This window comes from Diceros bicornis, chromosome 18 (genome assembly GCF_020826845.1).
Source record: "Diceros bicornis minor isolate mBicDic1 chromosome 18, mDicBic1.mat.cur, whole genome shotgun sequence".
Taxonomy (NCBI): domain Eukaryota; kingdom Metazoa; phylum Chordata; class Mammalia; order Perissodactyla; family Rhinocerotidae; genus Diceros; species Diceros bicornis.
This window is the reverse complement of record NC_080757.1, coordinates 36,452,658-36,516,534: the sequence shown is the minus strand read 5'-3', so window position 1 is coordinate 36,516,534 and position 63,877 is coordinate 36,452,658. Positions and strand designations below refer to the sequence as shown.

General features: G+C 47.8%; 2 protein-coding genes across 3 annotated transcripts; both read right to left on the bottom strand.

Annotated features, from left to right (window-relative positions):
- Positions 1-10,984: 10,984 nt before the first annotated feature.
- SLC35B1 (solute carrier family 35 member B1) lies at positions 10,985-17,388 on the bottom strand. The gene is made up of 9 exons (XM_058560726.1): positions 16,985-17,388; positions 16,192-16,295; positions 15,459-15,589; positions 15,146-15,176; positions 14,398-14,555; positions 12,948-13,074; positions 12,079-12,185; positions 11,767-11,920; positions 10,985-11,205 (listed from the first exon to the last, which is right to left on the bottom strand). Exons 1-9 carry the CDS (start codon positions 17,194-17,196, stop codon positions 11,153-11,155), a joined length of 1,077 nt encoding a protein of 358 aa, XP_058416709.1. The 5' UTR covers positions 17,197-17,388; the 3' UTR covers positions 10,985-11,152.
- A 2,266-nt stretch (positions 17,389-19,654) lies between these two features.
- Positions 19,655-61,918, bottom strand: FAM117A (family with sequence similarity 117 member A). Of its 2 annotated transcripts, none has more exons than XM_058560723.1 (8): positions 61,689-61,918; positions 36,737-36,906; positions 28,478-28,573; positions 26,898-27,008; positions 26,349-26,483; positions 25,025-25,226; positions 23,658-23,808; positions 19,655-20,890 (listed from the first exon to the last, which is right to left on the bottom strand). In XM_058560723.1, exons 1-8 carry the CDS (start codon positions 61,882-61,884, stop codon positions 20,590-20,592), a joined length of 1,362 nt encoding a protein of 453 aa, XP_058416706.1. In that variant the 5' UTR covers positions 61,885-61,918; the 3' UTR covers positions 19,655-20,589. The 2 variants fall into 2 exon arrangements, with proteins under 2 accessions (XP_058416706.1, XP_058416708.1); XM_058560725.1 differs by having other exon boundaries at positions 25,025-25,229; positions 61,689-61,827.
- Positions 61,919-63,877: the final 1,959 nt, after the last annotated feature.

Below are 63,877 nucleotides of genomic sequence, written 5' to 3'. Positions count from 1 at the left end.
CTGCACCACAGTGAGAGGGTCCTAATTAGTTTTCCTAATTCTTTGCTTATCCCTCAATTCATTCTTCACTCAGAAACCAGGGCAATCTAATTAAAATTTAAGTCAGATCACGCTGCACCCTTGCTTAAAACCTTTGAATGGTTTCCCATTACACCAAGAACAAAATCCAAACTTTGTGCAACTGCCTACAAGAGTCTCACATTCAACCGCGTCTCACGTCGCTTTTTTTTTCTATCTTCGCTTCAGCCACATTGGCCATCTGTCAATTCCAAGAACACATCAAGCTCTTTCCTCCACAGGCCTTTGCAGATAATGTTCCCTCTGCCTGGAACACTTTTCCCCTAGCTCTTCAATGGCTGGTTCTGCCTCTTCTTTCAAGGCTTGGTTTAATTTTCACATCCTCAGAGAACCTTCTCTGACCACCCATCCTATCCAAAATAAGGACCTTCTTGGTATCATGGTACTCTGTTTACTTTGTTTACAACAATTTTTAATTGTTTTGAGTATTTACTTGTTTATTATCTGTCTCTTCTACTCAATTGTCAGCTCCAGAGGGGCCTGTTTTGCTCTCCATATTGTCCCAGCATTCGGCACAGTGCTGACACATGGACAGAAGGTGCTTATTACATATTGAATGAATGAATGAATGTAAAACAGAAAGCCCTGATCTTGTCTGGAATGTCAGAGAAGGCTTGAGCAGAGGTGGGAAGCATGAATGGAAGGTTAGTAGGCCAAAGGGTGTGGAGAAGGGGAATGAGGGAAGAAAGCAGTCCAGAGAGATAAAGATCCTAAGGTCAGAGAGAACATGGAGCTTTTGAGAAACTCGAGGAAAATTAGTTGGCTGGAGTACAGAGAGCAAGTGGGAGGGCTGTGGGAGGTGGGTCAGGAGGGTTAGGCAGAGCCAGCCAGTATCTCCCCCACTAGGATCCAAACCACAAGATTGAGAAGAGGGGAGGAGTGAATTCCGTGAAGGAAAGTCAGGGCACTCTTGGCAGAAGGGGGAAATGAATGCTGGAGGCCAGACCATTACTCCTGGTTTCCCTTCTACCTCTCTGGCTGCTCCTTCTCAGTTGCCTTTATGGGCTCTTCCTTTAGCCATCCTTTGAATATCGGCTTTCCTTCGATCTTGTTCAGTTCCTCTCCTCTTCACACTGTCCTCACTTGCCTTGAGATGGCTCATTCACTCTCACGGCTCCACTGCCATCCATCTGCTAAAGAATATTCCAAATCTATCTTGAGCCAGGGCTTTCTCTGGAGCTGCAGATTTACACACCCAACTACCAGCCTGATATCTTTGGTTGAACGTCCCATAGGCACCAGCAGATATAAAACTTGCTGCTTCTCTGGTGTTCTCTATTTCACCAAGTCGCTCAAGCTGGGAACTGGGAAGTATCCTTGACTCCTCAAGCCTGTATCTAATTCAACAGCAAGTTCTGACAATTCCAACTTTAGTTTTTTCCAAGTTCTACCTACTTCCTTCCATCTTCACTGACACTTCCTCAGTTCTTCCCTGGATCGCAGCAGCCTCCTCACTGGCCTCCAGCCTCTGGTCTTCCCTCTTCCCGTTCATTCTCCACTCTGCAGCCAGAGTGAACTTTCCAAAATGCCAATTTGATCAAGTCATTTCTTTGTATACAACCCCTTAGTGGCTCCCCATTCCCCTCAAGATAAAGCCCACACTCCTTAAGAGGGGTAAAAGGCTCTTTACCAGTGACCTGTGCCTTTGACTCTGGGGCTCCTTTATGCTTCTCACTCCACTGAGCAATATGGTTCCAGTCATACACAGAACTACTTTCAATTCCCTGAGTAACCCAAGTTCTCTGTTTTTGCAGCTGCTGTTACCTCTTCCCAGAACAGTCTTCTCCACACCTTTCCCTGCCCCCACCCGCACCTTCCGCTGGTTAATTCTCTGCTGATTCTGCAGGCTTCTGTTTATCCATCTGTTCCTCCAGAAAGCTGTGTGTGTCCCCTAACCCTGAGCTAGGTCTCCCCACATTCTTCTTCCGCTGCACTATCCCCCTGTGTCGTGGTTGCCTGATTCCCTCCCTGTGTCCTCACTAGATGGTAAGCTACTTGGGGGCAGGGATTTCCTTTTTCTTTTCCTCTATCACGTTTCCAGCGCGAAGCAGCATTCCTAGCACATAATAGGCATTCAGATAAACGCTTGTGTGATGAATAAATGAATGAATGAGTGAAATAAACATTCCTCTCAGGGACATGGTTCCTGTAGTTTCAGGCACAGGAGCTTGCAGCAGCTTCCTCTTCCTGCATCCACTGTTTGGCCACAGCCTGGTCGGCAGCCTGTGGGAACCCTGAACACCACTCCTTGACTCATACCCACTTCTGGGAGCCCAGCCTTCCCTTAAAAGGCCACCTTATCGGAAAGTGCCTATGATGGCATTTATGGGCTCTATTTTTATCTATGTTGGAAAAGTCTCAAAGTTAATTCCCAAGCCAAACTCAGGAACGTGGATGAGCAAGGAAGCATCTACGTGATGCCTTTGAGTCACAGCTTTGTTTTCTGTGGCAAGGGCCTCTGTTGCTTCCCATCGCTGGGCCCTTGTTTTTAAGGACTGACTGACTCTAAAAACCTTTTGATCCCACGTTCGTTAAAACTAGATCCTGCAGCCTTTAATGGTCTATGAAATGGTGTCCTCCTCCCTAAGATTCTCTTAACTGCTGGGGCTCTCAGAGCAGAACACAGAACGGATTGCCACGCATCCTCCACTTTATTCAAGCCAGCTCTCCACCCCCACCCCCACCCCAAATGGAAATGACTCGTGGGGGTAGCATTGCCAGCAGCGGGAAGGAAGGAGGCAGAGTGGCCAGAGGGGAGGGCTCCCAACGAGCCTGGCCAGAGAGATAATTGGATAGAAGCTACAGAAATGAGGAGAGTAACCCAGCAGGGCTGGCGAGCAAGTCAAGGGCCTGTGCCAGGGAAAGGATTCGCTGTCAGAACCACAGAGAGAGAGAAAGAAGGGAGGAGTATGGAGAGAGGAAAATGACAGTGAAGGACCGAAGAAGGAAGGGAGCGTGGGCACGAGGGAAGCAGGAAGCAGCAGAGATGGAAGGAATCATAGGTAGTTTGTAGAGAAAGTGAAGAGGAGAGAGGGAACACAAATTTCCCTTTAATACAAGGGGGGTAATTTGGGGAAAGAGGATGTTGGAGAGTCAGGTAGAGGCCCCAGAGAGATGGTCAGTCACATCCCCCACGGCAGATTAAAAATGAGAGCAGGGGAACATCAAGGAATGTTCTCATTCCCAGATTCAAGGTACTGATTTGCCACTATTCCTGTCTCTGGGAATTTAGGAAAGATAGATTTTGTCAAAGGATGCTGGAACACGGAGAACTCAAGCCACTGTTGAGTCTCTTTCCCTTTCCCTTAGCAAAAGACTAAACAATTCAGGGTCCATGCCCCACTGTCTCTGCACTCTCCCACTTCCCCCAATTTCCCCCTCCCAGCAGCATGCGCACAGCCCAGGATCACAGCTCCTGTGCACCTCTGTCTCTGCTGGCTACTCTGGGACAGGGACCAGACTTAGAGCTTGGAGTCTGCGCTGAGTCAGCACTACTTTTGGGAGAGATTGCTTCCTGGAAAGTCTTGCTTCAAAGCTTCTGGCTGACCAAGCGCTGGTAGGGAGCAAGAAGCACCCTGGAGGCTGGAGGTGGCTTTGGCTTTCAAGATACCTCTCACCAGAGAGAGAATCATGGGATAGAAATTTCCATAGTCCAGCTTAAAGAGTGACTCCAGTGTACTTCAGGCTGCCCCAATACCCTCCACCCTCTCCGATTCAGAAAATCACATTTTCCAGGCTTCACAAGAGATTTCAGGGCCAAGATGGAGGCTCTGATTACTGAAAGATTTAGTTACTTCTCTTGAAAATTAGACAAAATATACTTTCTAAGCCTCAGATGTCTATTTTCCAAAGATATGTCCTTATTCACTGGGGCAGCAAGAATGCACACAGGATGCTCTGTGTGGGCACAAGGCAGCATGCTCTCTTGCTAAAAAGGACAACACACCATTAACAGAAATCGGCAAGCCACTCCCATGGTCAAGCTCCTGCTCTGTCTCTAGGGGGCTGCGATGGGGAGTCTAAACCACCCCCACTCTTCTCTTTAACTTGGGAGTTTTGATCCCACAATGCAGGGTGAAGGGTCATTTTGATTATCTCTTGGACAAGTGAAAAGAGAAAGCATTTTATTCTGACCCCCACAACTGTTTGCTATGCAGTGGACACTCTAGCGGGTAGGTGGTGGGTGGCAGCAGCTGCCAGACATCTTCCCCCGAGGATGTATCAGTTGGTGCCAAAAGCCTATATAAGCTCTTTCTGATCTCTGTGCCAGCGACTACAGGTCCTGGAAGGAAGCCAGGAAGTCCACCATGAGCCCTGCATTCTTCTCCTCCCCCTCATCCGCCAAGAATGAGGAGGGATGGCTTGGGAGCCCACCTCCCAAGGAAGGAGCCAATGGTTCTTAAACAGATTTTCCAGCTGTCACACCTGCTAACATGGAAACTCACACTCGTGCACACGCACACTCAGCAATAAATTGTTTCAGGCTTTCTTGTTCCATCTGTCCCACACCAAAAGCAGTAGTGATAAGAATTTCCATCAACAAACTGTTGTTCCCAGTTTGTCGCCTTCCTCCCTCCCTTCTTTCTGCCCTTCCACAAACATTTATTGATGTTTAACTGGCACCTACCATGTGCCAGTCGCTATGTTAGGGGCTAAAGATACAAGGACACAGTCTTTTTTTTTTTTTTATGAGGAAGATCAGCCCTGAGCTAACATCTGCCAATCCTCCTCTTTTTCTTTTTTGCTGAGGAACACTGACCCTGGGCTAACATCCATGCCCATCCTCCTCCACTTTATATGGGAGGCCGCCACAGCATGGCTTGCCAAGCAGTGCGTCGGTGCGCACCCGGGATCCGAACCAGCGAACCCTGGACCGCCGCAGCGGAGCGCGCGCACTTAACCACTTGCACCACCAGGCCGGCCCCAAGGACATAGTCTTGGGGGAGAAAATATACGTAAATATTAACCAGCTGCAAGACAATGATATAGTGTTGCAATATAGTAGGTGGCAAACTGGTGGCCATAGGCCATATCTGACCTGCAGGCATGTTTAGATTAGCTGGCAAAGAATTTAAAAAATTGCAAGAGTTCATGTAAAAATCAGTATTTCCATTTTTTTTTTTGAAATAATATTTCAGGCGACAATTGGGAGGAGGTGAAAAGCCGCTGTCCCCTTTAGACAGGACTCGCACTCTTAGTTTGTCAAAGGCCACACTCTCCCACCTCTCCGCCCCACCCCCTGCCTTATTAATTTCAACTGGCTTGCTTCATTCATCCATTTTCCCTGCAATGATTGTGCAGGTGTTAGAATTTGGGACCCTTAAAATGAAAAACCATCAGAGGACCCAAAGGAGGGAACTATCAACTCTGCTCTAGGAAGCCAGATCAGTTAACCCTTGAACTAAGTCCAAGCACCTTGTTGATTTGATTACTTATTGTTTCTCCCCTCCCTCCATGGCAAGATACATAAGAGAAGGGCTCTAGTCAGCAACCTTCTCCAGCGTAGAGCATAGTGCCTGGTATACGGTTGGTCTTAATACATACTTGTGAAATGTGTTGAATTAATGGGGTTGCTAGAAGCACCAGGTGGAAAAGGGAATTCCAAGCAGAGGGAACTGTGGACACAAAAGCGTGACAGTAAATAGTGTACAGAGAAAGTGCAAATGGTTCGTGGTGAATGCAGGTGCTGGAAGTGTGGAGTGGGACCGGGAAGGGTGGAAGCAGCAGGACTTGAAGCAGGGAAAAGAGACTCCAGTGTGATCCTGAAGCACATTTTCTGCTGCATTAAGAAGGTAACTATGCAACCTTGGAAGAGATTTAAGGAATGAAGGGACAGAATCAGATTCTTGTTTCACAGAGATAACTCTGGCAGGGTGGTGGGGCGGGGAGAAGTGAGCTCCAGAGGACACGCAAAAGCAGCAAAGAGAATTCAATGCAATGCTCCCCTTCCCCTTCCTGAGGCCCCTGAAACGCCACTGGGGATCTATTTTAAGAAAATGGTGCCCCCTGCTGACTATGTCTGGGCTTGCACCTCCTCTGGGCCAAAAGGGAAATTATAAAATGGCCCTGAAGAAAAATACCTGGAAGCCCTGTGCACAGAATTGCAAGTGGGGATGTATCTGAGAATGCCTTCCTTTTCCTGGGAAAAGAGGGGGCCCATGATAACATGTGTGATAAGGACTAATGCCACAAACAGCATTGCCAGATAAATACAGAATGCCGGCTAAATTTGAATTTCAGATAAACCAAGCAATTAATTGTTTGGTATGTCTCAAATATTGCACAAATAATTTTTAGTATAAGTATGTCCTAAATATTGCATGGGACATACATATGTGTTGTTAATCTGAAATTCAAATTTAGCTGGGCATACTGTATTTTTATTTGCTAAATGTGACAACCCTAGATAAAGTGTGGAGGGACCAGGAGAGAACTGGAAATGAAACTGGAGGAAATACTCTCCTTGAGCATCTCTGCAACCTCAGCTACATGCATCCATCTAAGCAGAGCTGGAGATGATGCTTGCTCATATTTCAGAGTGGTGCCCAATTATACAACTCTATGTGGGAAATCACTCTTAATTAAATGAACCCCATGATTATGGGAGACCCTGTCAACGGACCCCTTTGGGAATCTGAAGAGAGCTGTGGACCCTTTTTAAGGAAAAATGAATCTACCAGCTTGACATATGTGTGAGCACTTGTGCCATTGTACACACAAACACACACACACACACTTTTACATAAGATTTCAGGGAGTTCCCAGCCTTTATGCAAGAGCAACACATTCCCTCTAGGGCTATGGTCTTCATGTGGCAGCTTTCTATGGTCCTGAGTAGGAGGAAATGGTGTCCAGTCAGAACCTAAGCTGAAACATGGTGCTTCTGCTAGCTCTGGCCACCCACACACCACTGCAAAACACAGAAGTGGGCAGGAAGAAACACTTCAGCCCTCCCATTGGTAAATACCTTGAACCTCTTTCTTCTTCCACCTCTCCCAGAAGTAACAGGGAATCAGGCAAATTCGGACAGAAGACCCCCCAGCGCTCATGGACTTGTGCCTCAGCTGAGTGGAAGGCACTGAATGAAATCATTCCTCATTCCAAGACCCTCTTGGTTCCCCCTTCCCACCCTTTTTGCCATGGCAGGCATAGCCCACTGGTTCCAAGGCTGAGGACTGTGCCTGTTAGAAAGTAGCTTTCACCAAAGGTGAAAACCTTCCAGAATAAATTCTGGGCACCCAGCACTGAGCTGGGTGATCAAAGCCATGGCCCAAACATCCTGGGGGTAGATCTTGGAGAGGGGTGCTGAGTCTCCCTCCCACAGCCGTTACTGGAAAGCCCTCTGGTCCCCACAGCCTGCCCTCCTCCTAGCCTTGTAAAGAGAAGGCAGAAGTGGTCCAGATCAGGGGGATGCCGTTTTCAGACTCTCTCAGAATGTTCTCAGTGATGTAAAACCTCACTGCAGGTTGCTTCCATCTTTGTCAGCAGGCTTATGTGACATTCCTGCTTCAGTGGACTGCATTGAGGAATAGAGCCCCCAACCGACCTAGTGGTAACAAGCCGACAATCATGATATACCCTACACTGTATTATCACAGGATAACATTTCATGTTGAACACTTTCTGCAATTAAAAAATTAATTTATCTTATTATCTATATAGTGGTATGACTTCCAACTATCATTTCTTTGGAAGAGTCTTTTATTCTGATGTAGCTTTTCCTTCAAGTTTTGGAGTTAAAATGTTTTTTTGTAAGCCATATGGTGATATTAGATTTTGTACGTGTCCTTTCTTGAAAAAATAAAAAGCCAGAATACCTGTGTCAGCACCCTAAATTGTTTGGAGATTCTACTGGACCAGGAACTCCCATAAACAGCTGGGAACCACCGGGTTAGCTCGCTGACCTGACGTGATAAGCGAATACTCACCTCTGGGCCCTGCCCTCCCACAAAGTCCTGTGGCCTTTAGCTAATACACTCTGGCAAGTTTCAGGCTCCCTATTTCAACTATGGGGAGACTTGTTTCTGGCCTAAGCTCTCCCTGGGAGTGTTGCAAGCATCAAAGGTCATGAACTAAAGAGCTTTGGGAAACAGGGAGCTCAACAAATAGATGAGATGGCTGTTCCTAAAGACAGCTGGTGTGTTTTCAGTGGGAAGGGCTGAATGATCCCACAGAGACCTAGGACAATTTCTCTGCCAGGGCATCTGGGGAAAGTGACCAGCACCACTCATAAAATGTGCACACTGTTCCACTGACAAGTGGGACCAGATGGCAGAGGCAATGGGCCTCCTGAGGAGCTCTGCTTCTCTCCCTCAGAGGGCACAGGTCCAAGACGCACTAGAACTCGGGGAGGCTTGGGTTCTAGGGACATACCCAGAGACCTACTGCAGGTCACCCAATCCCCGTAACTAGTTTTCTCATTTCTAAAAGGTGCAGATGCTTGCTTGTTCCTCTTCACAAGGGTGTTTCAGGGCTGTGAGAAACACATAATCCATTCCTAAATCCTCCCTTTAAAGATTATCCACAGTGAATGTTTAATTCCTGCCCCTTTAAATCCTTTGAAAAACAATGTATAACTTTTCTTCCTTTTAATGTTTAATTCCAGAATAGCTTTCTCTATGGTTTTACCTCAAATCACATTTGTGGGTCACTCCCCCTGCCCTAGGCTAAGAGCTGTACAGGAAATGGAAAAACCGCTTTACCATGAGCCTGAACACAAACAGCTGAGGTGGACCTGATGGTCTAACCAAAATAGACATAAGTACAATACACCCAAACTAAAAACAGTGCTTGGGAGAACATGTGCTGGTTCCCTCCCTTTTACACATAGCTGAGAATTAACAGCAGATGAAAGTCCTTTGATCTTTAGACACCTGAGGCATCAGGCCGCCCAGGGTTAGCGATCAACAATACTTTTGTTTGAACTTGTCTGGTATTTCCCATTTATCAGCCCTATTATAAGCTAACAGAGTGTTACCGACTTTAGTCTAACTTGGCACTCTCAGTTCCTCTGATCCTGTAGGTAAGGATGCCACCCTGAAAAAACTGGCAGCTTACATAACACTTTTAAGTATCTTCCAATTGAGCTGAGCAATGCCTCACTGCAGAGCCACTCGCCTGCCCGTGTGCCCTCACCTGACTGACCCAGGCAAGAGCATGGGGAGAAGCCAGTTTAAAACTCCATATCCAACGGGGTGGTGGAGCCAAAGCTCCATTTCCTCCTCCTTTCATCTTCCCACTCTCTCTCCAACTCAAGCCTCACCTTGCCCAGACACCTTCCTTCGTTGTTAGCCCTGCATTTCTGAGATGGAATGATTTGTCTACCCGTCTCTCGATTAGACTGCGAACCCCCTAGAGGGTATGTACTGGTCCTACTCAACTTTCAACTCCCAGCTTGTTCACAGTACGTGGAACACAGAAGGAAGTAGGTGTTAGATGAATGGACAGGGGACTGAATGAATAAACCAGAAGTGGGCTCCTAGCCCACCGTTGGTAGGACAGACTTGCTCTAGTATCAGGTGAGAGCCATGCTGAGCTGTTGGAAATTCTGTCTTGCTCTTGGTGACTAGGATCAGGCATGTCTGAAACAGCTAGTTGGGAATGGCAGTGGGCAGAGGTGGAGGGCACTGGTCTGATAGCTGGGAAAATGTCTCCTTAAAACCACAGGCCCAGATGTGGACTGCTTGTAGGCCCCTGGCCCTGGTAACATGCTCTGACCACCTAACCAATCCACAGAAGACAGTTTGGAAGAACTATCAGTCCAGTAGATAAGGACCGCATTGATGCAACCTTCAGGATGAAAAACACAGAGGAAAGGGGTGGAGAAAGGAAGTTCAGCCACATGCACTTAAAACCTCTTCTCTCAAGGAGGAGCTCAAAATGAGAGGGGGCCTTTAGGGGCAGAGCTGCAGTGACACCTGGGACCCTGGAGAGTGAGATGAGTGCAAGTGAGGCAGGGCTTGAAAGGCTGGGCGGGGGGGTGGTAAGGCAACCGCTCAGGAAGGAGGCTGGGCTCCCATCTGGAGAGCCAATGCTCGGGCTGCTGAACAGATGGAGGAAAAGTTGCAGCTGGTGGAAATGCACTTTCATGTGTAAAGTTTGGTCCGTGGAGGATTGCGATTTCCAACTCTGAAGGCAGCAGTGGGCAGGTGGCTCTGCTCCATGCTCCGCCTTCTCCCCCCACTGCCACCCAGAAAACTTGACAGCGGCTCTGTGCCAGGACTCAGCCGCCATGCCTTACGCCAGCATCCCTTTCAACAGGCAGAAGCTGGCCTGGTGACACGATGGCAGAGCCAGGATGGCAGAAGACTACAAGGCTTTAGTAGCTGAAGGGGACAGGGGAATAGGAAGGCTTAATCCAGCCTCCCCAGGAGGGGACCAGGTGAACTGAGAACAGACACAGAGATGGAGGGAGGGAATCAGACCTTCCTAAGCTGTTCATGACATACGTCTCCTCTTGGGTCTTGACTGAGTTTTGGCTGAAGGGGCAGCAGTGGGGCAATGTGAAAACACAGCAGACTCTTGTGGCTCGGGCTCATTTACCCCAAGCTCAAGAGAAGTTTCTTGAGGAGAGAATACATCTGTAGTTCTTTAAGAAATATTTGCCCACCAGAGCTTTAAGAGATAAAGCGATTTTTACATTCTCTGGCTCTAACAGACAGCCACCTGTCCCAGCATATTGACTCTCACCTGTGGGAACAGAGGCCACAAGCACAACTATACAATCTATGCAAGTTCCTCCCCATAATGCTTAGGCTGTCGGGGAATTAGCCACTCAACCAAATTAACCACACCCAAGAGGGAGCAGCCTGGGCAATGAGCAGCAAGCCCCGCCTCTTCCCTCTTTCTCTCTTTACTTGCGATAGGCTGTGCTCCAGGTCATCAAGAAAAGAAACTGCCAACTCTGTCTTGTTAAAATCCAAGTCCTTTTTTTTAGAATGTGATTTTGCTTCCTTGAAAAAAAAAAAACACTGGAACCCAGTCCCTTATCCCTATTATGTCCATTTTCCCAAGAGATGTCACTGTTGGAGATAATAACTTAAATATCCTTGGAGTGGAGGTAGTCTCTCTCTTCCTAGTGGGATGTCTTCTTGGCTCCTTTCCCAAACTTGGCATCGAGACCGAGACCTATGGAAGGGGAGAAAACAGGCTTAGCTTTATGGGGGGAAATGAAACCTACCAATGATTTGGGGGGCGAAGGGTGTCAGCCTTCGTTCTCCATAATTGGAGCTTTAAATAAAATTAATTTCCAAACATTGGTTTTATAAAACTCCCTCAGAGAAGAGAATGGCATCAAATGAAAAAAATCACTCATACTTATATATACTGTAAGATGCTGGTAATTAGGAATATATATATAAAATACAGCAAGACTGAAAGAAACTTAAGAGTCAAAACTTGTAAGCTAGCTCTCTCAGCTCATCCATAGCAACATTAATTGGCAGAGAGTAAGCATAATTTTATCCTGCTCAGTGTCTGGGGAAACCCATCCTGGAAGGAAATCACTAAAATGAAATGCTCATTAGGAAGGCTGGATTAGAGGTAATGCTTCCTTTTCTCTTTTAAAAATGTTTTCTCTAAAATAACTAAATTTTATGAATATACACATAAATTTTAGGGAAAAAGACATAAAGCTCTGTCACTGTCCCTCTGTGTGGCCCAGAGACGCCTGCTCTGGATGGAACTTACCCAAGAACACAAGCACAGTGCCCACCCACTGCATGGCGCTGATGGGGTTGGTGAAGAGGATCACAGAGGCCAAAATGGTGAAGAACTTTCGAGTTGTGGTGATGATGGAGCAGGTCAGGGGACCAAAATACACAACTGTCATGAAGATGAAGCTCTACAGGGAGACAAAAAGGTGGGGTCAGCTTGATTCTTGGGTATCTGTACGAGGTCTGAAGTCTGTAACAGGCCATCAGGGCTCATCGTGCCACCCCTCTTCTCCCAGCCAGGCCAGTCTCTTGGCGAAGCCACGCCGTTCCTTCTGAAGGCACTCACCTGACCCAGGGCACTGGTCAGGCCAAAGAGCAGGATGTTATAGACGATGACAGGGTGCCTTTCGGCAAAGCTCAAGAACTCCCAGAGCTCCCCAGTGAACAGGATTCCTAAGAAGAAATGTCAGGAGATGAATGGCACATCTTGTGTGCCCACGCTCACACGCCCCCCTGCACACGGCCCCCTTAAGTACTCTGTAAGGAGGGTGGTGCATGGGAAAATGTATGGAGTGAGTTTGTACTGTCCCATCAGGCGTCCCTCTCCTATTTTTCTGATTAGAGAAACTAACTAAAGACTCTTCCGAGAAAGGCTTGAAAGTTAACGAGTGACTTCTGCCACAGTGATTGAAAGCAGAGATCCTGAGATGTTGTGGAGCTACTGATCCACGCATCCCTAGCTCAAGGCAGCCCCCAGCACTGGTCGCCCCCAGCCATCAGCAGCCTCTTCTGTTAACCCCAGTGTGCTGTACAAAATATACTTCCACCTCCTACTGTCCCAGATTTGAAAAAGGTTAGGCAGCACTGATTTAAAAGCAAATGCATTCAGGTTGGAACTATACTCAGTATACACCACATACCAATGTCTCATCTCCCTCAGAAGAGGGTGAGTTCCCAGGGCACCTCCATGTTTTACTACTGTGTGTCCTGCCATGATACCTGGCACAGGTCTACCCCTGATTGTGCCAGTAATGAGTTGCAAGCAGAGCCTGATGGTGAAGGTTTCTCAGGGGCTTGGACATAAGGGCATCTTAGAACCAAGGCAGGCCTTTGGCCTGGGCAAGTTAGCAACTGGCATCTGAGCTAGGGATCAACCAGACAAGGGCAGTCCACCCTCTCCTGACACATGGCAAAAATAGCAGAACTGCTCCTTACCAGCTCCCAGCAGCAATGTCGACCAAAGGTTGACGTTCAACATCATGTGGTTGGAGCCTGTTTGGTAATGAGCCCGCATGTGGTCCTGGGAAACTCCTGTCAGTCCATCCAGGGTCAGAGATAATAGCTGGGAAAGAAAGGGCGCAGCCTACAGTGAGAAGGCCAACAGGGCCCCTCCCTAACCCAGGACACAGGACTCCCACTTTTGAGACACCTCAGAAAGCTGCTGCCTTAAGACAGAGTCCTCAGACCAAAATGCTGCCATTCGGTTATGGACGGAGGGTGGGCAGAGACCATGCTAGCTCCCTCCTTCCCCCGGGCACTGGAATGACAGGCTGTCTGAGCCACATGGTCATAATGTAATCAGAGTAGGGCAGGAAGCCCACCACTGCCTAACACAACGCCATGAACCTGGTGTGCAGGGGCCTAGGACAGGCTGTGGTGAGCCACACACACTCTTCCATTAAAGCTGGAGACAGGAAATCTCGTCTGAGCACGGTAGCCTCCTGGCTTGGAGAAGAGTACTCCAGAGACTGGATTCTGTGGTCACACTGCCTGGATTAGAATCCCAGGCAAAGTCAACCACTAACTCTGCCACTTAACAGCCATGTGGCCGTGGACAAGTGATTTAACTACCATTTGCCTCAGTTTCTTCATCTGTAAAATGAAGATAATACTATTTGTTATGAGCTTATTGTTGTAAACACTAACCAATTAATACACAAAAAATTTGTAACAGTGCCTAATACATAATAAGCAATAGCTACTATAGTTTTATTTCTTTTTTCTTTTTTTTTTTCTTTTGTGAGGAAGATCAGCCCTGAGCTAACATCAGTGCTAATCCTTCTCTTTTTTTGCTGAGGAAGACCGGCTCTGAGCTAACATCTATTGCCAATCCTCCTCCTTTTTGTTTTTCCCCAAAGCCCCAGTAGATCGTTGTATGTCATAGTTGCACATCCTTCTAGTTGCTGTATATGGGACGTGGCCTCAGCATGGCCTGAGAAGTGGTGCCTTGGTGCGCACCCGGGATCCGAACCCAGGCCACCAGTAGCGGAGCGCGCACACTTAACTGCTAAGCCACCGGGCCGGCCCCGACTATAGTATTATTTTTAACTCTGGCTTCCAGGTTTCTTGGAAAGCCATAGTGAGAGACACACTAGTCCTTCCCTCTTTGCTCTCAGGTGTCTGAGATCCTAGACCAGCATTTAGACACAGGCCTCAGAGTCATCCCTTCCCCAGGAGAGCTGAGCTGTAGTTAGATATGTCAGGCTTCCCACTATGGCCTTAGCAGAGCCACAGGCCATGCAGCAAGAGATAAAGACCACAAATGGGGCGCAAGGAGCATCACGATCTCCCTGAAGACATGTAAGTGGCCTTCTGCCTGCCTCCGTGGGGATGTTCCTTGGTTAAGATCACTGGGAAAGGCTGCCTTTCCCACAGGATCACATACCAGGAGCAGCTCTCCATAGCCAACTGTGTGTTCTTCCATCCCAACTACTTTCTTGGGTTTGTACATGAAAAGGGCCACTCCAGCCACAATTAGCAACACACACAGGTACTTGGCCATTGGGTACTTCTTCTTCAAGAGGGTCACTCCAAGGAGCATGACTACAGGGAAAAACAGAGTGGAAAAGTCAGGCATCCATAGGCACTGATGAGCCCAACACTCTGCTCCAGGAGACTCACGGGAAAAAAGAATGTCTAATCAGGAAGGCCTATAGAGGACAAGAGGAGGGTGCAAGGCTGGCACCTAGATAGAGACCACTGAGCAGCAGGGTTGAACAACAAGTATAAGGCAGGGAAAAGGTAGAGAACAAAGGTGAAAGGTCCAGGAAGGAACAGGGCAAGGGCTGGGACAGCAGGGAAGAGAGAGAGGTTGGGAGAAAGAAAATGACAATCAAAATGGGATTTAGGATGTCTAATGACAATGTAAACACAAAGGACACCAAAATGAATGACCATGTGAAGCCGACTAGGTCAGCCTCTAGCTCCCAGTAAGGATTACCAGCTGATGCACACCTAACACCAGAGGAAGTGATACAGATGTCAAGATGGGCAGGGGGAATGAATGGAGGGAAGTTCCTGGAGATAGTTATAGTGGGATGACAATGCCTGGAGGAATACAGCACTACAGCAGAGGAGGAGAAAGCTTACTAAAGGAAGAGGATGGAAGATGGAAACCATCTTCTTCCACTTACCTGGGATTGGCTTGCAGGATTTACCAAGGACCTGAAATTAAATACAGCAAATCATTTCTGAGCATCTGTGATGTGCCAGATACTGCGCTAGCTGCTGTATTTAGATGAGTAAGTGTGGGGCCTGCCCCAGAGACTGCAGCCTCAGAAAGCAGCCTGATCATGGCCAACCCACCACCACTAAACCTCAGATCTGTGGTTCTTCACACTCTGAATTTCTCAAACACACTCTCTTTTTATTTAAGTCACAGACCTGAGGGAAGAATCCTTAGTCCTTTTCAAACCACCCAACCCTCCTCCCACCCTGACCTTTCACCTGAGTTGGGTAGTTGACAAACTGTAGTGCTGAGTTGCTGGAGACCATGGCACCCAGATAGGAGACAGAACAGGCAGCATAGAGCCAGCTCCGAGTGCGATCCACCCTGGCAGTGTCAAAACACTGGATCACTGGGAGAAGACAAAAAAACACACAAGAGAAACCTGGTGGGCCTACCATGGACCACTGAGCAAAACTCAAAGCCACATGAAAGGAACTTGTCTGTCAAAATAAGACAAGAAGCACAAGCTATTTCTGTCCTCTTAGACTGGGAAATATCTGAAGATTATTCAACTCTCCAATTCCACCTAAGCCTAACACAAGACCACACGCAGGACAGGGGTGGGGGCTCATTCAGTTCAAGGGACTAGTTAGCCCTGCTGCTAGTCCCCAGAGAACAAAGAGAGAAAGCTCAAAACATGCTTGAAGCTGACACATAAAAGAAAGTAAAAGGGACAAAGAAAAAAAAAATTTAAGTATTCTCACTGGGAATCTGGAACACAAAAGACCCACTCTCTGCACATTTCTGACTCAGAAGTAGGTTTAATTTAAGGAAAATAGGGTTTTAGCTCTTCCCAAAGCCATTAGTTTTATACATTGAACAGAGAGGCTGTGTAAGCGCTAAAGGAGGTGAGGGTCTTGAGAATTAGAACTTAAGGTTGGATCGCAGCCATTATAACGCCCAGGATACAGAGTGAGGGGGCACACAACAGATTACTACCTAGGTACTCACAGATCTTGGCAAACACAGCATTGATCGCACATTGGATGAAGACCAAGGTTAAGGCAAAAGTGAACGTCTCCTGCTTGGCTCCCTCTCCATACTTTCCTCTTGTTCTAAAAATCAAATGCATGAGAAAGGAAAGGAAAGAATTAGTATATTTCCCTCACGGTCATCTAGTATGTCCAGAGCCACTGAAAGCTTTGAAATTCTCTTGCCTCTCTGGATGTAGGGAGAATTTGGTAAGGATCACTGGGCTTATTTACAAAAGAGGCTAATTTTATTGAGTCTAAAAACTAGACATCTCGGCCTGTTGATCCCGTAGCTTAGAGAAAGAATATCCATAAAGGATGGAGCTAGAAGAAACGTGGAAAATTAGACGGGGAAACGAGGTACGCCGGCAGTGGAAGGGATTTGGGCTACAACAGCAAGGCCCGGGACGAAAGAATCAGCTGTCTGCAAGCATCTGGGAGTTCCAAAGAGGAGCGGGCACAAATGATGGAAACCTGTGTGGGAGTAGAAGTCTCAGTTCGTAAAACCCAGGCCCTTACAACCAACAGGGAAGAAGTGCAACTAAGGGAAGAAAAAGAACCAGGTCCCGAGAATCCAGAGACCAACTTGCGCGTTTTGGAAATCTGGGGAGGCTCAGCTGCAGCTGCAAAGGTGTCGGGGTGCTGGCAGGGCGGGAGGGCCAGAAAGAACACCCGGGCCAGGGCCGAGAGGACCGCGAACCGGGCAACAAGGCTGGGGAGAAGGGGCGGAACAGATGGGAATGTCTGCGTTCCGGCCCCGGGGATCGGCTCACATTTTTTCCTGCAGAATCCCATAGTAAAAATAGCAAACAAAGACGCCAAGGAAGCAGAGCGGCAGGCGCAGCCGGTCGGGCACCAGCGAGCTGCTAGCGGCCATGAGACGCCCGGACGACCCGACCGGAGACCCGCTCACAGCCGGCAGCGGCAGCGGCGGCGCTGGCGACAGCTCCAGCCGGACATCGCCGACCGGCGACACGGACCTCATAGGAGCTGCATGCGACCGCGGCACAGCAGGGCCCAGCAGCCACCGCCAGAACTGCCAGCTCAGGGGCGCCGAGGAGGAAACTCCTCAGAACCCAGCAACCGCTGCCAAGGAACGGAGACACGCCCTGGGACATTGGCTTCGTCCCTGGTGGTCAGGCGAGCCACATGCCCTGAGGTTAACGCCTTGCTATCGAGGCCTTCCGATCAGGCAACTCCGAGGACGACTGCGACCCAGAGCTGGACGGGGTGGCCCAAGACAAACGCGGGCGTGGAGTGATGACGTATAAGGATGTGGACGTCACCAATTGGCTGCGCTGTGCGAAGACAGAGAGGTAGGCGGGAAGGAGGAGGTGCAGCCGGCCAGGCAAATCGAAAAGTCTTTCCCCTGGTCGGCGGTCAGGCTTCTGCTGGGTCCTAACGCCAAGAAACTCTTAATGGAGACTTAGCGCCCCCTAGCGGCCTCCAAGCGTCAGCGACTCTCCCCTTCTACCAGAAGAGCATTGAAGGCCCGGCTTTTGAGAGCGGTCCTCCTCCTAGGGCGCATCACTAGGCTTCCAAGGGCAGCAGGGTTCCTGCCCCAGCTCTGTCACTTAAAGGCAGGGTAACCTACACGTGTCACCTAAATTCTGAGCCACAGTTTTCCCAGTCGGTAACCTAGGGATAGATCATTAGTGATAGCCGCCTTGTCTCCTCTTGACTGTTCTGAAGATCAATTGAGCTGTTTGTGAAAGTGTCTTATAAACTGTAAAGTGTGCTGTGCAAGTTCAAGGTTTTATTAGTCATTATTCTTTCTCAACTCTGATCTTATTTCCTCACATCCTGGAGGTGGAAATGGAAGCTTAGTGATGTGAATTTTCTTCAGGGTCTTACAACTCAACCAACAATGGAGCAAACCCTTCGCTGCCCTCTAGATTCTTTCCCATTAATGAGCTCCTTGTTGGACCCCTCCCTCATCCAAGTGTTGGGCCTCCACCTGCTGGCACCAAGAGCTAGGGCAAGACTGACCCCAGGTCTTTCCACTGCCAATCCCAAGCCCCCATTTAATTGCACCCAGGGCTCCTGTCTGGGTAGAGGCTCCTTCTCCCCTTCCAGCAGCCTGCTCCTTTGGCACAGCCTCAAGCAAAGGAAGGAAACTCCGGGCAGCACCACACCCATCACTCCGGGCCTGACTCACTAGGGCTTTGGGGGTAGGCCAAACATCTTTTAGGGGGAGGGGTAGGAAATAGAAGACAGGGTCTGTCCTCAACCCACTGTCTCCTTCATATCAGTAGGGGAGGGGGAACCCCTACACATTTGCTCTCTTGCCCAGAGGCTTACTCCACTGAATCAGCCTGTGATTCCAGGGCGCCAAGCAGCAGCTGGGGTGAGTGACCTGGGTTCCAGTTCCAACTCTGCCTCTTTACCAGCTGGGACTTCAAACAATTCACTTGACCTCTGAGTCAAGCTTCCTCATCTGAAATTAATGGGAATATAATACAAGTGGGAGAGTGCTGTGATGAAAAGCATGAGCACTGGACTCAAATGATCTGGTTCCCAATCCTAGCTCCCCAACTTCATATCTGTCTTCGGGGGAACTTTGTGTCCTTCCCTCATTAGTACAGAGGGATTTATCACATTTCTCTCTTTGGGTGGTTGTTATTTCAATGACATTTTATGTAAAGCACTTAGCAAGGTATCTGATGCTTACCAAGTCAAAAAATGGTAGCTGGGATAGCCTGGCTTAGGAGTTTGTCTTGAGGTCTTATGAGATAGATGCAATTGTAGTTATTATGACTGCCCTTGGAGTAGTCAACTTTTCACCCATACAATGGGGATAATGTGTCTTTTGTGAAAATGCTTTGTAAATTGCAAAGCACCATCAGAATGTTGAGATGGTTATTCCTATTTTCCCCCAAAGCCTAAGAGCTCTTACAGGTGTGGCACTATAACCTGCGATCCTGCAAAAGGACGAGAACAAGTTCTTCTACCCTCTGTTTTGTGAGTACTCTCTGAGATGGAAAGAATACTCAAAAGGAGCTAAAGCTTCCCTAAAACTGTGCCAAGAGATTCAGCCTGAATGCCGTTCCCTGGTCTTGTTCCCCTTGCCAGTACCAGGAGCACCCACAATGTCAAACTGTCTCCCCTCGGGCACCCACATTTCCTCTCTGAAATCCACTCTCCCTAGGGAGCTTTTCCAGACTCACCCAAGAATGGATGACTTCCCCGCTGACTCCTTCACCCCACCTCCACCTCTTCATTCTGGACAGCCTTTCCATGGACCCACTATTTATATGTCCATGTAAAGAATCCAAGCCTAGTGGTTTCAGGATGGGGACTCTGTTCATCCACACAACACCCACATCCATGTCATTGTGTTATGTAAAGGCTCCTCTTGAAGACAAGGATGAAGTGATCAATATAATACCCTCGATCTCCATCCCACTCCCTCCTCTCAAAAAATATTTAACAGAACCTCAAGCTGCTGGGAATACTTATTTATTTGGTCTATTAACACCAAGATCTGCAAAAAACAACTTCTAAACACAAGATAAGAAAACTTGAACATGAACATTCTTCTTCAATTTTGTGTAAGCTCTGCAGTACGGAAAATATACAAACTTCAAACAGCTGCAAAAATAGTGTCTTTGGGAGAAAATAGAGTTTCTACATTGATACAAGAAAAATAGGCATTTTTCTAATCCAACCCAGTCCTGGGGCAGGTGGAGGGTGTCAAGTCGCCACTTGCCACCTGGAGGAATGCCAGCTCTCCCTCTCCCCCACTACCCACCTGGGGCTGGGCAGGCTGGGCTGCTGCTTAAGACAATCTCAGTTAGGGTGAAAGCGAGATGAAAACACCACTTGGGAAAACGCTTGGTTCCCCCTCTGCCAGCAGCTGGATTGGTCAAGTGTTATGGCCCTTTAGGGCTGCTTTGGTCAGCTCCTCCAGTGACAGGGAGGCATGGGGATGGGGGCTGAGAGGACGGGGTATCTATCTTCGGGGCTCCTCTTCTGTGTCTATGGAAGAGAGGGAAGGAAATCTGTGGTGTCCCCTCTCCTTCCATCATGGCCAGCTCGCTCCATGACAAGGACAAGGGTCCCATATATAGTCCTTTGGACTCACACCCAGGGATGGGGGACCCAAGACCTTCTGGGTGAGTTTTCCACCAAGTGAGAGAAGTGGCAAGAACACAGGTGTGACTTGTGAGCTGCCCAGCTGCTAGTGGAGAAGGCAGGTCCCCTCACACTCAGAGGGGCCGGTGTCCATCGGAAAGAAGACCTGGGGCTTTGACACAATAAATGAAAGTGCTCGAAGGCCAAGAGGGAAGGGCTCCTTCATCCCCCTCCTCAGGGGAGCTAGGGAGGGGCCTGCCACCAAGGCACTGGTCTCCATGGTAAAGTGGTGGGGGTGGGGCCCTCAGACCACCAGGGAACTCTGGAAAAGCACGGGCTCTTCCGATGGCGGGGTGCGCTGCCATGGCTCGAACGGCAGCGAGGAGGCCTTGGAAGCCTCAGGATCCTTCCGAGGTGGTGGCCTGGGGCTGGCGGGGGGCAGGGGGGACCCCGGGCTTGAGGGGCAGTTACGGAAGATGAAGCCCATGCTGGGGAAGAGGGGCTTCATCAAGCTGACAGGGCAGAAGGCCGAGCCGGTCGGGTTGAAATGGACTTTGTTCTTGTCAGGACAGGAAGTCAGGAAGGCCAAGTCGGGACCTGGGGACCTGGAGGATGGAGAGAAACACATAGACATATATACGTGTACACACACACACAGAAACAGCCAGTGAGAAGGGATGAGAGATGTCACGGCCTCAGGGGAGTAGGGAGCTGGGTCTCTGTTCAAACAGGATGGTAACTTGTCCAAAAAATGAAAGGCTACTGAGCAATGATCAGTCTTGAGGCCCTTCAGCTCCCCATTTTTTAGAAATATTGCTAAACAACAGGAAATCTACTTTAGCTAAGAACAGGAGGGACTGAAGTTAGACAGGAAGAAGAACTTCCTGACAATGTAATTCTAGAAGAGCAGACCAAGGGATCTTTTAATTTGAGAGATTTCATCAGTGAACAGTATTTTGGAGGCAGACCACTTGCCTGAAAGCAGAGATTCAGGCAAAGATTTTTTATAGTCTAAAAGCAGGGTTTCTCAGCCTCAGCACTAGTGACATTTTGGGCTGGATAATTCTTGGCTGTCGGGGGCTGTCCTGTGCATCCTAAGATGTTTAACAGCATCCCTGGTCCCTACCCACTAGATGCCAGTAGCACCTGCCCCCCTCCCCCTTAAGTTGTGACAACCCAAAACGTCTCCTGACATTGCCAAATGTCCCCTGGGGGGAAAAACTATCCCCCATTGAAATCTACTGGCCTAAAGAATCTCATTCTTGAGCACATTTGAAAGGTGTGATTTTCAAACCCTTGCTGGGAGGAAAGGATAGCAATCATTGTGAGAAAGGCAGCCAGACCTTATCAGGAGACCTAGGCTTTAACTCACCGTGCTCTCGGCCTGACCTGTCTCACCTTTAACGTGGAAAGAATCAACCCTACCCTTCTGATCATGTAGGGAAAATGAAAGGAGGTTAAGTCCGAGAGTTCTCAAGTAAGGAATACTTATGATAAAAAAAGATGAGGAGTGTCTGGCATGCTTTGAGGGTGAAACAGCCCTGAGAAATGCTGGTTGTGATGATTCTGGGTGAGAAGACAAATTACAGGAAGATGGGGAAGCTCTGTTACAAGCAGTTCCCATTGACAACCTTTTTTAACTTTTTCTTGAAGTATAATATATATACAGAAAATGTATATACTTAGTGTATAGCTTGATAAATTGATTACCACTTTGATTGTGGAATTCTAATAATTCCAAACCCAGGAAGAAAACCAAGGCATGAGGATGAGGGCCGAGGTTGGTGCAGAGTGAGGGTGGAAGGAAGTGAAGGCCTGGGGTCCCAGGGGACTCCACAGTGGCAAGTGTCCCCTGACGGGAACGGGTTTCAAGAATCCCACTTTATGGAGGGGTGGAGAAAGGGCAGGAGAGGGTGCTCTCGGTGTGTGCATGCACACATGAGGAAGGTGACCCAGAGGAGACCAAGTAATGCTCAAAGGACATGAGGGCAACCAGCAGGACCCTGAACAGCTTGGTTCTCTCCCCAGGAAATCCAGGCCATCTTGCAGGGTGGGCAGCTAGGAAGAGGAAAATGTGACAGAAGAACCGCTACTAAACACAAGAACTTCCCAGTAGGAAAGTTCATACAATGAAGAGACCCTAGTGAGCTGAAAATTTCTATCCCAGGATTTCTTAGAAAATAACGGACAGCTCACTACTGCTCTGAAGGGTTAACACAGGGGCAGGAAGCTAGAAGAGATGACTTTCAGACCTCCTCTGGCATTATGAGTCTACAAAAGAATCAAGACAAGCAACAGCCTGATTTCCACAAGCAATTCCAGATTGTAATGACTCAACCACAATGTGGACTGGGGAGGGGTACTGAGCCCGGAGTCTACTTAGGCTACAAGGTCTGGCCTCTTCCCCCACACCACCCCAGAGGACCCAGGGTTCGTGCAGAGATGCCTGGTGGCCGTGGTTTTCTCCTGAACTCCCACTCTGGGTATATATGTACTACCTGCTACTACGCTGGGTGGGCCTCTCCCTCATCTGAGATACAAATGGAGCCAACAAGGCCCCAAACCCTGTCTTAGCTAAGTCTTTAAGCTCACACCATGACTAAACTTCCTGACTGCCATCGAAACCATAACTTCCACTGTGAATCTGCCCCCGTGAATATTAAGCTGGCGGGGAAAATGAAATGAGTTCTTAGGGTGCCTGCTAGGAGGGGCTGTGTGGGCACTGGGAAAGGTGGGCTCTCGATTCTTGGTGCTAACAGGAGGAACTGTAGTAAAGAAATCCACGTAAGGATGGCTTCTGAATTGTCCAGTCTGGTTTGGGAATATTCCAGAGTCCTTACTTGCAAGGACTGGAAATTTCTGTCCGGGAGTTCATGACACTTGAACCACTGCAGCTGCAGGGTGAAGACTCAGAAGCAATTGGGAAGCTGTTCAGGCTCCCTCTGCCACCCCAGTGGGGATGAGACTCTTCTAATCTTTGCCTGAAGAGAACTACTAGTATGTTCTCTCTCTCTCTGATTATGATCTAGCAAATTCTCACACCTTCCCCGGGGATGGGAAAAAATAGAAGGAACAAAGGGTTTAGGTTTCAGATCTCTTTCCTTTCCAGCTCCTGCTGCGCTTGTGGCTGGCATGTGGGCAGAGAGCAGGTTTCTATGGAGATAATGATAAGCAAAGATTTAAGTGCTCAGAGTAGGTAATGTCAACAAGTTTGATCATGGAAAAACTGCAATACCGATAATCTGAAGTTGACACCATCTCTAGGACGAGGGAGAGTCTGAGCCTGAAGAAGGGCCTGTCAGGTAGGACAACACAGGCGAACCCCCCATCCTCGTCCCTCTCTGGCACGCCCTGTCTTTCTGATGTACTCACGTGGCCTCTTCAAACACACGCACTCTCTCACAGCCTTCTGGGGGCTCCCGTTTGAAGACGTAGCTGTGATTGGGCCGAGGGGAGGCGGCAAAGACCAGGACTGGAGATGGGCTGCCATCTTCAGGGACGGCTGGGTGGCCTGGAGAGGAGGCTGCAAAGAGAGTAAGGCTGAGACCAGTGGCTGAAGGAAGCTGTCTGCTTTCCTCAGGTCAGGCCTGGTGTAAAGGGCCTGGGAGACTGGGAGACATGGTAGGGTGAGGGGCAGCAGTTATGCTAATCCAGGTTGTCTGTCTGTACTCTACCTTAAAAAAAAAAAACCTTTGAGGCAGCTCACAAAAATACATATCCTCTTATATAGGATAAAAATATACAGTTGAATTGATGGAAAAATTTGAGTCTAATACCAATTCTATATTCACAGGAGATAGACTGCGATTGGAACTCCAAGTCTCAAACTTAAAGGAATCTTAACTTCTGTCTCTCCCTTATTCCAAGACTGCACTGCCCTGCCTGCCAACATACCACAGCTTCTTCCTTTCCACAGTCTTGAAAACCTATCCCTTCTTCCAGGAAGAGCTCTCGTACTGACTCAGAGAAGCAATCTTTACTCAACCCCACTTGTGGGATAAAATTCCTCTCACTTTCCACACAGCGAATGTACTTTGCCTAGGTTGCAAATATTGACTTTATCTGTATTTATCTCACACTTATTCCTTATTACTCTATGCTCTATTTACTTCTGTGTATTGTTAGATCATGCCCTTGACCAGCCTACCTCACGGGATTGCTGTGACAATCAAATTAGGCGAGGCAGGCAACAGTGCTAGAGAATGTAAGGATCCTTGTTACGGGGAGCGAGGACTCGTGGCTCGTCCTCGCGGTGAAGCAGTCAGGGCACAGCAGAAAGTGGAGATCTGGAGGCAGAAGCCTTGGATTTTGAGCCGGGTCAAACCATGTGACCCTGAGCAAGAGACCACATTGTCTTATTTTATATCCTTCACAACCTCCTTGAGATGTATTGCTGGAAAAGGGTACAGTGGACACGTGGACAGACTCGGGCTTTCCTCTTCGGCGTGCTGAACCGCCGCCAAAAAATGCGGTTGGGAGGGACTGCTTCTTTGGATCACAGGGCGGATTAAATAAAAGTATAGGCGCAAAGACTTTATATAAAGTATAAATCAGAATCTATATCAAGGACCATTATTATTACTGGTATAATGTACAGAATAAAAATGACTCATAAAGATATTCTGGTTGGTTAGTAAGTAAAAATGCTGGGCCCGAAACTGATTACAAGTGGAAAAGGGAGTGGCAATGCCCCTGACCCCCGTGTCAGCCCTGCAACTCGGCCTCCTCCGCTTACTTACCTTTGTCGTTGCGGATGGCTGCCAGCTCCTCGACTGCACCCCGGTGTTCCTCACGGCTGCTCTGGCCGGAAGGCTGGGGGGATGCCAGGGGCATGGAGGGAGAGCTGCCAAGGTTGCCAGGCTCCAGGAGGAGGAGGGGGTGATCACAGCTGCCGCTCTGAGGGGGAGCTGGGGCGCGGTGCCCGTCAGGGACATCCAGGATCTGCTGGGGAAGAGGCCGGGTCACGACTCGCAGGCCTGTCTCTTCAGGCCGGCAGAGCTGCAGTGACCATTAGGGTCTGCCCCGTGCTGTCATGCTTGTCCTCTATTCACAACACAGTGACAACAGGACACCATTGTCTCAAGTCACTGCTTTTCCTGACCACCCCCAACCTAAAAAAAACCGCTCCTATTTCTCCCATAGCACTTCATTCTTCTCTCTCACAGCACTTGCAGCCCAATTTATGATTACATATTTATTTTGTGGGTCCATCAATGTGTCACCCCTCATGAGGGCAGGGACCTTCTGAACACAAAGATAAATGACATGAGGGCACTGTAACCACAGTAGGCCCCTGCAGGACAAGTAAGCAGATTGGTATCAAGCACTAAATACCCCCTCCCCTTTATAACATTCAGTGATACTTGTACTCACAGCTCACCAAGTTGTATGTGTGTGTTTGGATGGGTATAAAATCCTACATATACACAAATTAAAAATCAACTAGGAGGTAAATCATAAACTGAGGAGTGTGCCCATTAGACTTATATTAATACTGCCCAACTGGCATTCCCCAATTGCACTATGTCCATGTAAAAATGTGCCTGAGACAGCAGAAAAGGTAGCAAATGATTCTGCCTGGACGTGGGGCGGGGAGAGGTCTGAAGAGGGGACCGGGCATGAAGGATGAAGGCGTGTCACCAGGTGGAGATGGAGGGAAGGGAAGTGGTAACAAGGCAAGGGGGCGGCTTGACCTGAGGCACAGGTGGGTGACAGGGATGGCACCAAGGACGCCAGGAACAGTGAGCTGGTGCTGAGGCTGAAGCGTGAGGCCTCTCCCATTACTCCCAGCTGGGGACCCCTCCTCCCTGCCAACCCCTGCTCCTTTTCTTTCCACTCACCACCAGAAAGCCTTCCCCAGTTACACCCACCCAGCCCTGCTGTTCTGGGGGTTAATGGTTTGAGTCTAATAAACTCAATTTGTGTTCGTTCTGCAGGCTGGGGTGTGCATGATGCTCTGCGGATGTAGCCAGAGCCTGTGAGCCCTCAGACAGCAAGAGTCCCATCTCCCAGACTCAGCAAGATGCTGCCCGTCAGCGCATCCATGGCGCGGCCCCTACTCACCCGCAGCAGCTCCTCTTCCCCCTGCTCCTTCACAAACACCTCCTCTAGCTCTTGGTTGAGCCCTTCCAGGCTCCGGTGCAGGCAGGGGCTGAGTCGCAGGACGGGGGACCCTGAGGGGAAGCTGGGAGGGGACGCCTGAGGAGGAGGCAAACGAAGCAATCACTAAAGCTCACCAAGCCCCTTACAGTTCCCAGTTATGACCAGGGCATGACAGTCATGTCTACACAGCAGAACCAAGCGAGTAGAGGAGGATTTGGGGACAGTTACAGATTGCAACAGGTTCGTTCACTGGGGTTTTCTCCAGCAGTTGGAGCTTTGAGAGGGCTTGAGTGTGCTTTATTGACTGCCTCAACTGTCGAGGGAGCAGGGGTGGAGGAGAGAGAATTAGAACACCAAGTCCACGGTTGCACAAGGACTTCACCTGACACCCATGTGACCACGTATAACGCAGTGGGGCTCAGTAGCTGTTGACCTAAGAGGATCTGCCCACACTGGGGGGCCCACCATGGAGGACAACACAGGGGGGAAAGGGAGGGGGAGAAAACATACCCTCAGCGCTCCCCGCACGGCATGGTCCCCTTGGAGCGGGGAGCCCCGCTCCTTCTCTCTCCCACTGCGGCTCAGCTTTGTCCTCTGCAGCTGTTGCTTCAACTTGGTAATCTGGCAGCCCAGAGAGGGGGAGAGGAGAGGCACGTGAAGCAAAGCAAAACTGCGCTGGGTCCCTCTGCCCAGGCATGGCTCCTGCCAGCGGCCACGAGAATACACAAAAGGGGGATGGAAGTTAATCCTCCATCTCAGAATACCTCGGTGGTGTTCAGAACCGTGATGATAGGTTCACTGGGCAAGCTGGATACCTTCTTAACTAGATGATTTGATTTTTTGAATTACCATGTGTTCCATAGAAGGATCAGTTTCCAAAAAATTAAAAATACACAACGCTGAAACCATTTTTGTCTCTCACAGATTCCAAAGGCATGGAACACTATTCTATTAATAGAAATGGGAAATGGTGTTTTTTAATTCACTCCTCAAAGTACATTCACAGCTATCTCAAAGGCCCTGGGACAGGAAGGATGGAAGGATTTCCCCCCATTTTAAAGCAGACGGCACTGAGCAAAGAGCAGGCTCTCAGGAAGGAATATCAGGTTTTGTCCCAATCCATATCCTATAACAATTATGGATTATCATCAACACTTTTGATATTATCCCTGTCACATATGTAATTCTGTACCTACTTGCCCTCAGCTGGCAAATGCTTAGGAGATGCAGAGCTATTGAAATATGGGCCTAAATTAAACGGAATTCAGAAAGTAGACTTGCGGCCCGTAGCCATACAATTTATGACGACTGCCAAGAAGAAAGGGCTTTAGATTTGCTGTTGGGGATCATTCATACCACGACTCCATGCTTAGTGTCAATAACACACTTACTCTGATAATTACAAACTTTAAACACTTTGTATTTCCCACCAGCTTTAAACTTGTAGAGCATTCACTTCATATTTTCTCTCTGTTCTTGCAACCAAGAGGGCAGAAGCTACTCCCCTTGTAAAGGGGTTGAGGGTGACTCCTAGCAAGCTGGCCCTCTCAGGGGCTGCCACATGACATGACAGGAGGGGCTGGTTTGCGAGCCTTGGAATTCCACTTTGTGGCTTTCTCTACTCAACCTCAACAATGGGGGCCCTCCTGAAAGCTGGAGAGGACCAGGAAAAAGTGTTTTGGAACACATAACTATTTTTCTCTTCTTTTACACATAAGGCTGGATGAACAGTTAAGTAGTAAATGAGGTGGGGCTTCCAATTCCTGGGAACTCACTCCCTGTCTTTCTCCAGTCTCTGAACGGCTTCTCTGGATCCAGCCTCCAAGTAAAGTAAGAACGACAGCAGCTCCACCCTGTGCTTGGCTGCTGGAGGGCACCAGCAGTCGCTGGCCAAGCCCCTGCTGGCAGGAGGGTCTGGGCTCCTAAGGCCTGGCCACCAGGAGGCTGGGAGGCAGCTACGAGGGAGCCATCTTGTTAGGAAAAGGCAAGCAAGACTGGAAATGTGAGTCCACCCTGGAGCAGATGCATCCGCGGTGCTGGGGCAGACAAGAGGCAGCTACCCTGGCCACAGAGTCAGAGGGGGCAGTTACCTCTTTTCGGTGGTCTGTGCTGCCCCAAGACGCTGAACGCTTGTGTGTACAGGAGCTGGCCCGCTCGCCTTCAAGCTCTTGCCAGGACAGGGGGGTCTGCAGGGAAAGAAACCCAGTGAGACGGAGCAGCGTCTCAGGCATGCTCTGGGGAAGCAGACACACCATTTCTTGGACAGAGCTGGTGGCTCTCTGACGGCTTCTCTCTTATCTGCTCATCAACCTCCTAACACGGCCAGCCTCTGTCATTCTGTCAGGCTTCTCCACCTGCACTGCCACTTTCCCAATCCACTTCCTGCAAGAAACCCTCCCTGATGAGCCAATAAGGCCAACCCGCTTTTTACTCTCTTATGACTTTCACACATGGATTATGGCCCCAGCTATTCCAGATGCGCCCAACAGTGAGGACAAGTATTGCCCCTCCCCACCCCAACCAGCTCCAAGAGAGCACAGGCTCCAGGAACCACTGGCACCCTTGATTCTCTCCCCCTCTATGTGCCCAGCACAGGCCCGGTTCCTGGGAGCCTAAGGAAAACGAGTTACTAGACGGAAGTCCGTTAAGGAATCATTAATAGGAAAAAGGTCAACAGAGATCTCCGCCCGCCATCCTTGACCGAAGCAGGAGCCTTCTGTGCAGTGCAGTGCCTGGAGCCTGCTCCGTGATTTTTCCCTGTACACAGAGCAAGCATTGGGAGCCCCAAAGTCCTCCTGAATATGCAGGGGAGGGGACATTTTCAGGAAGGAGGGAGCCAGAGTGCTGAACTCAGCCCTGACTCCTGACCCTTCTTGGCTTTATCACGGCTCCTTCTCCTGGGCCCTGCTCTGCCCCTCATGAGAACTGGGCTCTCAGTCTGCCATCCTCCCTCCTCTGCTGCACAGAAGACTGAGGGCCCAAGATGGAGGCAGGGGGAGTTGTAGACCCACTTCCTGAGCCCCCACCCAAGGGAGGAAGCTGTTGGCTTGAAGCACAAGGCAGAGGAGGACAAGATCCCTCCCTACCACCAACATCCCTACTTCCATTCCAAAGGAGGGGCCCAAGGGGGAACGCTCCAGTGGAACCAGTTCCTCTCTAACTTCTTCGCACAAGCTGCCAAAACCATGAGGGCCTGGGAACCGTCTCCTCCAGCAGATCTGCTGACCTCCCCCGAGGTTGTTGCAAACAGAAAAGGGGGAGGATAAGAGGGAAAAAAACCAACAACTCACCACCCAACAGCTGTTAGAAGAGCTCGGCGGGGCAGGCTGAGCAGGACTGTGGAAGCAGACTGCCTGGGCGACAGCTGCAGTGGAGAGGGGCCACAGGGGGCTGAGTCTTCCTGGCTCTTCCTTCTCCTAGCTGCCCACCCATCAGGACCTTTACCAGGCTGTGCAACATAGGCAGGGTGAGACAATGCCCTAACTTCCTTTCCTGATGCTAGCACAAGGGAGACTATCCAGAGAGCCATTCCCCCACAATCCCCTCCTTTAGGAAGTATCTCCTTCAGGCCATACCCCAAAGCCCTTGAGGTGAAGCTGGCTCTGACAGTGTATGGAAACCAAGCAGCTGGTCTACTTCCAAATGCCCACGTCTCTCTAAACTAGAGTGTTGGCAGACAGAGCCTCGGAAAAGGCTGCTGCATATACTGAAAAGTGAGGAGGAAGTCCATCTCTCCCATGGCCCCTGGGCCAGCAGGCACACCAGCAGGCACACCAATGCTCCCCCCTCCCCCGGCTCCAAAGCCAACCCTATAGATTGCTAGCTCTGCTAATCAAAGCTCTGAGTCCCACACGAGCCTGTCATCCCTGGAAAGGTGGCAGAGGCTCTAGGAGCGAGATGACAGAGGCTAAGGTGAGAGTGCCCATTGCCCCTCCTCTGGGAAGGTTCTGTACTCACAGGTGGGTGGTGAGAGGCAGGAAAAAGCAGCCATATTCAGGCTGCCACCTGTTCTACTAACATCTCCTGCACACTCTTCAACTGCCTTCTTCTGAGACACGCGAGGGGGTGGAAGGAGAAATGTAGGCTAGCACTGGAGTTTAGAAAGGATGTGAAAATTCAGGGCAGCTAGGATCATCTCCTTTCTCAATCCATTTTTCACCCAACTCCTCTCTGCTCAGCGACATCTCCCAGCAACCGCTGCCTCCTCTGTGTAAACTGTGCTGCTAAGGTCATCACTTCACCTCAACACATCACCCCCTGGCCATAGATATTACCCTCTTACCCTCCACCCCCTGGGCTCTCCACACTTGGCTCTCGGTCCTCCCTAGGCAAACCGAGCTCCTTCTCCTTTTTCTTACCTTGCCCCTTGACCTCTAAGGTTGGTCCCCCCATCTGAGATGGCCCACCCCACCAACTCTTCCCAGCGTTCCCTTCAGGAAGCCTTTCCTAACTCATCTACCTCATGCTGACTGCTCCTTTGCTTTGCATCTCCTCTGTTCAGATGGGTTCAGGGTATGCATCATTCATGCATTCAACAAACAGTTACCGATGCAAACTGCGTGTCAGGACCTGTTCCAGGTGCCAGGGACACAACAAGGCACAAAACAACAAAAATCCTTGACCCCTTTGAGTTAATGTTCTAGTTGGGAACACAGTTTAAACAGTAATAAGTACTAAGAGAAAAATACAGCAAAGAAAGGGGATAGGAATGCTGGGCGGGGGAACATGACTTTAAATGTCAGGGAAGTCCTCACTGAAAAGGTAACATCTGAAGAGAAACAGGAAGGAGATGAGGGAGAGAGCGATGTGGATATCTGAGGCAAGAGTGATAGGGACGGATGGAACAGTAAGTGTAAACGCCCTGAGGCAGGAGCAAGCCTGGTGTGTTTGAGAATGGTGAGGCCATTGTGGCTGGTGCAGAGTGAGCGAGGGGCAGAGTAGCAGGAGATGAGGTCAGTAGGGTGAGAGATGGAAAAATGGCCCCCACAGATATCAGGTCCTAATCCCTGGAACCTGTGAATGTTACCTTATATGGTGAAGCTTTTGCAGATGCCATTAAGTTAAGGATCTTGAGATGGGAAAGTTATTCTGAATTATCCCGGTGGGCCCTAAATGCCATTACAAGTGTCCTCATGAGAGAGGGACATAGGGAGATTAGACAGTCACAGAAGAAAATAAGGTGATGTGACCATGGAGGCAGAGACTGGAGTGATGTGGCCAGGAGCCAAGGAATGCTGGCAGCCACCAGAAGCTGCAAGATGCAAGGAATGATCTCCAAGAGAGAGCCTCCAGAGAGAGTGTAGCCCTGCCAACACCTTGATCTTGGCCTAGTGAAATGGAATTTGGACTTCTGGCCTCCAGAATGATGAGAGAATAAATTTCTGTTGTTTTAAGCCACTAAGTTTGAGGTAATTTGTTACAGCAGCCTCAGGAACCTAATACAGTAGGTCATCCTATGTCTGAAGCTGTTCAGATGCTGGCCTTGAGTATTCTTAAGGCAGGCACATGCACAGGTGTGGGCTCTGGCCCTTCCAACTGAACTGGGAGCGTCAAGAGTGGGGACCATGCCCTGTCCCTTATTTCCAGTGCCCCTCCTCCTCTGGGTCTCACCATAGAGGTCTGGGCCAAGGTCTCTTTGGAGCATAGAAAAGTCACAGCCAAGGAAGGCTACCCTTCAGAGAGTGACCCTTTATGGCACAACAGGGGTCAAGCCATGCTGTGACAGCACTGTAAGTGGTCATTCTGGATGATCATTTGGAAGAAGGGTAGAGCTTGAGCTCAGCAGACCAAAAAGCCATGTCTGTCAAACGGACTCACACACTGAAACAGATTTATTTTAACACCCTGGCCCAGAGGGAGCAGCTGAGGGAGAAGCAGGGCTACTTACTAGCCATGAGTGGCGTCAGCTGACTATGCCAATGATGCTCGGGTTATGCAAAACTGGATGTGGGTTAGACCAAGGAAGCCTGGCCTGGGATTCTGAGATCCCAGAGCAACATGTGGAAGGATAACTGGGCGTGGGGGTGGAGGACAGCTTTCCAAAGAGCGGCCTGATATAACAAGAAGGAGGGGTGGGATGGAGCTGAAAACTCTCCAAACTGCAACCTGTTTCTCTGCCGACAACTCAACTAAGTATCTATCTAGACTCTAAGGCAAGAGGAGTCCTGGCTGTGCTGTCTCCAGTGACCTTGGCAGAGCCTGGCTGGTTCCTGGGAAGACAGCCCAGGGTACCTGTGCGGAGGTGCAGGGCAGCGTGGTGTCTGGCCTGGTATAGATGGTCAGGAACTGTGTGTTGAACTGAAATTCAGCAGGGAATCAGCCCCCCGGGACTCTGGCCAGACAAAGAGGCAGGAAAGGCTCTGAGGGTGGTCTGCCGGCCAGCGCTGAGAACTCTGGCTGCAGGTGGCCGAGGCCACCATCTCTGGCCCTATAGTCACTATGCAACCCTCAGATTTTCCATCATGGACCCATTTTCAAATATTCTGTGCTGTTGTCAAACCATATGCTGAACAACTGACCCTGTTCACTAGTCTGGAAAACAGGCGCGGTGCCCAGGCCCCCAAACCCACAGAGAAATGCCTGTGACGGGCAGCTTAATTGTGTGTCATCACTAAACGCTGAGGCACTGGCATGGGAAACGGAGGAGGACACTACACAGGTAGGGAGGGAAAAGTCACAGAAAGGGAAGTCTTCCCAAAGCATGCCACCTCCGCCTCTGGCCTGCAGGACACTCCATGAGGTTTGTCATTTTTTTTCTTCAAAGAGTAAGTCAGGCCTAAAGAAGAGAGTCTATCATAGAGGTTCCCTCATCTCACCCGGAGCATGCAGAGAAAACGGGGCAGGGGAGGAGTGGGGGAGGGCGGGGGGGTGCAGGCAGAGCAGGTACCCAGGGTCCTGTCTGTCTGCAGGATGAGAACACCAGTGGGGGAACTTTGCTCAAACAGTCACCCCAGCTGTGGTGAGGCCACTTCCTCCCTCTAGAAGAGTGCAAGAAGACTCAAATGCTTTGCACAGCAAGAGAGAGGGGTGACCACAACCACCGGCATGTGCTGCCATCACCCGCCCTGTCCCGGGCCCAGCCGCCAGGAGGGGCCAGCCCAAAGCCCTCGGCAGCCAGCTCTGGTTTACCAGCTGACCTGGGGGGAGGGTGCTCCAGAGAGGGGAAAACATATTCAGATGGACCTAGAGAATCCTGACAAAGTCCTTCATGACACAAGAAACCTCCTCCAGATGATGGTAACTCCACACACAAGCCTTCCTAGTTCTCCCTGGCTGGCCACTCTGCGTCCAGCTCCCGCTGCACCCAAGCTCTTCCTGTACTCACCAAGTTGATCTCTGGGAGACCTGGTGATCCCTCTCCCATTGCTCGTCCTGGCTCAGAACATGCAGCAGCTCCAAAGCACCCCCGATTCCCCGACGACCATATTCCTACCTCGTTCTCCTCTCTAGAACCACCAATTTCCCAAGATCCATCCACCTCTTTTCCTCCCCTGCCCCAAACCATTGGGTAACCCAGCTCTCTCTTTCAGACATTAAATTGGTTGGGGACTACCTTTGTGCCTGCCTGAGAGCTAAAAACACAGCTAAACCCAGGGAGGGAATACCGGAACTGCTATATTCAAGAACTGAGAGCTTTTAACCCCATCTTTTGCCTTGGGAGGAAGCCTTGAGGATGCAGCATGCCTGGCTATCTAAACGGCAGGTGTTCTGTGCCTGCTGCCAAGCTCTGAAATTTGCTTGAAACAGGCAGGCCCCTCGCTTGCTCTAGGGGGTTCAGAGAGGGGAGTTGCTCAGCCTAAACCATCATTATGGCTGCTGCCCTCACTGCAAGGCATGCCCCCAGGAATGCCAGGGTTGATGTGGCTCCAAACACACCCTCTGGCTGCTGGCTCTGGGGCGGGGGCGGGGGGGACAAGTAGGAGAGCAGAAGTGAGGGCCTGCCAGATATGGTGGATGTGCGCACTGGTGTGGCTAGAAGAGAAAGGGCAGAAGGCAAGGGTAGGGGTGGGAACTGCCCTCCTCGAGCAAAGAAATTAGGGGAAGGTTCTGGCATCAATCTATTTTTAACAACGTAAAAGCTTTCAAGGACTTGGGCAGATCCTGCCTCCCTACCTTCCTCTATCCTTCTCCACACTCCGTTGTATCTCCCCAGTAAAACCTCTCCCTCAGGTCCAGTCCTTTCTGGGTGATAGTCCCATGCTCAGCAGGGAAGGAACACCAGTCACTTAGGGAGATGTCTTCACAGTGTAATGCCAGTGTTGAAGAAGGTGGCTTGTGCCAGGCCAGAGGGCTCAGGCAGCAATTTGAATGGAGCCCAAAACCTAGAAGCAGAAAATTCCCAGAAGGCCAAGAACAACGCTGGGGCAGAGCACATATTTTGGTTTGGATGCCTACGCTGATCAGAGTTCTCCCACCTCCTGACTGCAGCCACAATATTGACAGGTTGCTAAGAGTTCCTCGAGGGCTGGAGCCCATCCCGGGGAAAGAGGAAAGCTGCACAGCTCGGCCTTGCCAGACCCATGGAGGCGCATCGCTGACCTCTGTCTTGCTGTGGCAAGAAGCCCAGACTTGTTATATAAAAGATCTGGCCTGCGGCTGGAGCCTGAGCACAAACACACAGCCTAGAGCCCATGCCTCCAAAGCCGGCCAGGGACCATGTGAGGCCAGCCCTGCCAGGAGTTGACAGAGAATGCTATCTGAGGAGTGGGATGGAGGCCTCCTAGAAGGCTGGTGGCAGGAAATGACAGAGACAGGGGGAGGTGGGCTACATGGAAGCCTGTTGTCTGACAAAGGGGGATGCAGTCGTGAGCTTGCACACTTGAAGCAACCTCAAGTCCTGCTCCTCCAGGAAGCCCTCCTTGACTGGATACATTATTAGGACTAAACACTCCTCTCAAAAGAGAAAGGAGTGTGTGCTCCAGGCCTGTGAGGAGGAAGCATAACCTATCCAACTTGTTCTTTTCAAAGGATACAGGGAACAACAGTGCCCAGGGCTCCCAGGAAGTAGGCCTCCTCCGTCTGCTACCTGGAGGGTGTTTTCCCTCCACATTCTGTTCATAGTCTATAGCAGGCCATCGATTTTAACTGTAGCACATTCTTGTTGGTTCAAGGTAGGGTATTCCCAGGAGAATTCTCCTATAAACTGTGCCAGACATTTGGCCCCTTCTCATCCCTTGGCTATCTGTTCACTGGCCTTCATGGAACTGGCATCCAGACTCACAGAGGCCAAACCATGTTCTCATTTCCTTATTCTTCACTTGAACATGCCAAGAACAGTACTGGGCATTCAAACATTCACTAATAACATTTGAAAATGGATCTCATTAAAAAAATAAATAAAAGAAAGGAACCGACTGATGTGCTCAGAGGAGGCGGCAGGGTGAAGTGAATGCACTTGGCCGTCACCCCGTCTGTGAGCAGGCAGAGCGGGCACACGCCCCCCGGCTCGCAGAGGAAGAGCTGACTTGCCCAGCACCCCCAGGACGCCGCTCTGCCTCCCAGCCTGTGTTCTTCCCAGCCTGTTTCCTCTTTCCTGAGAACAACTCATTTGTTCTGAAGTTGAACAGGAATGGGTTTAAATTATATCAAAAAGGAGAAAATTTGACTCCCAACAACTTCATTGGTAAGAATGTTGAAGTCCCGAATCAGATTAAGAAATATCTTTGTATAATTTCACATACGAGATGACTTCTTGCTCAGGCTAGCACTATCTTAATCAAAAGCTAACCAATGGACTCGATGGTCTGTGGAGATTCCTCCCAAGTTCAGGATTCTTAATCAAAAGACTGTCATGAAGGAAAATCCTGAAGAGGGGCCCTGGGCTCCACAGGACTCAGATGGGCCCACTGAAATCCCAGAGGAGGCTGCTGGCTAGGGATCAACTCTCCATTATCTGAGAACCTCCCACTCCTATTGCTCCAGTGGGATCTATCCTGGCTCAACACACTTTTTGGGCACCTCTTCCAGTTGTCTGGGGAATGCAGACCCAATTAAATGTTGGCCTCAGTTTAATTTTCTTAAGGTGAATCTCATTTTTTAAAACCTAGAATAAATTCCAAAGTCACCTCTTCCTTACCCACACACGAATCCTCAAAGCCAAACTGAAAAATCCAGATTGACGTCTCTCTTCCACCAATCAAGTGGAATGCAAACTCACGTTCATGTAAGTTTACAAAGAAAACCAAGCTGGTAAACATTAGATGATGAAAAGCTACGTGGTGAATACATACAACCCAAACTTAGGACAAATCATTTCAATGACTGAGAGTTGGTAAGTAGACCAAAGGCCTCTTCAGCCAGCCCTCCCCGCCATCCTTATCCTTTATCCCATTAGGAGACAGCTTCATTACCTGGGTGGCCTTGTCATTGGTACAGCAGGTGAAGGCCCCATCAACATCTCGTGGCCACTGGCCCAGAAGGTAGGAGCTGAGGATGGTGTCCAGGGAGAATGTACGTCGGACCTGGGGTGGCTGAGGCCTACACACTGACTTTTCTGGGGCCACGGAACACGGGACGCTGGCTGGAAGAGAGCATAGCCCGCACACCTTGACATCAGCATGGAGGAAGGAGACGTGGTAACCACCTTCTCTCTTCTAGGAAGGCTCGCCTGACTGCCACGTCTTCACTTGTATCCACCTCCCTCCTAAAAGAATTTGAAGTGGCCCATAAAAGCACACACAGTCTGACGAGAACTTGCCTGACTTAACCAGCTGGTCTCTATCACTGGAAACAATTTACACCCTTTTACTTTGGACGAGGGGCTACTTTATACATGTCCTCTATCTTTTTCCTGTTCTTAATGGACTATGAACTGTGAACTCCTAGGTCTCCACATTGAGTTTCCTGAGCGCAGGACTGTTTCCCATCATTAAAGAGGGAAGTCAAAGTGGACAAAAACCAAGTTTTCTTCCGTCTTTTATCTCCTGTCCTTCTTGCTCCCTCCAGCACCCACTGCAGGGTTCCTATGCACTGCACAAATTCAAGCCAGTTAACTGAAAGACTCTTCACACTTCCTTCAAGACTGGTTAACTCCAGGGAGCCTAGGTGACTGAGACAGAGAGAAAAATCCAGCTACTTTTGATTCCACAGGACTGAGGAATCCAGTTTAGGAAAATATCCAAGTCTTTTCGTTCTCGCCTCTGTCTCTGACTTCTGGCTACATGGGACAAAAATAAAGCAATTATAAGTCTACTCATTTTACTTTTACCTTGGTTAAAGCTTTCTGAAAGAAGGTAAAAGTTGAAACTGTTGATAAAATGTAAGGGTTCTGGAATCATCTGTAAGTTTCAATCATCTGGGTTGACCATGTTTTCCATGGCCACTTTCAGAACACTCTACTATCTTAAGGTCTATAAGGCTCTTTCCTTTAAACAGAGCGAAAGGCTTTCACATCTGTACTAAGCCCTTGATAATTCATGTGTGCACTAAGCACAGCAAAGGAACTAGGGATTGCAGGTATAAATAAACTTGAAGAGCTTTATATTAAAAAGACAGTAACAAGTTGGCAGTCCCTCAAGAAGTTAAACATAGAATTACCACACCATCCAGCAATTCCGCTTCTAGGTATATACACAAAAGAATTGAAAGCAGGGTCTCAAAGAGATATCTGTACAGCCGTGTTCATAGCAGCATTATTCACAATAGCCAAAGGGTGGAAGCAACCTAAGTGCCCATTGACAGATGAACGGATAAACAGAATGTGGTACATATACGCAATGGGATATTAGTCTCAATAAGGAATGAAATGCTGATACATGGTAAAATACGGATGAAACTTCAAAACATTATACTAAGTGAAATAAAACAGACACAAAAGGACAAATATTGTATGACTCCACTTATATGAGGTACCTAGAATAGGCAAATTCATAGGGACACAAATAGAATAGGTTACCACGGGCTTAGGAGGAAAAGGAAATAGGGAGTTATTGTTTAATGGGCACAGAGGTTCTGCTTGGGATGATGAAAATGTTCTGGAAATGGAGAGGGGTAATGGTTGCACAACACTGTGGATGTACTTAATGTCACTGAATTGTAAACTTAAAATGGTTAAATAAAATTTTATTTAAAAATAAACAAAAAATAAAATTAATAGAAAATAATAAGCTGGGGCCGGCCTGGTGGCGCAAGTGGTTAAGTGCACACGCTCCGCTGTGGCAGCCCGGGGTTCGCCGGTTCGGATCCCCAGCGCGCACCGACGCACCACTTGTCAAGCTATGCTGTGGCAGCGCCCCATATAAAAAAGTGGAGGAAGATGGGCATGGCTGTTAGCCCAGGGCCAGTCTTCCTCAGCAAAAAGAGGAGGATTGGCAGATGTTAGCTCAGGGCTGATCTTCCTCACCAAAAAAAAAACAAAAAAAACCCAATAACAATAATAAGTAAATTTTGTTATATATGTTTTACCACAATAAAAAGAGATACTGACAACACTATCTACATTCTCCAAATCCATTTAAGTATTTATATACATTGTTGTAATCAATATGAAATGTACTACATTAAGTTCTGCTTTGTTCTACCCATTTCATATACCCATTTCCAAGCATCGATAATCTACATATTTGTTATTTTTAAAGACTACAAATATTGCACCAGATTGACATACAGCAGTTTGCTTAGCTACTCCCATATTATTGGACATTTGAGGGGTCTTCCCCCTCCCACTTTGGATATCATAAATGTTACTGCATGGACAACTTTTAGTCTGTTTTTATCTAATTCCTTTCATATTTCTAAGTTACCTTCCTCAGCCATCATATAATATGCGTTATTTAAAACAAATTAAAAATGACATAATTAAAAAAGTAGTAAGTGTGAACTGTGGAAAAGAAATACATAAACAAAAAGAAAAAAACCTTAACTCTCAATATCCAGAGATAATCGTTGATAATACTATGAGATATATATCCTTGTTGGCCTTACCTTCTGCATGTATATGTGTGTGTGCGTGTGTGTATAGATGCTTTAAAATACAAATTGGGATCATATTGCACATATTGTTTTGCAAGGTGTTTTCACCTTATACCATAAACACTTCTCCAAATCAATATATATTGACCTACAACACCTCCTTTTAAATGATCTTGACATTTCTGTTAAAACTCTTCCAAGGCCCCCTTTGAGAGACAGTCATCAAAGCCTCATGTTCCGGTCCCACTTACCTTTCCTTTATACTTCACTCCTCTTTGAGGTCTCTATTCCCGGACAAACTACACTACACACCATTTCCCACCCATGTCCTGGGCCTTCCCTCCTCCGAGGTTTTGCACATGTCCAGGGTTGAAATCTGAGCCTCTGCCTCCACCTCCATGGAGCCTCCCGGATCCTCTGGAAGGAATGTCTCAGAATTTTCTGATTTTCCCCAACACTTTGTACTCTTCTAGTACTTACCATTGTCATTATGGGCATTTGTAACCTCTGGATAATAAACAACCTGCGGCCAAGCACTGTCTCTAATTTATCTTTGTACCCTCCGCGGTGCCTAGAGCATATGGCTGGCGATTGGCAGGCGCCCAAGTATTTGAATAAAATCAAAGAACTGTTACTACAAGGGTAAACCTGCTCTTCTCATACCATGGATTCTAAGTTAGTCTACCTTGCACATCTAGTAAAGCTGCCCATGAGTAAAGCCTCCAGAGCTGCTTGTTTCTTTTTCTCTCTGGGCTCAGAAAGGCCCGACCTGTTTCCTTCCCTCCCTGCGCCTTGTCGCCCAGTAAATTGGTGACAGGCATGCTGGGTTCAAGGCCCAACTTCATCTCCTACATGATCATTTCAACCACTCATTTTCCCATCCTGGGTTTAAGACCAAAAGGAGGCAACTGGATATTTCTGGGAGCTTCTGACCCACATCAACAGACAGGTCAAACACCAAAATGCTGTCTTGTGGCCCTCAGACTGTCTATGACAGCCCACCGATGAGGCAAGGGCCCTGGAAAGTAAGTTCACAAGATTATACGACAGAGAAGTAAGGAAGCAGGCAGGAAGCAGACGAGCAAGAGATTGGCTTAAAAGCTAGCACGCCATACTTCTAAGGCTGCGTCATCGCTGTGTGAAGGACGAGGGCTATGTCTCCAGGGCTGAGAAAGAGTTGATGGGGAGAAAGATTTCTTGGAACCACCTCTCCCAGCCCCTCGGCAGAAGTTTCTGCAAAATCTCCCTTAGATTTTTTCCGTATCAAGACTTTAAATACTCTCTTGTGATTATACAGTATTTTCACGTTTTGCCCCATCCCCACAAAGTCCCTTCTTGTGTGTAATCGTTTACTCTCCTGTCAGCTCTAAGAGGGGCTTGGGAAAGACTGCTAAGGAGCCTAAGGCACAGAGAAGCCCCATCTGCACTTGGACTCAGTCGCCCAGCAAATCAGCAGCAGTCCATCTAAATCCAGGCCTCCTTCCTCTGAAATCAACTACGGGGGCTCGCAGCCCTCTTGCATCAGGCCAGGAACACCCTCTGAGGTTGCAGAGACACCTGCCTTGACACCTGGAGGAAGGACTGCTTCTTTAGCTCCTTTTCAGGGAAGGAGAGTAAGGCAGGAGATGGCAGGCCTGACCCAGATGTCTGCAATGGCCTTTTTTTGTGTTTTGAGTTTGTTTTTCGAAGAAGTCTTTGACACCTGGGGTAAGGCATTCTACTAGTTCCCAGTTAATCTTCTTCACCAAATCAATCAATCAATCAATCAATCAATCAATAAAATATATATACGATTTCCTAGGGACTGTTTAAACCACAGCCATTTTACATCAGTTCCCAGTACCCACCCTTCATGTCCCACCCCATTCATGAGCTATCGTAGGAGTCCAATCTCAAGGGCAGTAATCAGAGGTGGTACTTTACCCCCAGGAACCCCACAGCTAGGGAGAACCCAGAATCCTGGAATCTGGTGTGAGAATCCAACCACCCATTTTGGTCAACTCTACATGCTGTCTGGTCACCTCTGACCAAAGTCATTCACAAAGACTCTGAGGTCCTGGGGTCCTGACTTGCTCTTCCATAAGAAACACACGCGCGCGCACACACACACACACACACAAAAGGAAGGACAGAAGGGAGGGAGGGGGGAAGAGATGGGAATGGGGAAACACCAAGCACCCCAATCCAGAACCAGCCACCTCTGACCCCTCTGCTCTGCTAGACCTGCAAGGATCTCACTGCCTCTAAGTCAAACTGGAGGACTTGCCTGTTTCTTTTCCTTAAATGAGACAACTAGGCCTCCGCCTTATTTCAACAGTGACCACATCCTAGTGCAGGATGCTGGCACAGCTACTAACTACCCACAAGACGACAGAATTACCTTCTGTCTCAGAGCCCTCAGCAAGGCCCCCTCCCCCCTCCCCTCCCAACCTCCCAAATTCTTGGCATGTCTGGGTCCCTTTGAGGGCACTAAAATGCCATGTTTCCTTCACGCCCAAAAAATAAGGGAGGGGGTCACTTAAAAAAAAAAAGATTAGATTTTGATAGGAAAAAAAAAAATCTACCACTTATTTCAAAAACCTCAACCCCCAACGGTTTGGGGAGCACCTGCTAACTTGGGCACCAAAACTGGTTAAGGGCTAAACCAAGGGGTCAGCTGGGAGGGGCTCAGAGGTGAGGGACCTAGTTCTGATTGCAGCTCTGCCCTCACTGTGCTGCGACTGCAGCCAATACCACTCAACCTCGCTGGGCCTGCTCTCCCAACTGGCAAGAAGGAGCACAGTCCTGGTCTAAGTTACCTCTTAGGGATGCTGTAAAGAACAGAAGATGCGATACAAAAATGCTTTCAAGTCTTCAGTAGATAGATTATGTCAAGTCAATTACTGTCACTTAATCCCTCCCCCCACTACAATCCTTTAGGATTAAAGTTGGGGGAGAGGGAGCCGAGAAAGAGGAGACTATCCAGAAAAGACGTGCAGTGTGAGTTCTGGCCACCACCATCCCCTTTCCTTTACTAGTGACAGTCCGACCCAGCAGGCACACCACCTTGCATAAACGGTGCAGGGAGAATTAAGCTGCTTGTGGACATGGGCATCAGCAGCTGCACGTCAGCATTCAAGTTGTGCTACACACTGAGACCTACCTCAGTTGGGAACGCCCCCTAAGAAATCTCACGAGCAAGTGTAGTTGAAATAGAGGCTCCTGGGCTTATCCCTCCCTCATGGGCATACCGGAAAGATCTGGGTACTGGGTTTTGCCCTGCAATTGTGTGATTATGGTTAAAGGAGAAGAAGCGTTGAGAAGTCACAACGGTTGTTTGTGGCTGGAAGATGAACTGGTTTCATTTCTGGAAAGTACCCCTCTCAGATTTGGGAAACGGGGTGTGCGGGATATGGGACAATCGGCTCCCCTATCTGAGAAGAGACGCTCATATCATGACAGGCTGTGACAAAGCAGCAGGCTGGTGGGGCACTGGCGGGGTGGCTGCAAGAGGGTGGAGTGTCCTGTTTACAGCACTGTGGGGTATTATCGGCCCATCGCATGCAGCAGCCTCCACAGCCCAACCACCTGGCGAAGCACCCTGGCACGGGGCCAGGCCACGTTACCATGCAGCTGAGCAGTGGCGGATGCTTTGGTTCTTGGGCAACAGCAAATGGAAAAAAAACAAAACACAACAGCATACACCAGAGATAAGAAACTTTAGGTTCTATCTTCCAGAACCATGTGGGCCTGTCGCCCAACTGCTGCATTTGTATGGCTTTGGGGAGAGGGCGCTCTTGAGTGGAGATGGCCAGTGGTCAAGCGTCTGTGCGTTGGATAGTCAATAAGGCAGAAGTGCACAAACAGCAGACAAGATACTGAACCAAGAGTGGCCAAGAGGGGTCCGGCACTCCACAGTAAACTGATTCCTTCAGTAAGCAGATTTTGAGCGCCCACCACAGCCAGCTCTGCTATAAGCACTGGTGATACAGAAGGAGCAGGACAAGAAGCTGCTGGCAAGGCTGAAGAGGGGAAGGCTGATCCAGTCCCACAGCACCTGAAGGTACCCCCAGCCAACGCCTCTTCAGAAGGACCACCAATCTGTCTCTGCTATTCCCTCATATCTCTGGCTGGAAATCAGCTCAGGCCTGACCACACCAGCAAATGCCCACCCCAGGAACCTGCAGGAGAAGCATGACAGCTCTTAGAAGGAAAGCAACACATGATGCAGGACTTGAGGCGTTTGTGGCTGCCCTTCTCAACTTGGCCAGAGAGAGACTGTGCCGTGGAGGCTCAGCAGCTTATGAGGAGAAACCAGCCCCTGACCGAAGGGTCCTGGCTGGGCAGCTACTTCGCTTATTTTACTATCTTTGGGACAATGTAGGAGAGAGAAGCCTGGGAAATAAGACAAGGCTACTCTCCACTCATCCTCCATTAGCAGGAGGCCCAGTGATCCCAAAATACCTAAGAAGGACTACAGAGAGACAGCCAACGAGATCTCACGCATGGCAGAAACTCAACAACTAGCTGGTCCAACAAACAAGTTATGACTCACTTTCTCATGTTGTTGGGCTTTGAAGCATTATTAGCACTAGTCTTCCCGCCTCCCCTCTTACAGAGAAAATAACTCTTATTATAACAGAAGTTATATATGTGTTGGAGGAAATAAGAAAATGCAGGTGAGCAAAAACTGAAAAACAAACACCATGCATGCTCCCACCCAGAGATCACCACTGTGCACATCCTTCCTGATCTCTCTCCATGCACATATGTCTGCGTATGTATTTTTAACAAAATGAGATCATATTATACATGTTTTTCTACAATCTGCTTTTTTCAGTCACTGATCTTCACTTAAGGAGAGGCAGGCAGGGGCAGGGCAGCCCAGAGGCAGGGCATATGGTTGGACATGGGGGGAGCAGGCTCTGCCCTGTCCCCATCTCCTAGCTGCGATGCAGCACTTTGGGGGAAATGTTCATCTGGAGAGGAGCAAAGTAAAACAGGGATTCAGAATTTCTAAACATTTCCCCAATAACAGATTTGCAGTAAGTAGGGGAAGTTCCTCCTAGCAGCTTCACAGGGATTATTTTTCCATTTCAGTATGTGTGCTGGGATTAAACAGTGCAGGCAGTCTTCTGAGCTCCCTGTGGTCCACTGCTGCTTAACTGCTTAACTCAGGGACATGTGGGGTTTGGAGGGAAGTTGTGGTCAAACCGAAATCCCCAATATGACTGTACAAGAGTTAGATACCCTCCTTGGAAAGCCCAAGGAGACCCCATCCACCCCAGCTGGGAAAACTAAACCTGGGGCTTTGAAGACTTCTTTCAACACCAAGCAATAGCTCATTTCAACCACAGAAGGGAGAAGAAACTAAAGAAACTAGATTAAAAAGAAAGAAGAAAAAAGAGTAACATCACATTCCCCTTACCATGAGGGCTTACCTAAAGAGAAATGGAAAAGAGTGATGATATTTGTATACGCAGGAAAAACTTCTTGGCCAGGCTCTCAATTAATTACTAACTCCGTATTTAAGTGTGTAGCTCACGTGAAAGCATTTCTGGCTGTGTGTCTGACTGCTCAGGATGCAGACCATATCTGTAGGCAGCTGGAGAGAAGAGCCAAGAGAAACCCATCTGGAGACGTCACCATGGGGAAAAAATAAGGAATATGCTAACTCTTCACATCAGCAAGGAGGAAAGGAGTGATCCGAGAGAGAGAGAGAGAGAGAGAGAGAGAGAGAGAGAGAGAGAGAGAGAGAGAGAGAGAGAGAGTTTGTGTGTGTGTAAAATGAGTAGATAGCAGTTACTTAGACATTTGTTCAATTATCAAGAAAATGCAGTTAGAAGAAAAGGAAGTGGTGTGAACTTTTCACCTTTTATCTGAACTTTCTGTAGAGGAGTTCTGTAGGATTTCAACATTTTTAAAATAAAACAAAATACCAGCAGTTACTGATTGGAGCATGCTTTCCTTTGGGATCTACTTGGCCTTTGCAGAAGGGCATAAATAGCACGCACATAGCCTAGCCCTCTCCCTCTAAACAAAATTCATCACCCCATTTGGGAGTGATGAGTTTCTGGGTGGCCTATAAACTCAGAGGACAGGCATGAGTATTCAGTATCTTCACTTCTCACAACAATCTGATTCCTATCAAGTAGAGAAGAAATCATGACATCCAATCAGCTCTTTTAAGATAAATGAGGTGAAGGAAGAACCAGAGATTGGGGGGGTTCATCTACAATAAATCCTGTGAGGGGACAACTGTGATTGAAACTATCCTGATTTCTGTTCTGAATGTGTCACCCCACACACACTCATGAATTCTCCCATGGAAGAGCTTCCAAGGTGTTACAGGTGGGGGGCCCATGACACGCCCTCACATAGAGGGTTGAATTGATTTCTCCAACATTGCAGAGCAAATTGAGATGTAGGCCTTTTCCCTCCCAACAGAAGACTTTTGAAAGTACATTTCCCACCCCTGTGTTTCATTGTCAGACTCAACTGTCACGACTGCCTGGCTGCCTTGGTTCAGGAACTACTCCATGGATTGAGAAGGTTCTAGTCCCTTCCCTTGCTAGGAACCAGGATGATCACACTTGGGTCTCAGGAACATTGTTTTACCCACTGGGCATGTTGGGCAAGGAGAGGAAGAAGACAATTAAAAAATGAGGGATCCCTTTTCTCGTGAGGAAAGTGGAAAATGAGTGAAAGAAAGAAAAGGAAATAAGAATAGAATTACAGATAATGTTCAGAAAGTCCAAATAATTTCTGCTTTGTGAACAAATCACGACTTATTTTTAGCTTCATCCAGCCTGCCTTCTCCCCGACCTCAAGCAAACTACCAGATAGCAATATATGAGTAAGCAACTGATATTCAATTTAATATCAGCCCAAGACACACAAAATACCTACCTTTGACTGAATTTGATGGTCCCATTTTGATACCTTCCCTCCAATGATTCCAAAACCCAAAAGAAAAAATTTTTTATTCCTCTTCTGAACAGCTCATGTCAATACTCACATCCATTAGTGTTAATTCAGAACCGCCTTTTATGCAACTCCTAAAGTAATATCTCAATCAGGAAGAGTCATCAATGAATGCCAAAACTACCAGGAGAAATGCTGTGGGGAACAAAATATTTAAATAATGCCAAAGTATTACTCCATAAACCACTTATTAAGAGAATAACGTACTTTTACAATGGGAAATCTGGTGGTCACCATCTCAAGTGATCAACCTTAGCATTGCTTGTAATGGACATTCTGACATTACATGTCTCCCAAAGTGGTATATTATGAAGTACACAACTTCACCCATGAAATGTTCTTGCCAAAAATGTTTTACCTGGATTGAATCAGGCCCCAGATCTAACTTCCCATTTGCAGGAAATACAGGGGATAGAGGAACAAATTAAATGCCACCATGAGCAAAGTCAGAAAAATCCAGAAGGTGGGACAGCTAGAAGGCAACTGGTCCACACTTTTCCAAAAGTCAGTCATTAAAAAACCAAAACCAAAAAAACAAACAAAAAAACAGGGGTGGGAGGGGAATTCCAGATAGACCTTTTAAAAAGACATAACCAAAGGAGAACCTTTGGATCCTGGATCAAAAACAAAAACAAAAGAGCCATCAAGGGGGAATTTGAAAATGAATTGGATATTAGACAATATCGAAGTATAGATAATTTCCTTAGGTGTAATAATGTTATTGCGATTCTGTAGAAGCACGTCCTTATTCTCAGGAGATGTCCTTGGAGTAAAGGGCGAAGTGTCATGATATTTACAACTTATTTTCAAACAGTTCACCAGAAAAAGTGCATATGAACACACAGATACAGAGAACAGATTGGTGGTTACCAGAGGGGAAGGAGTGAGGGTAAAAGGGGTAAAGGGACATGTGTACAGTAACGAATGACAACATCATGGTGAACATGATGCGGTCTATACAGAAGTTGAAATACAATGATGTACAACTGAAATTTATATAATGTTATTAACCAATGTTACCTCAATAAAAACAAGTGCATATGGATGCACATATGTGTACACATCTCGACACACATATACATAATATACAGAAGGAAAGAAGAGAGATACCAAAATTGTGGCATTATCAGTGAGTCTAGGTGAAAGATAAATGGCTGTGCATTGTGCTGACAACTTTTCTGTAGGTTTGAAATTTTTCCAAAATAAAGTTGTGAGAAAAAAAGAATTGGCTTGATTTGGGAAGACAGAAATTCAATTTGCTCCTCAGCAAGGATCTAAACCCTTTAGTATTTCCATCTTGGCAGCCTGTAATCAAATTCAATTGGGTCAATGATTTGGACTTCTAATTTGAGGACAGAGAAGGTGGGCAAGAAGAAATGAAACAGTGAATGAGGCTTAATCGGAGGCAAGGAATTGAAAGATGTAAATCAGTGCAAGGTAGAATAAAGACACTAAGTGAAGGAGGCTTGAAACTAAATTAAGAAGTATCACGTCATCCCAGGAGCAAGACTGAGACTGCGGGCAGAATGAAGGGGTTCCTATGGGTCCAGAAACACAGTTGGAGTTGGATATAACCCTCAGCTATATTCAGCCAAGATACCCCTGGCCATTCATTTGCCATTATTGCTCTTCAAAAGGAATGTAGAAACCAGCGAGATCCCAGCGAAGATGGGTAAAAATGGCTAGGGGGAAGGGAGCTAGATCCCAGGAGGAAGGTGAAATAAATTAGAATTTATCAGTCTTCTTCTGTGTAGGTGTAAAAATGAAGGGCAGTAAAAAGTTAGGAGAGTCTAGATAGACAAAAGGAAGAACTTCTTGTTCATCGGAATTGAATGAGGGAGATTGCAGAGTCTGCCCCTGAACAGATCGTGGGAGAGATAATTACACGCCCCCAGAAGTCTCAATATTCACCTCCAGAAGGCAGGAGGTTACACCAGAAGAGGCTGAGCCTCCTCTAGTTCTAGAATTGCCCAACTACTAAAGGGCAAACAAGGTATGACTACTGACCAATTCAGCTAAATCGAAAGCTCAGAGCCCATGCTGTTATCTGGGGCAAGAAAAGTTAAGTGGGGGGAAAGAACAAAGTCAAAGGGAGATTTGCCTTACCTAGGCTGATCAGACAGCTGTGTTGTGGGCTCCCAGATGATCTCTCCCACCTCCTCCCCCAAGCAGGAGAGTATAAATAGCGCTCAATTTACCTGTGGCTAGCCACAAGCAGAAGGTCTGGTCACATGACTGGGCAAGCTGGGAGTAACCACCAAGGAGACATCAGAGCTCAGAGGGCAGGTCTGCTCACTTGCTACACCTCACTAGGTTGGAATCTGTCAAGACCTCTGCTCTTAACCCTAACTCTGGTTCATTTCGCTCTGGCCTGGGGGGTGGGGAGGGGGGCTTATAAAGAGCAATCGCTCAGTTATGTTCCTCAGGGCCAGGAAGTTATAATCACAAAATTTGCTTTGCCTTCAGGGTTTAAAATCCTATTAGGGTTACTCTGCTCAACACTCACAGCCTTGAAAATCTGCATGAACCATTCTGTTCCACTTGCAAAAAGTCTTCTCTGGTTGTCTCCATCTCCTTACTCAAATTCTACTCTGTGTCCCCAGCTTCAAAGAGGAGATATCCAAGAGACCACTACATCCCATCTAGTGGTTCCCTACCTGGCCTGTGACATTCTAGAACTGACCCAGCCTGACCTCAAATCAGTGGCAAATTCCCAGGCCGTGTCCTATCGGTGGAAAAACCCCAAAGTGTGTGGGGCAACATTCCAGGGCAGCCCCTGCTCTGAATCCCTGGTCTTGCTGATTGCTCAGATCTCCTAAGGGCGGCTCAAAGGTTATGTTGCACCTCCAGGGTAAATCTAGTCTGAAAAGCAAGATTAGACGGCCCCTCCAGAAAGAGCCTCGAAGATTTTTCCTACTATCAACGTATGCCTGAGACCACTGATGACTTCATAGCAGAAGGTCATAGCTTGTCAGGTCACCTCTCCACGTGTGCTTCCAGAGGCAGAGGAGGGCATGGCAACACACATCGCTGGAAGGTAAGTTATACTCTCTTCTCAGAATAAGATGGGCTTTGTATCTGCTCTTAAATCAAGAGCTGCTTAGCAGTAATGTCACCTTCTTTTATAAGTCAGGTAAAGAAAAGGCTTATCCTTCTGAAGCAAAAGGAGAATCTGATCCAGGAAAACAGTTTAGAATGTTAATTACCAAGTCGTCCTATCCGTGCCACCAAGAACTTAAAGGTAAAGGCTCAGTTGTCATGGTCCCCTCTTGGCAGATAGCTTGGGCCATTTGCACAGCAGCTCCCACACAGACCTCTAAGCTGCAGACAACCCAACAGGAATTTGGGGCAGCCTTCTCTCATCCTCCCGCATATTGTCCTGATTCTGGACGCCATCCACTCGACACTTATTTTGGGATAGGACAGAGCCAAGAAGAATCAGAGAATAGTGGGGATAGCCTATATAACTTGATAACTGCCAAAGACAAACAACCTAAGTATATAAGCTGGGGTAATAATACACTAATGGTGGTCTAGTGGTTAAGATTTGGCACTCTCACCACTGCGGCCTGGGTTTACTTCCTGGTCAGGGAACCATACCTGTCATATTGTGGCAGCTGCATGTTGCTGTGATGCTGAAAGCTATGCCACTGGTATTTCAAATACTAGCAGGGTCACCCATGGTGGACAGGTTTCAGTGGAGTTTCCAGTCTAAGACAGACTAGAAAGAAGGACCTGGCCACCCACTTCTGAAAAAACTGGCCATGAAACCCTATGAGTGGCAGCAGAGCATTGTCTAATATAGCACTAGAAGATGGTGCAAAAAAACCCGGCAGGGTTCCCCTCTGCTGTACACAAGGTCGCTAGGGGTCAGAGTCAACTCGACAGCACTAATAACAAAAAAATAAGATAGTAAATGCTCATGGGTCTATTTCACACAACTGGCTGGAGCCCATGAAAAAAATCTTTTGATGCCAACTTAACCACAGTCTCATGGCTCTAGGGTGGCTGTGGGGAGGCATTTCAGATAAAGGACATATGCTAAAACTAAATATTTTCAAAAAACTGTTTTTTCTCTGTTAAGAAGTAGAGTAGGACTCATTCACTTACCCCAATTCTGGAAACTGAGGAGAAATATCAGCAAGCAAAAATGTCAAGAATAATCCAAGTGCCTTCAAGGAGCACAGACAGATGTATAACACGTGGTTTGGTGCGAGAGAAAAGGGTCTGGGAAACAACAGCAGTGCCTGAACCTCTGCCTCTGTCTGCTCAGCAGTCATTACCACACCCACCCCTCCTTGGGCCCTGTGGTTAGTGGAAAGTTTTCATTGACTAAGAGTGAGCCCTCCCTTTGTGTATGAAGTTGTAACTCCTGTCCACTTGTAAGACATGGCACACTAAACCATACAAACGCCCTCCCTCAGGCTCCTGTACATTCACAAGGCAGTCGGTCAACAAACCGACTGGTCCACAGCTGAGAACGCTGTCTGGCCCAGGCCCATAACTTGGCAACACTTTCGAAACCAAACTCAACTCCTTTCCCCCTCAGATCTCTACTATAAAAATGCGAAGCAGTATGACTCCACAGCTCTGGCACGTGTATTTCGTGTATTTTAAGAAATAAAGATAGTAAAGAGCAGAGTAAGAGCGTTTCTTAGAATAAGGAAGCAGTTTTCCCTAGAAGGTACCTGGACATCCTGAGTATGCTCAGTGTGTTTCAGCAGACTGCTGCAACCCTGCTGACCCCTCTGCTGGGTCAATGTTGGGCATGGACTGGGCTCGGACACACGGCAGCAGGCACTCAGTCGTTCTCAGAATCTGATGCCAACCTTGTCCAGCTCGAGCAGTAAGGACAAGGTACAGTCTCCTGAGAGGTGGCCTACTATAATGGTCAATACTTGGGTCCAAGTCCTGCCTCTGCCTCAGTGTGCTACATGAACTCAGACGAGTCACTTAACTTCTCTGGGCTTCGGTTGTTCTGTCTGTTAAACGGGGAGAAAAGAGATGTTATAAGGATGATAGAAGAACATTTCCATTCTAAAGAACTCTTGGTACAGTCAAATTAGTTGTATGTATATATTCATTTTTTAAACTTTTTATTTGGAAATAATTTCAAACTTACAGATGCAAGCACAAGAATAGCACATAGAACACTCATGTAGCCTTTACCCAGACTCACCTACTGTTAAACGTTTGCCCCATTTGCTTTATCATCTGCTTTCTTTCATGTGCACTTTTTTTTCACATACACACTCACACACACACACTCTCCCACATTTACACTCAAGACACACACTCACATTCAGATACATATACATACTATCCTTTGTTGGGTTTTTATGTGGTGTTCTGTTTGAAAACAAGGAAGTATTGGAGGGTGGAAGGTTCAAGATGAAGAGAAAGCAAAGGAGGCCTTGCTGATTGGTGATGGTTCCACAGCTCCGCTCCCTTCTCCCTGCCTCCAATGCAAACGGCAAGCACTTTCTGGTTTAGAGATGAACCATTACATGGACAGGGACCAGGAAAAGTACTCGTTACATAAGATAGTTGGTTACTCTTTTCTTCTTCTTTAAACAACAAAAACCACAAAAAACAACAACAAAGCATTTATATGAACCATGTAAATAGCTTTATTATACAGAATCATTTTTATAATATTTGTTATAATGGGATTTTACCTTATGAAGTTGGGAGTAACTGAGAAAGAAAGGTTCTACATACGCATATTAGTTATTAGAACATTCAAGAATTCTATACAACATCTGGTTTTGTAAGAGAGGTAAGGAGGTAAGAGCTGCCCATAACCCTCTCAGGAGGGTTAGATAACCTCTGTGAAGCAGGCCAGGCAATTCTCCATGATACCAAGTTCCTAGATGGAGATTTTTCCCGGGTTCAAGTCTCCACTATTCCCCTTATTGGGCACATGCTCGTCTCATAAAGGCACTATCACGTATGACAACGACACCAGTCCCAGTGAACCTAAAGCTAGGAGAGGGTGGGGCCAGCTTGGTGGCGTAGTGGTTAAGTGCGCGCTCTCTGCTTCGGCGGCCCAGGGTTCGCGGGTTCGGATCCCGGACCTGGACCTATGCACCACTCATCAAGCCATGCTGTGGCGGCGTCCCATATAAAGTAGAGGAGGATGGGCACGGATGTTAGCCCAGGGCCAATCTTCCTCAGCAAAAAGAGTAAGACTGGCAACGGATGTTAGCTCAGGGCTCATCTTCCTCACCAAAATAAATAAATAAACAAATAAATAAATAAAAACAAAGCTAGGAGAGGGAGACAAGCGCAGGTAGAGCACGGCGGCGGGTTGGGGGGAGGTTTGCACCAGGGGTTCCCTAAATGGAGGGCTAAGTTGTCATTATGACGCAATGCCCCTGCACCTACCCCCCACCACAGGAATCACCATCCACATTTATTCCCAGGTGCTTTTCTTGGGTTCCACATAGTCCACACAAGAAAGACACCCTTTCCTATAAGCTCCATCTTAAGAGTATCTCCCCGACATGCCCCCAAGCTCAGTAACCATGACCACGACCCCAAAGAGGCAGGAAAACCCTGCCAGCCTCCTGGGCCCTATCACTCCTTGGTTAGTTTCTCATTCCATGTGGAAATTGCATATCTGCAACCAGTTAGAAACACTCAAAAGCTGCCACCATATCACACAGAATATGTAATAACCATCACCTTCCAATTAGCCACACCAAGTGGATAGTCACTTATGAGGTACTGAAGGAACAAACGGACTTCTTTGCAGTCTACTTTCCTTTCCAATTCTCTTTTGGTCAATTGAACAAAAATGAATTTTTGCTCCTGGAACACAGGTATACAAGCAGAAGGGAAACAAAAGCTGGGCATGTGCTGGGCAGTTAGCAGAGGACGCCAGCTTGGGAGGAAATTCACAACGGATTCTCCACACATCTGTGGGAAGAGCCCTGGGATCGGCTCACAGTCTCAGGCAAGCCACTTCCTTTGTGGGTCTGTTTCTTTATCTGCAAAAACGAGTGACTGCCACCTGCACCTGCAGGACTGCTGTGAGCATGGATGAGAAACATGCGAGAGCACCGACTACGGGCAACAAAGAGCTAAACGAACGGAACACACCGTCAAAACTAAAGCTATCTATACTCTCAACTTCCTGGAAGAATACAGATGAATTTTGGGGCCTTCCAGAGTTGGGATTCACACTCTTTCTTTCCACAGAAGCAGCTGTTTTAGTCTTCTGCTGTGAACACAGAACTACTCAGGATTACAGTTCTAACAAGAATGAGTCCAGGTGCTGCTCTCAGCACTAAGATGTGCACACACCCCATGATGTGACTCACACTGCCCTCCTCTCCCCAGTCTCTAAAGCCAGACTACGTAAAATTGTGAAAGCTCTTTGGTTGCATCCCCTCTGTCATGCCAAATGCTATCCACCTCCACCCTCAACCCCAGTTTGTATGTCATATCTGATGGGCATGAGTTACAAAGACAATCCCCAAACAGGGGCCTTGCGGCAGGTTTTCAGCCAGCTTGCAGGTGTGGGGAAGAGAGCGCACGTGTTATCAGCGGTGGTTCTCTCAAAGCTGTGTGGGTGATCAAACACACACACACAGCACAGAAAACTCTTAAAGGGAGGGCAGTGTGTGAGGTAGGGAAGAAGAGGAGGGAGGAGGAGGTAAGAGAAGCTGCCTTCTTTCCTCCCAATTACATTTTTACTCTGTTCAAAGTTACCCCCAGCCAGGCAGGTTTATAAAACCCTTTTGACTAAGCCACCAGGCCCATGGTTGGCAACTTTAAAGGCAGAGGAACACAGACTCCATGGATGACGTGTGTATCATTGGGGAATGATAATGAGCATCTCTTCCCAGCATTTCCCCATTTGGATGGGGGAAGAGGAGGAGAAAGAGCAGTGCTTCGTATCACAGAATGGTGTCTGGTTTAGGAGAGGGGGGCACACCCCTGAAGCCACCCTGGGGCCAATAGACGATTCTGCTCCCTAGCCTAGAAAAGTTGCTGGTTCTGATTTCGTTTTCCTGCTTTCCTTTGCTATACATTATAGCACTACTAGGAATTTGATGCAAATCTATCTGGGGTGTAAGGATATCCAGCATTCATCTCAGTTTCCTTGGCCTCTCATCCATAGCCACATCTAAGCCTAAAGCCAGGTAGTCTGGCTTTTTTACAAATTCATAACAAAATCCCAAACATTGGCTGTTTCCATGGATCAACCTGGTAACTAACTGCCCAAGCTCACCCTCTGGCTTTAAGTATGTGGAGAGGAGAACCTACAGGCCTAGCAATGACATCCATGGAAATGCCACGTCTTTGCCACCAGCTGGGCTTCAAGCCCAATGACCAGGATGAATAGGAGACCAGTGATTTAAAGAGAGAGAGAACACTAACACTTCGGTGGGCGGGGGGGGGGGGGGGGGGGGGGGTTGCCTTGTAAGTAGCTGCAGAGAGGTATTATAAAGGGGGCACAGTGTGTGGGGACCAGAATTGGAAAAGACCATTTCAAGTGAGCCTGGGGGAAGTGTGGCTCACTCTCCCCACCCCTGCTGCCTTTCCAGCAACTCAATCCAACAAGTATTTATTGAGCACGACACTCCCCATCTGCCCTGGCCCTCCCTCTCCAAAAACACTCAAATCTGTTCAAGCTGCAGGGTGAGTTCCATGGCACTTGAACTTGAAACATGAGGTGCCTACCTTTTAAAAAGGCAGGCACACAATTTCCAGCATAGGGCAGAAGGGACTAGAGATTTGAGAAAGTTAAGGAACACAGTTGACCAGACAAGGCCACAACAATGCCACTTTTGAAAGGGAAAGGAGAGGAGAGAGTAAAAACCTAATCTTAGGGAGAATAATATGCTGACCAATTAAACAAAAAAAAGCCTACTTGAAACATCCTAGTAATTCTCTAATTAACCCTACCTAACATTGACTATTCCTTCATTCTATGCCTCCTCCAGTTTGAATTTATATTTTATTCACTTGTGGACGTGTTAGTAATTTGCTTTTAGAGTTGTATGTTTAATCCTACCTTTGCCTCTTAGGGAGGCTAGACCTCAATGCTCTCCTGCATGTTTTCATTTAGGATAGACAATAAGGGGTTCAGGTGGCAGAGCTGGTGGTAGACTAGATCTATGCTTGTTAACATAATTCTCCCCGAAAAGCCACCCACCATTCGCAAGATAGGGAGCTCAGGGTCAGAGAAGAAGCATCCCCAACTTACATCTCTGTCCTGCCAAATACTGCCCATCCTCGAAGAAGCCACACTCAGGCAGCCTCTGAGAGAAGACTCCCCGACTCTTGCTCATAGACCTGCTGCTTCAGATCAACCAAAGCCCTCGGAGGAGTCTTCCCAGGCCTTCCCCAGCCTCCATAGGTTTTACTAGGGAGCTGGAAGCAAGAACTGCTAATGTGCAGGCAAGGCTGAGCCCAAGGCGCTCCCCATCCACCCCCAGCGTCAGCTGTCTGGGGCTCGTGAGCAGAGCAGGGCAGGGTAAGTGTCTGTACACAGCCCGGACTTCAGTTCCAGGTTCCCCAGGGGCTGGAGTTAAAAGTTTTCCTATTATGAAATACTTTGATAGCATTCTTTTAAGTTCGTTAAAGCCACCCTTGATTGGCTGTGGTGCTCCCACACAGTAAAAGTCAATTGAGGCTTATTCAGGCCTGAGGATAAACATTTAAATGACTCCAAGCTGGGCATTCAGCTTTGTAGTGACCCTGAGGAAAAGTGGGGAGGAGAAAGCAAAGTGCCAAAGGAAGAGTTTTCAAACCCAGGAGGTTTAGTGGAGACCATAAGCTGGAGGCCTGAGTGTGAGCAGCCAGCTGTGCAGAGCCTCCCACCATACAGCTGTTCCCAGGAACAACGGCCCCTTCACGAGCTTCACACGACTGGAGAGGAACTAGAGCACAGATAATTTATAACTTCAAATATAATCCAAAACTCTTTTCTCTCTGAGATCAGGATTTATTTTTGACCTAACAATGTGAATAGATTTGGCTAATGTTTGGTTAATTCATAACTCTGCAAACCAAATAATGGAGCCCTCTGTGAAGATTCAACTCAGGCAGAGACGGAAAGTTGACTAGATCTCCCATTCATCTCTCCTCTGCTTCCCTTCTTCCCTGCTCTCTCTTCTAACCATCTCAAAGCAGGGTAAACTTGTTAACCCACGAAGAGAAATGAACTTGCTGGTGGGCACACACCTTCACTCTGAACTCAGAAGGAAACACAAGGTGTTCCCTTCCAGCCCCTTAAAAGGGCTCCAAACTACCTATGGAATAGAGTAGGCCCAGGTAAGTCTAGTAAAGCGTTTGAGCTAGTGTCAAACAGCATTTGATATATGTAACAGTGTCAATAAGAACTCAAAAACCAGACCTGCCCCCAGAATATGTCACACCCTAAAGTTTGAATCCTTTGGCACAAAGGCTCTACGTGAGAGTTTTAAGAATCTGGAGGAGGCCCCTCGATTTCTAACAGTTCCACTAAGATCAAGGAATAGTGTGGCCTTGGTGCCCATCACATAATTCAGTATAAACTGGCACAAAATGCAGGTAAAGTGTTTTCTAGCTATTAAAGCCCATCAACCACTTTGGCAACACTCATATTGCCACCATAACTATGAAAATTTTGCAATCCCGCCTCAAATTGTCTAGAGATCCATCTACATCTGGAACCAGAGAGAATGCTCTCCTCTACCACCACACCCCACTGTTGTTCTCACCCCTCCTCCACCCACCTCAAATGATTTGAAATCTCCTAGCTCTATGTTACATAAGTGGAGAACTTCCCATATATATAAAATCCTTTGCTATCCAAAATACTGAAGAACACACGGACTCATACTCCTTTTGGTACCAAAGGGATAAAGTAGTTAGGTATTGTGGTCCCCAATTTCAAGGATGCCATCACTGATGATAACATTTAAACAGTCAGATACTTCAGCAGTGCATTTTGCTGACCATGTGCCTGGTGCCAGCCAAGCTGTCAAAAGCAAGTTAGCAGTGTCAGGCTGGGAAGTGCCTGGTGTTTAATGCTTTCCGAACAGAAGTTGCCTCAATCACAGGTTTCTGAGGGACAATTGTAGCTGTTAAGGGATTTTAACTGCACCCCCAAGCTTCACTATAGCGAAATGGCTCCTCAGCATTGAGAAGTTGCACTCTATTCTAATCTCCAGGCTATTTCTGGCACCAGGGTCCAGAAGGGCTTTCTCTCAGGGTCCCCAATAAGCAACCTCCTTTATGTGGTTCCATACCTCTCTAAACACCCATCCCCCAAGGACTAAGTTTTCAAACCATTGCCAAGGAAAGGAGTTTAATAATTACCAATAGCATTGCTAACAACAATGCTGCCTTATATTCATTGAACCAGCCATCCTGGAGAACTTAACTGACATTTGAAATAAACCTGTCCTATGTCCCTGTGGGGAAGCCAGTATTTTAGGGCAGCCATGACAACTGCCAGCTCTCAATGATCTGTTCAGAAAAAGAAAAGGTAACAAGGAAAGTCCAAAACAGGAGATAAGCCTAAAGTAATTTCCCTCTGATTCTGAAATGTGTTTACTGTAGTTGTAGGTTGTTAGGTCTAGGAGGAGGGTAAGAGGGAGGGGGTGCAAATTTGCCTAACAGTGAAGCTTTTATGTAAATCCAAATGAGTTTATGTCTACTGAACACATGTCACCTGACAGTGGTGAGGGTGGGGTGGGCAGCCTGGATTCAGATGTGCTGATCTTCCACAAAGATTGAGAACTGACCGGAACCTGATGAGCCCCTTTTCTTTTCCCTCTAAAATATGAGTGGGGATACAGGCTTGTTAGTTTTCTTTACCTCCTTAGGATTTTCTGAGGAGGTGCATACTAGACACATTTGAAACTGATCTTTATGTAGGAATAATGGTCAAGAACATTGTCTAAGACAAGGGTAGGCCAACTTTTTCTGTCAAGTGCCATACAGTAAATATTTTAGGCTTTGCAGGCCACATGGTCTCTATTGCAACCACTCCACTCTGTCACTGTAGTGCAAAAGCAGCCACAGACAATACCTAAATGAAGGAGTATGGCTGTGTCCCAATAAAACTTTATTTACAAAAACAGGCAGAGGCCTGGATTTGGCCTGCAGGCTGTAATTGCCAAACCCTAGTTTAAGAAGGTTCTGGTGGGCAGAGGAGGTACAGAGTAGCTCCCCCAGCACTCAGCTGGCCCTAGTGGGGCTGGTCCACTGGAGAAGAATTTGCAAAACTGGATTAAACATTATCTTCATTCTAGGGATATGGAGACAGAGACACTAAACAGGAAGGTAAGACTGGAACCCAGAACAATTCACCTCCCAGTCCTGTTTTGTCCATCATCAATGGTCCTGAAAGAACATAAAAGTTAGCAGCCTCCAACTGACACAAGACCCAAATGAAAATTTACTTAAATGGGAAATTGCAGTAAGAAATTTATCCTGCATTTCTACGACCTAGTGGCTCTTAGATTTCTTAGAATTGACTTTCATTTTTCTCTCTACTCTCTCCTGCCTTCCACAACCCTAGCCCAGGCTCATAAAAATGAAGCCATTCCTCACTTTCTGAAGACACCCCTTATGGATGAATGGCCACAGAAGGTAAATCCTGCTCTTTATACCATAACCCTTTTTTACAGGGTCTAATATATCTTTTCAAGAACACAACAGTGTGTGTGGTGGAGAGATAACTGCACAGCCCTGAGCACTACATCACTTTGAGATGGGAAACAGAAACAGTGACGACACTTCATTGTTCCTGAAACCCAGTCCCCACTCACATGCCTTTTCAAACAGTTGGGTTTCAGAGTTCTGTTTAGAAAGCTCATTTTAAAAGATGAGGGAATAAAAGTGCAAAGGGAGGCCCTGAAATTCTGAAACCTGCAGTACTGGTTTCAGACCAATATGGGTTTGCTCTTTGAAGCCTGAAAAGGCAACAGGTTCTGGCCAACAGTGCTCTCACCTTGGCCAGGTGGAGAGAATAACAAGATAAGCAGCAGCAAACACTTTTATAGCACCTACTATGTGCCAGGCACTGTTCCGACCACTTTATATCTATTAACTCATTTGACTCTTACGATGTAGATATTATTCACCTGTTACCGATGAGGAAACTGGAGGCACAGAAGTTAAGTAACTTCTTTCAAGCTACACAGCTAGTAAATGGCAGAACCTGGACTTGAAACCCAGGCATTCTGGCACCCAAAGCCCTTCTCTTAAAGGTTTATAACCGCAAGGCATTTCCTTCTATCACATATACCCTACTGGCATAGAGGAAACCACTTCTGCCACTTCTTAAGGCCAAGGAATGGACACAATCTGAACACATATAAAGGTTAAAGTGAACATGTAGAAGACCTGATGTGTCCCCAAACCAAAGGCCAGGTACCTTCCCTTAATGTCTGGCCACAAAAAGTCCACAGGCTCAGGCCACTCTTTCCTTCATCCCCCTTTCCTCTCTCATGTCTCACTGAAAAATCTATAGATAATCCCACTACACACAAGGTAAGTGCCTTACTAACGCCTCTGGGATACTAATAGGTGGAGAAATAACCCATCAGCCCAATCCATAAACAAGAGACCACCCAATGTGCCCTAAATCACCTGACAGGTTATGCAGAGCTCCAGCTTCCTATGTTTTTATCAGTATCCTAGGGCCTCTGGCCCTGTAAAAGGGACAGGCCATGTCAAGAACCCAGTCATCCAAATCTGCACTCTTCTCCTTTCCACAGCATCCATCAGTGTGTGTCCTTTTAATATTAGTTCTATAGTAGACACAAAACAACTGCTCTTAAAATATGGCTGCTAATAGATTTCCAGCTACTACACAGCAGGCTTTCTGTTGATTTCTACTAAAAGTGACTACGGTTCTGGCGCTTGCTGTTCTACTAACTTCCCTGGACTCCAAGGAAGCCCAAACAAAAGCAACAGGTTTGCAGTCTTGCGGTTTTCTTTCTAGTTCATGATAGGCATGAGTTTGTGTGGGCACCGCCTTGCACTACACCACCAGATTCTAGGCAGAGTTTTACTAGTTGGTTACCATCTTGCTATCAGATTTGACCAAGTTTCCGTGTTCCAAGATGCAACGCTAACATTTACAATGAGGTCCAGGTAGACTTGGACGTTCTGCTTCAGAAACCCTCTTTATCCCATTCCTACCTGGGAAGGCACTGTAGCAGCTATAGTTTCAGGAGGGGAATGTGCAGCAACTAAGCTTAGTAATCACAAAAAGCTCAAGAAACTCTGGTTCAGTGAATGCCATTAACGGTTAGATGGCAGGGACCATGACTTTTGTGCATTTGGTAGACTCTGAGGCTTTGGAAGTGTGCAATGATCTTTTCACATCTGGTGTGAATCAAATGCAAGCCTCACTTTCAACTTATTGCCAACCTCCTCATGCAACTAGGTTCCTTTTCCCATTCCTAACTGCCTGCATTTGTGGGGGACCCATTACAGCTTTGAGTGTGAAAGCAAAGGTAAGCTTGCTCCTCTCTAGCTTCCCCACACCCTCCACATCAAGCTGCTATCCAGACATCGTTTCAAAGCTGTTCAGAAAGTGGGGGTATTTGTGACAGTGTACTTGATTGAAGCCCTCACCCCACTGCCACGTTGGCTGGCAATGCCCAGTACAAAACAGCCAAGGTCGGGGGAGGAGGGAAAGGCAGGGGGCAAACTGCTCAGGTCCTACACATACACACACACACACACTATGGTTGGAATGAGACAGCCATATTAAGCAACTCAATGATCTGGGAACATACAACTTCTGGGCGACACCAAGATGAATGTAGGGAATCGCAGCGGAGCGTTTGTACCGCAGTAAAAGCCGTTAAACTAACTCATTCCAACGACTCAGATGAAATCAGCTCCAGGAGGTGGCATAAAGGGAAGCGCACGTGAAGTCGTGGGGAAAGGAACTCCAGAGCTGTAGAGCGGGATGCTGGAGCCAACCTCAAGTTGGAGAAGTAACACATGGCTTCACGGGGCTCCGCTCCATGCCCCTCCCCCTCCCCGTGCAGACGTCCAGCGCCCACCGGCTCCTCGCTCCAGCGCCAGTTCTGCACAGCGCGCCCCCATCAGGCGCCACTCTCTCCTTCCTCACACCTCGCTGCCACCCCTGCATCTTCCACTCACCCCCACACGACACCTCTGCCCACTTTTCGGTTACGCCCCCAAAGCCAACCTCCATCTGCCAGGACCCTCCTCTCACCTCCTGGCCCCGACTCCCTGCACACTCTGTCCGCGCAGTGTACCCCACGTTCACGGCTCCTCGCTCTCGCTCTCTCCGCTTTCGCAGACTCTGTGCGACCCCTTTTCTCTTCCCTCGCCCCCATCCTCTTCACTCTCACATTTCTCCCCATACCCCCTCCCCCGCGTCACGCGCACCCCCCTCCCCCAACGGCTCCTCCCCCAGCACTAGCTCCAGGCCCGGCTCACCTGCGCGGCCACCCCCGTCCCGGCGCTGGTGCGGCTGCTGCAGCTGGAAGGGGACCGTGGCCCTGAGCGGCTGCAGCCCAGCCCGGGGGGAGCCGGCGGGGGCTGGGGGAGAGCAGCCCCGCCGGAGCCCCCCGGCCCCTCCGCGCCCCGGCCCCCAGGAACCTCCGCCTCTGCCGCCCGCTGCGGCCCCCGCCATCTCCCGCCCGACCGCTTGCCTGCCTCGGCCCCACAGCGAGCCCCACACAGCCCCCCAACCCCCGCTGCAGCTGCTTATCTGCCCTACGGGGCGGAGACCGGCCCCCTCAGCCGAGAGCTCTCATTGGCCTACAGAGCCCCAGACCCCTCCTCCCAACCAATCCTCGGCTTGCTCTTCCCTTTCCCGAGGATGATTGGTTGATATGCCTAGCGATCCAACCCAAGACTTCACCTCCTACCCCACCCCCGCCTACTTTCCTATGTCCGAGGGGCCACTGATTGGTCCGTCCGGAAGAGGGCTGGTTCTCTGGCGCCGCCAATGAGAAGACGCAGAAAAGGGGAGCGTCACACCCAGTCCCAGGTAGTATGCAAATACGATGTCACGTGACGTCAGGCAGCGCGGGGGCGGGGCCGGTGTAAGATTTCCATCTTACAAGCACTAGAGCTAGAGAAATCATTATGGGGGTAGGGAAGAGTGTCAAACTTTGAGTAGTTGGGTCCTGGCAAGCACCGAGAAAGCGATAACGTCAAAAGCATTACTTTTGGTTAAACCTAAAAGCATTAGTTTTGAATCCTCATAGGATCTCAGTGCTGCTTGCAAGCTCCAAACTAAGATTCTACAAATTAATGCAAAGTTTGCATATATTTGCATGCGATTTGCATTATATTCGTGCACTTAATGGCTACCGTGCCTCATGTGACACCCACATTTGTCTTTCTCCACATTTCCAAGTCCCTACTTGGTGTTGGTCCAACCAAAAAAAAAAAAAAACAGCTGCTAGCCTGTAAATTAAATTAAACTGAAAAGGAGCAGGGAATTTCCCTTCAGAGTCGTCCATTCCAAGTATAGCTCAGCAGCGTGGAAGGAACAAAGTGACTGAGAAACTTGCCCAAATTTGCACAGTGACTCCATTAGCCAATCCTTGTCTTCCCAGTTTAATGCTCTCTGACCTACAAGTCAAAATGAGACTGGGTGGTCCCCCCAAAAAATGCATGCAGTTGCGAAAATCACATGCTATAATATATATGAAGACATTTGGGAAAGAAAACAGCATTTAAGTTACTATTAAAAATTATTACTCTTCAAAAGAAAAAAATTATTACTTATGGTATTTATTAACCATTTTGTTCTACATACGGAAAAAGTAAAAGGCAATCAACCCTGGATTGTCTGTGATAAGGGACCATCCAAATAATTGGATAATTCCCTCCAGATTTATATTTAGCTATGAATTCTATTTCTGATCTTGCTACAGATTTATCTTTCTATTTCTGTTTTGCCCAGTTTAATGTTAAAATGAAGGTATTCCCTGAAGCCATACTAACTAATCAGAGAAAAGGAGATATTCTGGGAGCATGCTGCAAGGCAAGGAGAGGACATTCTGGGATTAAATATTGAAAGCAGATAATACCCAAAGTGGAAATTCAAGAGTTGGTTGTATATTAAAATCAGCCTACATACAAGAACAAATTGAGGCAACAGAACATCCTGAAGACAAGTTTTCTTTGCAAAGAGTGTACTCTTGCAGATTTGAAGGCTTTACTGAAAGATCTGACGTTTGAAATCTTTTTTATTGACTAGGAAATGCTGTACTCCTTTTCCATAAAGAGAACAACTTTACCAAAGGCAGATAGGAATGAACAAAAACTGATAAATCGATTAAAAACTCAGTCTTTATACACTTAACTCAGTTTTAAAAAAATCTTGCAATTTATAACATTCCTCAATTCCACTTAGTTCAAAGTCTTCACATACTTTTTTTTTCAAGTCCTTGTGACAATCTGGAAGAAGAAAACCATGATTCGCAAGTAGGGAATCTGAGGCCCAAAAAGGTGAGTCCTTTTGATTCCTAGCTCAGATCTCTATCAGATTTTATTGGACCTCCCTGCCTCACATCTTCATTAATAAAATCAGTAATGGTAGCAGCTAACATTCATTGAGCTCCTTTCTCCATGCCAGGTACATGTTAAGCACATGCATACATTATCTCATT

What these genes read in the sequence shown, in the direction of transcription:
- FAM117A (XM_058560723.1), bottom strand. Translation starts at nt 61,884, where the DNA reads ATGGCGGGGGCCGCAGCGGGCGGCAGAGGCGGAGGTTCCTGGGGGCCG. An exon ending in GGACGGGGGTGGCCGCGCAG is followed by an intron (nt 36,907 to 61,688) that starts GTGAGCCGGGCC and finishes GCTCTCTTCCAG; the next exon opens with CCAGCGTCCCGTGTTCCGTG. An exon ending in GCACAGACCACCGAAAAGAG is followed by an intron (nt 27,009 to 28,477) that starts GTAACTGCCCCC and finishes CTGGGCTGCCAG; the next exon opens with ATTACCAAGTTGAAGCAACA.
- SLC35B1 (XM_058560726.1), bottom strand. Translation starts at nt 17,196, where the DNA reads ATGAGGTCCGTGTCGCCGGTCGGCGATGTCCGGCTGGAGCTGTCGCCA. An exon ending in TTGTCAACTACCCAACTCAG is followed by an intron (nt 15,177 to 15,458) that starts GTGAAAGGTCAG and finishes ATTTAATTTCAG; the next exon opens with GTCCTTGGTAAATCCTGCAA. An exon ending in TGACCAGTGCCCTGGGTCAG is followed by an intron (nt 11,921 to 12,078) that starts GTGAGTGCCTTC and finishes GTCTCCCTGTAG; the next exon opens with AGCTTCATCTTCATGACAGT.